Source organism: Lactuca serriola, chromosome 1 (genome assembly GCF_051521515.1).
Source record: "Lactuca serriola cultivar US96UC23 chromosome 1, Lser_US96UC23_V15, whole genome shotgun sequence".
Taxonomy (NCBI): domain Eukaryota; kingdom Viridiplantae; phylum Streptophyta; class Magnoliopsida; order Asterales; family Asteraceae; genus Lactuca; species Lactuca serriola.
The window spans coordinates 17184156-17252836 of NC_136408.1; the positions used below are offsets into that span (position 1 = coordinate 17184156).

Below are 68681 nucleotides of genomic sequence, written 5' to 3' on the forward strand. Positions count from 1 at the left end.
ACATCAAAATTTATAATTTTTTTATTCTCTATAAATAGACATACATATTGATATAGTTTTAAGATAAAATAAAAAAATTATTTTTTTGGAATTTCAGCTCTCGTTATTCATAAATGAATAAAAATTTATCATATTTTTATTACGGTACATTCGTTATTCACTTATAAATAAAACGTATGCTTAACTTTTTTTATATTTAAGCATCGTTCATATATGAATATGACACATAATAAAGTTTTCTTACTTCAAATATATTTTTTATATCATCTTTCGCCATATATTCGATTTATATTTGAATAAAACGTATATTAGTTGTCGTCATATTTTATGTTCATATATGAATAAAACGTTTATCAGATTTTTGTTACAACTAATTTGTTATTCATATATGAATAAGTAGTATAAATGATACTTAAACTATAAAAAATTAATTATATATTTTTATTTATAAGTGAATAACGAATGTATTGTAGCAAAATTTTGATGCATTTTTATTCACTTATTAATAACGATAGCTGAAAATACAAAAAAAATAAGTTTTTTTTTTATTATTTTATCTTAAAACTATATCAATGTGGATGTCTATTTATAGAAAATAAATAATCATGAATTTCGGTACATTCAAAATCATTTTTCGATAAAAATAGCTTATTAAAAAATTTTAAAAAGAAAACTATGTTTTTGTATTTATTAAGGTAATTATTAGCATAGTTTAAGGAAACATGTTTTGTTGCAAAATACATGTATATTCCTTTCCCATTTCAGCTGGTATGACGGAGGCTTTTGCGGCAAAAATAAGCGACATGTTGCAATTTGTTCTTTATTGAGTTGGAGGATACATTATCTTTATTAATGTTTGCTCGTTTATATTTAATATTTCTTTTAATTAATGGTGTTTTATTTTATCTCCGTTTAATTAAACAATATATATATGATTCAAAAATATATTAATTAAATTTATAGGACAAAATATCAATTGGATCTTTATGGTACACAAAAATGCATCAAAGTTTTGTTGAAACAAACACTAATTTGATCTTTGAATCAAGGTTTTTTTTTCTTGATCACTTGAATAACTTAAAAGCTAAATCATGAAATGTATTGATCCCTTACAAGATATAAATAGAATGTTGGATTACAATGGAGTTCGATTAACATTTGTTATCATCAAACTCAAATATAATGTCCAATGGAATTCAAATATGAAACATTTGGTCTAGCGGTATTAAGTGTTTGAAAGTGTGTCTCTTCCTTATGAGATTGAGAATTTAAGTCTCATTGTAGACAATTGTATAATTTATGAGTAAGATTTATATGGTGTGTAGGTTAGCCGCTCTAAAAAATGGCATATATGAGAAACACTAATTTGATCTTTGAATCGAGTTTTTTTTTTCTTGATCACTTGAATAACTTATCATGAAATGTATTGATCCCTTACAAGATATAAACAGGATGTTTGATTACAATGGAGTTCGATTTAACATTTTTTATCATCAAACTCAAATATAATGTCCAATGGAATTCAAATTTGAAACATTTGGTCTAGTGGTATTAAGTGTTTGAAAATGTGTCTCTTCCTTATGAGATTGAGGGTTTAAGTCTCATTGTGAACAACTGTATAATTTATGAGTAAGATTCATATGGTGTGTAGGTTAGCCGCTCTAAAAAATGGCGTATATGAGAAAATACACGAACCATCTATGAGAAATCATCCCTAAAAAAAGCTAATTGCAAAAAACTATATGCATAAAACCATCTATAGGAAAATTCAAACAGATGATTCATAAGTAATAAACACAAATATATATATATATATATATATATATATATATATATTTGTGTTTATATATACGGTTAGGTTATTGTGTTCTAACTATCTATTGTGTGCATGTAGGATTAATTCTGGACCAATCATTTTAGTTATTTTAAGAAAGTAATTAATGCATATTACATGTTAAAGATATAATTTGTATTAATTAAATGTTCAACATTTAATATGCATTAATTACTTTCTTAAAATAAGTAAAATGATTGGTCCAGAATTAATCCTACATGCATACAATAGATAGTAGAAACATTTGAACCTAACTCTCTCTCTCTCTCTCTCTCTCTATATATATATATATATATATATATATATATATATATATATATATATATATATATATATATCCCTTAATAAATGAAGATTTTCTGCCACGTGTCACCTCCTCATTCAATACGACACATGGCATTTTTGTAATTTTTTCAATTAAATTTAATTCCACTTGGTAAAATGCGGATTTTTTGGTTTTTTATCAAATTAAAAAATGTCAAATATTTACTGCATCTTATACAAATAAAGGAAACGTGAATATCTCCTCATGCTTTTTGTCAATGAATACATTAAATCCAAATATATCTTCCTAAATTACATACACAATTTTCGGAAATCACCACTCAAATTGACTCTTATTTGTAAAGACTTACCAAATTTCAATTCATTCATATCTATTCTTCATACCCTTTCCAAATTCAGTTTTATAAAATATATACAACTACAATCTCATTCATATGTCGCGTTTTATTGAGAGATTGAAGGTTTACAGCATCACAACGTTCATCATCAAAGTCCATTATTGACAATCCTCCTACCTAATAAATGAAAATACTTTTGACACTTGTCAAATTCTCTTTCATTTTGACACATGTCATTTTTTAGGATTTTTTATTTTCCACTTGTCATTTTTTAGGGATTTTAATTTTTTCTTAAAATAAATTTTCAAAAAATTTTAATGGGTTATATATATGTAAGGTTATCATTATATTAATTTGATAATAAGTTCTCATAAATGATTCAAACCATTTGATTTCTTTCATAAATGCTCCAAAAGATTACAAAGCATTATTGTGTAAAATAATCAATGTTTATATATTCATATTAAATTTTTATTTTTAATAAACTCGTGTGATACACGGGTCTCACACCTAGTGTATATATATATATATATATATATATATATATATATATAGAGAGAGAGAGAGAGAGAGAGAAAGAGATAGGTTCAAATATTTTCACTATCTATTGTGTGCAAGTATGATTGATTCTGGACCAATCATTTTAGTTATTTTAAAAAAGTAATTAATGCATATTAAATGTTGAAGATGTAATTAATATCCATTATATCTTCAACATGTAATATGCATTAATTACTTTCTTAAAATAACTAAAATGATTGGTCCAGAATCAATCATACATGCACACAACAGATAGTGAAAACAAAATAATCTAACCCTATATATATATATATATATATATATATATATATATATATATATATATATATATATATATAAGTCTAGGTTATTTTGTTTTTTACATTTATTGTGTGCTACATTGCACCAATAGAAATTTAGTAAATTAAATAATTATTTAATTAAATAATTATAGATATTTAATGATTTCCAAAATTATATATATATATATATATATATATATATATATATATATATTAAATGATATCCATAATTATAATTATCTTTTTATGGAAACTAATTAAATCTGTCGTTAATGTCAGCAATAACTTTCTTTCGGAATGAATTTGCATCTAGGTTTTTATATGAGTTCGTACTTTGTTTCAAGAGTCAATCAATTAAAATACAATAAAGTTGTGTGGAATATGAAGAACGAGAGTGTATTTTACTAGAATACACTTTCATTCTGTTGCAATACACTCTCATTCTTCTAGATATCAATTTATTCTGAAAGAATATTATTGTTGACATTAATGACAAATTTAATTAGTTTCCATAAAAATGAGTTATAAGTATGGATAACATTTAATATACATATAATTAATACTAAATTCCTATTGATGCATTCTACCATACAATAAATGTGAAAAACATTTGAACATATATATATATATATATATATATATATATATATATATATATATATATATATATATATGATGCATTATCAGAATCCTTAAATAGATAGGATCAAATTTGTTGAACAAAATTATTTGCTATTATTTGTTAATCAATTGCATAGTTAAAAAGAGTTTGTAGATTACAAAAATAGCATCTTGTCGGTTGAATAAGATTATATCGTTATTTGAATACTCAATTTAACATCATCAAACAATTTGAACCGACATTGGCATCACATGAATTTTGTTCTTTCTAGACTTATTTTATGTTAATAATTATATTAAATAATATAGTTTTATGAGTTTTGTCTATTTACTAACATGTTTTTATATTTTGAATATAGATGTTTATCGAAAGTTTTAAAAAAAACTAAGGTTGAAGGTTTGAAGCTTTTAAAGATTAAATTGGTTTAATGTTAATTTTTAATTTGGGAATGATATATATATATATATATATATACTCTCTAATAAATAAAAATTATTTTGTCACATGTTACATTATTATTGATTTCGTCACTTGTGGTTGTTTTCACATAAAAAATTTCCACTTCGCATTTTGTAATTTTTTTCCGTTTTATTACTTGGAATGTGTAGTGTTTATATATATATATATATATATATATATATATATATATATATATATATATATATATATATATATATATATATATATATATATATTAAAATTTTTGGGCCTTAGCTACAGTAAACTTATTGCCTTTTGCCATCTTTGATCCATTTCTTTTTCCGATTTACTGTTTTGTCCCTTCATTTCCGCCTATTTTATGTTTGTTCTTTGCAGTGGGCATTTTATGTCTTTATATCAATTGATTGTGTACACATGTTGCTTTACCTTTCTTCACCGTTTTTTGGCCCAATCAGGTTCAGATTTGTGTAATTTTTCTTAAAGCTTCTCCCGTTTACCCCCATAATCACTGCTTCATATTCTTCTTCAATGTAAAACAACCAGGTATTCTTGCTCTGTGAGAGTCGTCCTCGAATTCCTGTCGGTTTGTAGAAATAATCCTCTTTCCTTCCCCGAAATTCTTACATCGACTCAAATAACAGGTCAAAGATTAATACAGGAAAAAAGAAGCAACAGGTCACTTGTGTGTGTGTTGTGTTCAATCCATCGGAAGGAATACCAGTCGGAGGTCGCTTCCTCGCCGCCGATTATGTCAGCGTAACCTACTATGATGCTACGGCTCGAATCTTCCATCACTGACTCAATTCGGGCACACGTTTTTCTCTCACCGCTTCCACCACTTCCCACTGCTCCCTGAACATCGATTTCACCCTTCATTGCTAACTGCGAGATCAAAGGAAGAGGTTGAAGACAGCAGATGTGTCGATGTTGTTGCTGATGGCCAGTGACGGCGTCACTGGAGGGCAGGAATCACAGTCACTCACATAACGAATTGATGGTGGTTGAGGGATGGATGAAGCAGTTGGTCGGTGTCGGTGTTGTAACAAGTGAAGCTGCTCAGCATCGGTGGTTCTGGTCACTTAAGCGTGTAATTGTGCATGCGGCGTTCCACCCGACGGCTGCTGGAATGTAATTTCTACTTATTTCTTCCTAAAATAGTTGGGCTCCATATTGGAAAGTTGAAATGGGTTTAATACACATCTCCAGGTGTTTCAATTTCTAAACAATTAAATCCAATTTACTTGATTTCGACTCTCTTTTTTTCATTTGGGATTCATATCTTCTCCTGTTGAAGTTTTCTCTTGTGATTTTTGTAGTAAATAATGATTTTATAGAGTATTATGGAGAAGGAAGCAAGTTTTACCAAAGAGATTGGTGGTGGTTGAAACAGGAATTGAAAGTGGAGGAACAATGCTTAACCAAGAGGTATCTCTGCTAACCAGGCATGAATAGCTTTTGTATTCACTAATAATATTAAAATTTTGTTGCAGGTGCAACCAAAGAAACGATATACCTAATTCATGAATTTGGAAAGAGAGGAGATATGACATCTGTAGTGGTTGTTTTTTACTTTTGTCCCTTTTGGAAAATTAATATCCTCCTTATTATTTACTTATTTACTAAATTTTTATTATTTCATGATTAGCCCCCCTATTCAATATTGTGATTTGAATATACTATTTTTTTTCCTTACTTTTGTTTCAGATTTGTAAATGTTAAGTGTTTTATTGTATATGCACTATAAGAACTAACTTAATCATACCAAATATCTTAGTTATTTCCTATTTTACCCCTGTTATGTAAACTGATTTTCCAGGTTGTTATCCAAAAATTAACATCCTCTTTATTAATAACTTATATACTAAATTTTTATTCTTTCCTGATTTGCCCCTGTAATCAATATTGAACTATCTAGATTTTTTTCTTTTCGTTACATGAATATGTTAATTTCTTTCCTACTTCCTATTTTACCTGTGTTTTTATCATTATGTTTTCTATGATTTACTTTTATCACTATAGTTTGTATCATGCTATTACTTTGGAATCTGTATATGGGATATGTACGCATTGATATGCCAAGTAAAGCATCCTTCTGTTGATATCCAAAGTAGTCTATTTCGAGTCTTTTCTGTTTAACTGTTATGTCGTTTGATGACCTGAAATTCCAAATATGTTTGTTATTTCCTATTTTACCCCTGTTATGTAAACTGATTTTCCAGGTTGTTATCCAAAAATTAATATCCTCCTTATTATTAACTCTTATACGAAACTTTTATTCTTTCCTGATTTGCCCCTGTAATCAATATTGAACTATCTAGATTTTTTTCTTTTCGTTAGATGAATATGTTAATTTCTTTCCTATTTCTTATTTTACCCGTGTTTTTATCATTATGTTTTCTATGATCTTCTTTTGTCACTATATTTTCTATCATGCTATTACTATGGAATCTGTATCGATCGATATGCTAAGAAAAAGTATGTGACTCCCTATCGTTTGACTACACGAAGTCCCAAATTTGTTGGTCACTTCCTATTTTACCCCTGCTATGTAAACTGACTTTTCAGAACCGTAATTAACAATGCTTTTGTATTATGTCTGAACTGCTATATGGGATATCTGTGTATCATGAATATGTTAATATCTTCTTTATTTCCTATTTTAGGCATGTTGCTCTCATTCTCTTTTCTGTCATTTTCTCTTATCACCATATTTTCTATTATGCTATTACTATTACACAAAATTAATATCCTCTTTATTAATTTTCGTGTAGCCAAACGACAGGGATTCATATATTTAATTTTTTCTCTAATCACTATGTTTTGTCATTTTCTGTCATTTTCTCTTATCACTATCTTTTCTATCATTTTCTATTATCACTATATTTTCTATACATGAATATCTTAATTTTCTTCTTATTTCCTATTTTACATATCTTTTATTTTTTTGTGATTATGTGACAAAGTTTTGTAACGGTTCAGAAGGATACAATGGAAAGGTTATTTTGGAATGTTGTTTGACTTTGCTTCATGCATTGTAGGAAAATATTTGGTCTTTAGGAATAAAAACAACTGAAATTGGAAAAAAGGAACCTCCATTACCAAATCTTCATCCAATGAGAGTACTTTTCATTATAACTATTAATCGGAGAAAATCCACCTCAGGTCTTGATTTTTCCCTTTATTTCACCATTTCAAGATTTTTCCTTGAATAAAGTCTCTTTGTTCTGTTTATTAATTTTTTTATTTTCAATATGTATATTGATTGTTTTTATAGTCTTTATTTACATTTTGTATTAGACAAATGGAGCTCCAACTAAATAAATGCAACATTTTTCCAATATTGACCTTTTTTCCTTTTAACAAGCATTGTAATAATGACTTTGGCTAGCAATATTTCTACATATTGTCACACTTAAACTTATGTCGGATATTTTGTTTAGTAATCAACCATATATTGAGATCATATATCAACACGGGCTCTTATATAGTTTTGGATCATAAATCCCATGTTTGATTAAAAATTGAAACTTCATGAATGTTGCTTTATATTTACAACAAAATCATATGTATCTAGGTCGTCAATTTAATCATTTTCTTAGATTTAACATAGGTATCAGAAGTATCAAGCGAGTTTTGGAGGTGTGGAAGAAGACAGAAAGGCTAACTACACTGATATGGTAAGAAATTCTCTATAATTTATAAGAATGCTTCTATTGACAAAAACAACTTAGAATCCAAAAAATAAACAAAATATAGATGATATTGTAGCAAGCCGCTGAAATTATTTTATTATGAGATGAGAAAATTAAAAAAATTTATTTATTAATCATCAATATGGTATAAATGAAATTTGATTCTTACTCTTACAAATTTCAGATAAAATATAGTTGATAGGTTGAAAGACTTCCAGCACAGCTACAACCTACCTTTTTGATCGGTTACAACCAGAGCCACATGCAACATCCTAATAGGATTGTTGAATTGAAATTCAATGGAATTGCAGGAACTTGCTTTTAGTTCTTCATTATTTGTGTTAGATAGGTTTGAGTGGTTGTTGTTTTAATATATTGTATTTTGGCTTTGTAATTGAGATTTCATTTTGAATTAGGACTAGAAATTTTAACTGGCTGATAAGCAATGGGACAACTTTTACCACTTACAGCTTCATGCTAACAGTACCAGTGTTGTAGTTGAGTGTATGAATGGTAAGAGAGTTTCATTTAAATAGAGATAATATTGTGTCTAATTACCATATGATGTCCACATATTTTCTTCAGGCTTTCTATGCTTTGCGTTTACGGGGCTGTTCATCATATGAATCCAAAAGGACTTAAAGACGGTGACAATTTCAAGGCAAGTTATTTACAATTTTTGTCGGATGAAATATCATAGTATTTGAAAAGGATAAATTGCAGGAAATAGAAATATATGTTGTTCTTGATAAAAAAAAAACCATCTTTTTTATTTCCTTATTTAATAGACATATAACCCTTTCTTTTGCATTCCTGCGAGTACGTGGTTGTCTTGATCCCCTTCTGACATATCTAGATATTTAAAATGTGATCCAGTTTTTTTTTTAAATATTTATACGTTCTATTTTATAGGCGCTAAAATTTGTGTTATTTGGTTGTTTATAAAAAGTATGTCACTATTTCGTCTTTTTAATAAAGATATTCACTGTTTCTTATAATAATTTACATTGCTATTGTGTATTTTTTTTTGGAACTTACATAATTGGTGGTTTCTAATGAGCATAATACGTACCTGGCTATATGTTGTATTTATTTTATGATGTCATCAAACAAAGTACACTGCTATAATAAATGCAATATGATGTATTTACCATGAACATGGATATCTAATATCATATATGTATTTTGTAGGCTCTTGCTGTCATTTATTTCTTTACCAAATTAGTTAATGTCGAAATTGTGCCATACACCTAAGTCTGATAAACAAGGTATTGTAATTGGAAATGTCTTGACCAAGGTTGTATTAGATTATGACATCATGAATGATTTGATGAGTGCTGGTTTGCATAGGTTGTGGAAATAGAGGTAAAGTGTAACATTTTACTTTTGTTTTACTTTTTTTTCTAAATATTCTTTCATTTGTTTATCAGGGCTAATTTATGTTCAGAACTACTTCAAGCAAATGTAAGTTGCTTAAAACTTTTATAGTACTTAATCTCGATTTGATAAAGAAATGGAAAAGATTTGCAAAAAAAACCCAACCATGCAAAGGAATGGAGGTCTTTCAGATGCAGAAGTTGGATCAATCAGAGATGCTCAGTCATTGCTACAAGTTCTCATTTTAGTATTTTTTTTGGCTTTTTTTTTATTCCCAAATATAGAGTCGGATGCCGTAAGTGGTTCACTAATCATGCCTTTGAAACAGGTGGTTAGTACACCTCTCAGTTTGTTGAATCAGATTAATAAATATATTGCACCGAGATCGATTCCCAGTTTAATATCGACAAAGACACCGTGCTGATGCTCGACATGTTCGATATGATGCAGGAAAACATGACAGCAGCCATGAAAATATGCAACAAGATCGTGCAAGACCATCCAACACCATAACAAAAATAGCATCAACCACTTCTACAACATCCACCGCTTTTGCATGCAGTTCTGTAATAAAAAATTATCAACCACTTCACAACATCCACAACTCTGTAATGAAAAATTATGTAACCACAATCTAATGAATGAATATCTTTTAATCCATATCCTATCATATAATCCATACATCAAACAACAAAGTAATTAAAAAAAATTATAAACATACGTATACCATCTAACCCCCGCGCAGCGGGGGACTTGCATCTAGTTTGAAATTAAAAAAGTCATCTCATCATTTGGAATCAATTATTTTTCAATATGTATTTGGTTTGACACAACATCAATCTTTATCAAAATAACTTTGAAATGTACATTCTAGCCTCCAATAGTCCTATTTTTAAAAACATGGATGTTACACGTGGGCTAATCGGAAGAAAATCAACACCCTTACCTTTTTTTTCTTTCGAAAAACTCTTATATTTGGCGGGTATTTTTTTTTTCCTTTTTTTGGAAAAAACTGCTAATTCAAAAAATAAAAAATAAAAAGCCTTTTTTAGAAAATAAAATAACGTTTATTTTTAATTAGAGAAACCACATATCGACATATATAATGTATTTTTTAATTTTAATATGATATTATCCCTTTAATCATCAACTAAATTTAGAAAACAATTATATGTTTATGAACTAAAAACATAAGCCGGTACTTAAATTTATAAGATTTCCCGTAAATAAAATAAAATATATAATTGATATGATAATAAGAATTCAATATATATATATATATATATATATATATATATATATATATATATATATATATATATATATATATATATATATATATATCTTAATTACCTTATAAAGCATTTTTGGTCAAATGCTGAATTTTAAGTCGTACAAACATACAATATATTTGTACAATCAATTTATGCATTACAAAAAGAGTAGAGTACATATGGTCAACAGATGAAAATGTCAAATCTCGTATCCCTTATTCTTAGGCTATTTTGACCCAATTCATTCCTTATCACCGTATTTCCCCAAATCTCGCAATTTTTGTTCACAAATCTTGGATATATATCGCTGATGTTTCCATTTTTAGGGTTTAATTCATCTTTCAGCATTCAACCACCATTGTCACACCCGTCGCTTGGCGCGGTTAACGGCTAGTATATATGTATATATATATATATATATATATATATATATATATATATATATATATATATATATATAGGTTATTTTGTTTTTACATTTATTGTGTGCTAGAATGCACCAATAGAAATTTAGTAATTAAATAATTATAGATAATAAATGATTTCCATAATTATATGTATATTAAATTATATCCATAATTATAATTCTCTTTTTATGGAAACTAATTAAATCCGTCGTTAATGCCAGTAATAACATTCTTTTGGAATGAATTTGCATCTAGGTTTTTATATATGAGTTCGTACTTTGTTTCAAGACTCAATCACTTAAAATACAATAAAGTTGTATGTAATATGAAGAACGAGAGTGTATTCTACTAGAATACACTCTCATTCTGCTGCAATAGACTTTCATTCTTCTAGATATGAATTTATTTTGAAAGAATATTATTATTGACATTAATGACGAATCTAATTAGTTTTCCATAAAAATGAGTTATAAGTATGGATACCATTTAATATACATATAATTAATACTCAATTCCTATTGGTCATTCTAGTACACAATAGACGTGAAAAACATTTGAACCTATCTATCTCTCTCTCTTTCTCTCTCTCTCTCTCTCTCTCTCTCTATATATATATATATATATATATATATATATATATATATATATATATATATATATATATATATATGTATATATATATATATATATATATATATAGTTGAGATCGGTTGAGAACTCATATTTTTCCAAAAACCCGAGAACTAAAAGCGGAGCATGGGATCAAAAGTAATTCATTAAGGACATGATCGTCATCTTACCAATCTCATTTAATGTTTAATTTTTTTTTGTGTTATTTAATATATATATATATATATATATATATATATATATATATATGTATATATATATATATATATATATATATATACACTTGAGATCGGTTGACAACTCATATTTTTCCGAGAACCCGAGAACTAAAAGTGGAGCGTGGGATCAAAAGTAATTCATTAAGGACATGATCGTCATCTTACCAATCTCATTTAAAGTTTAATTTTTTTGTGTTATTTAATATATTAATTTAAATGTCTAAAAATTTACATCATAAATCAAATTTTCAGATTTTTTTAAATATAGTATTTTTCGTTTATTTTTTAAATGCAGATTATTTAATTTTTTTATAGAAAACATGAATTTTTGAAATATATATATATATATATATATATATATATATATATATATATATATATATATATTTTAAAACTGCAACTTTTTTTTAAAAAGCATCTTTTTTATTAAAAAAAAAACTATAATTTTTCTTATGAAAACTACATTTTTTTCAAAAAAAATTGCATTTTTTTAAAAAAATTGCATTTTTTTAAAAAAATTGCATTTAAAAAAAAAAAAGTTGCAATTTTTTCAAAAAAAAAAAAAAAAACTGCATTTTTTAAAAAAATGTAAAATTTTTGGAGCATATATGCATATTTTTTCAAATGCATATATGTATATTTCTTATACTATAATATCCGTAAGTAAATCACAAAAAATCTCATTTTTATTAATTAATCTATCAATATAATAGTACAAGTATTTTATTCGATACAAAATAAAATATAAAAAATAAAAAATGCTACAAATTTCAAAGCGTTTTCATGTCTTCGTGTAACGCCTGTGTTTCTGGGCTTGTCATTGATGTTGATATAATAGTCTTGGTTAACCTTTGTAACCCGTTTTGAAATAATAGAAGTGTATTATTTGAGTATTATGTGTTTTGTGTTTAACTATGTGACTTAATTGAATTAAGTATGAAAATAAGCGTCAAAATGAAATATTTGATAAAGTCGATATCTATGGATAATGTTGTAGTAGTTGAAACGAGGTTTCCGAATATATAAAGAATGTTGAAATCCGAGTTATAACGAAGAAGTTATGATCTGTCGAAGTTTCGCGACAGAACCGGCACGACGCTGCATGACGTAAAAAGTGAATTTACGTTAGATCGATATTTAGCCTTAGTGATCTAAACGAAAGTCGTAGAGTTCGTTAAACCGAGAACTTGCATAAAAAGAATACCCAAATCTGATTTCGTATGAGGAAGTTATGATTTTTCTAAGTTTCAGCTTAGCAGTATGCAACCCGAAGTTCGATTACGAGATCGAGTGATTTCTAGCCGAAGCAATCTAAATGAGAATCAAAGATCTCGTTATTAGTAGTGCAATGATAAAAAGATAGACGAAAACGGATGTCAGATGAAGAAGTTATGAATTTATAACGGAGTTTTCCTGTTCCGGCCTACTAAAAATAATATAATAAAAATAAAGTCGAAATCAACCGACGGAGTCTAAACAAAAGTTGTAGAGCATAGTCTCACCTACACGTGAATATAAAGAACGTCGAAAATGGAGTTCGTATGAGGAAGATATGAATTTCTAAAGTTTTTAAATAATTAATATTTATTAATTAATCTTTAAATCAGATAGATATCCGAAGGAGTCACTGATCTTATCCGAACTACCCCCAGCGTACCCCGGTGAATGAACCTCTCGGACTCGAGTGCCTCGCATAGGTAAGCGATGACGTTTTTCGCACTACGCCCCGCGTAGCTAAGCATTACGCCCAGCGTAATGCGAGGGTTCATCCCTATAAATACCTTGCGAGGGCAGCCGATTCCTTTGCTTATTTTCTCTTCTCTCTCTCTCCCGTTTTACCTCGTTTCTCATGCAAGAAATATCCCGAAGACCCAGTATTAATCCCGAGCCCCGAAGATCCCGAGAAGTGCAATTCCCGAGCCGAAGCTCTGCCCGCGAGAAGCCAATTTTTGTGAAGATCTTCCAAATCTACCGAAGAATACTACTTCTACAAGCCGTAGTGTTGTCCGATCATCTTCTGATCAAGTGAGTGTGTAGTTACTTTCTTATAACGCATAATTATGAAGTATTTTATATGAAATACATGTTATGTGTATATTTTGTTGTTATATGTGTGAATGTATATTCACTTTCTTCTATCTCATAAATGTGATTTATTCTCTATGAAATACGTGTTATGTGTATGTGTCTCATCTGTTGTTTGGAATATGTATTGAATGAGAATGCTATACATGTTTTAAACTATGTATAAAAATATATATTTTTATCTACTAATATGTTGGGTAGAACATGGGTAGATAGTTGATTTGTGATAAACAGATGAGAGGCCTCGATGTTGTTGATCTAGTCATCTAGCGGAGTATGGATGACGACCACGGACTCTTTCTAGACAGTATAGTGGAACATTGGCAGGCTCATAACCTGTAGGTATTGTAAACGATGTGTTCACCGGTGTACTCTATCCCCCTCATGGTTGCCTTCGGACTTTTATTGTTGAGGAAACACCTCGCAGTAAAGTCCATCCCGATGAAATTACTAGATTAGGTCCCTTGAGATAGATGTTGTTTTAAGGACGTAAAGTGAGAATAACGGGAATTGATAATCGGGTTATTGTTGGTTGGTGATACTAAATATAATTATTTATTGTGGGTTGAAAACCCTATATGCTCACCAGGCTCCCAAGCCTGACCCACTCAGTTTTGTTGTATTACAAGTAGTGGCGCGAGAGCATAAGTTGGATTAGGGATGAGATTTAGAACCGGAAAACCGGACCGGAACCGGAATCGGACCAGAACCGGAACCGTTAGAACCGGAATATATAGAACCGGTTCCGGTTCCGGGTTTAAAAATTGGCTTTATCCAGGTTTCGGGTAATCCGGGTTTGGGTCCATCGGGTCCGGGTAAACCAGGTCTAAAAACCGGAATCAATGTTTGGAACCGGAACCACTTTTAGGGCCGGAAACGGTTTTTGTGAAACGTTTAAAAGATGCATATCTCATCCGTTTCAACTCCGATTGACATGCGGTTTTTTCCAACATTTAGTTTAGATTTTGTACATGATTTTAGACTATAAATTTGCCATTTTTAGTATGATATTCATTGACTTACAGTCCTCCAAAGTCGAGATATCAAAGCTGGATGTTTTTAGTTTTTAGTTTTTTTGTATTCGGTGAAAGTTTTAAAACATGCATATCTAATTCGTTTGAAGTCAGATTGACATGTGGTTTTTTCCAACTTGTAGTTTACAGTTGTACGTGAGTTTAGAATATAATTTTCTCATTTTTGGTTTAACATTCAATGATTTATAGCTCTCCGAAGTCAGGATATCAAACTGAAAATTTTCAACTTTTCAGCTATTTGTTTTTGTACTTTGTATTATGTGAAAATGTTAACACATGAAAATCTCATTCGTTTAAAGTCGGATTGACATGCTGTTTATTTCCAGAGTGTATTTTAGAGTTTGTACATGATTTTAGACTATACTTTTATTAATTTTGGTTACATATTCAATGAGTTACAATCACCCAAAGTCGGGATATATATATGAAAATTTTCAAAGTTCAACCCACTAAGTAGTAAGTAATCACCAAAAAAATCCGGTTTTTCCGGCTTTTCCGGTTCTAAACCCAGTTTATCCGGTTCCAACATACCCACTTTGATGTTTCCGGGTTTTCCGGTTCTAGACCCACTTTACCCGGAACCGTACTCGGAACCGAACCGGAACCGGTTCCTATATACCGGTCCGGTTTACGGTTCTACAAAATCCCGTTAACCGGTTCTGGGTTTTCCGGGTCCGGGTCCATCCGGTTCGGGTTTGGACCCACTTTCACCCCTAAGTTGGATGACTGATCAAGATCTTTAATTTGATATTAGACCAGTTGTTATATGTAACTGTTGTATGGTCTATCTTTTGTGCTTTTGGTCTGTTTATCAAAACATGACATCCCGAATATTGTTATATAATGAAAATGCATCTCTTGATAAAATGTTTTGATAAACTTTATTTTATCATATTTTGTTTTGGGAACAAATTCCGCAAATCTTTTAAATCAATGGATTTACTCTGAAATTATTTTAAAAAGCATAAATGAAATCGGTCTTTTCTGGCCGTGATTTTGGGGATGTCACAGTTGGTGTCAATATTTCCTTATTTTCTTCAATTTATCATTTTCACCTCTTCAATATTCACCACAATTTCTTCCAAATCTACAAGAAAATTAAAAAAAATAATTGATGCAAAAACACTCATAAAAATACATATGTGAGTTTCATATGATTAACATATAAATCACATGTGATTCACATATGAATCACATGCGATTCAAATATGAATCACATTTACATATGACATCATATGTAAATCACATGTGATTCACATATGAATCACATGCGATTCAAATATGAATCACATTTACATATGACATCATATGTAAATCACATGCGATTCACATATGAATCACATGTGAATCACATATGATTTACATGTGAATCGCATGTGATTTATGTGATTCGCATGTAAATATTACATGTGAATCAAATGTGATTTACGTGTGAATCACATGTGATTCATATGTGAATTACATGTGAATCATATGTGACCAACTTGTGAATTACATGTGAATTACAGGTTATTCATATGTGAATTACATGTGATTTACATGTGATTCATATGTGAATAATATGTAATTTATGGATCAAGACATCAAGTATCCAAGCAAGTTTTGATTTAGAAAAAACAGACCAAACCAAAATACCTTGATTGTAGCCATATATGGCTTCTTGTTTGGTCCTTTAGTATAAGGAACTAACAACATAAGATCATCCTGCACATCCACAAATACAGATGATACTTACATGCATAATTTATTCATGGTGCATAGATTTAACATCAAAAATATCTATAAAATTACTATCTGACATAATATTGAACATATAAATAGATGACAAACTTCAAAAATGGTCCCTGTGGCTTTCAAAAATATCAATTTTAGTCCCTAAGCTCAAAAAACCTCACGGATCATCCCTGTGGTTTCAAAACTTTTAACATTTGGTCATTCCGGCTAACTCCGTTACCATTTAGCCGTTAAGTCAGGGGCATTTTTGTCATTTCACTCCTCATGGACCATTTATGAGGTTTTCTATTCCTTTTTTTAAATAAATAATAAATAAATAAAATTTAATATGCAAGGGTTCCCACCTCTATCTCTCTTTCTCTCTCTCTCTCTCTCTCTCTCTCCTTATAATCACTGTTCTAAACCAGCTTCCGTAGCTTGCAGTTTTTGGGTGTTTTGCCTCCATCTTTCCATTACCAATTGTGTTATTAGTTACAACAGTGAAAGATGCTTATGAAGACTGGAGACGACACAGATCTGATGGGATTGAAAACAATCGTTTATCATCTGTTCTAGTGAACAATTCATACGAACAGAAGAAATGGAAAGACATTCAAGTAGGAGAAATCATCAAATTTTCTGCAAACTAAACAATTCCATGTGATATCGTTGTGAAAAACCCAACAGAAATATATACGTTTTCTTAGCCAACATGGAGATCGATCAAAAACGTGTCTAACATGGCCCTTCTAACATCGTTCTTCATGGATGTGTCCTCAAGAACACGAACTGGGCAGTAGGAGTTGTGGTGTACACAGGAATGGAAACCAAATTCATGCTCACCAATCCAGGCGCCCAATCGAAACGAAGCCATCTTGAAGCTAGCAGAAACAGAGAAATCATATTTTTATCGATTTTTCTTGTTTTATGCTCAGTTGTTTCGATTTGTGTTGGAGTTTGGTTGAGACGCCATAGAGACGAGCTTGATATCATGCCTTTTTATAGAAGAAAAGATTATTCAAATGGAGATGTTGATAATTACAAGTATTACGAATGGGGGATGGAGATATTCTTCACGTGAAGGCGATGTGGAGGAACATTTGGAGGTGGATAGGAGTCGATGATATGAATTAGGGCAGATTAACAAATTTGGAGTTTTTCTATAAGGGTAGTGGGTAATGCTTTTGATTTCTTCCATGAATTGTAGTTCTGAAAATACACATATATTTGCTTTCAATGGGAAACTGGGTTAGGAGAGAGAGAGAGAGAGAGAGAGAGAGAGAGAGAGAAGTGGGACCCCTTGCATATTAAATTTTATTTATTTATTATTTATTTAAAAAAAAGGAATAGAAAACCTCATAAATGGTCCCTGAGGAGTGAAATGACAAAAATGTCCCTGACTTAACGGCTAAATGGTAACGGAGTTAGCCGAAAGGACCAAATGTTAAAAGTTTTGAAACCACAGGGATGATCCGTGAGGTTTTTTGAACTTAGGTACTAAACTTGATATTTTCGAAAACAACAGGGACCATTTTTGAAGTTTTGTCTAAATAGATTATAGTGTGTAGATATCAAATGAATCTAGCAAAGACTTACTAAAGCAAATCAAAATCCTAGAAATCCTGCTTCATAAACTCAAAGAAAGAGTTTATTAAAAACAAAACTCAGGTTGAATGATCTGGATCAATAAAATGTGTTTTGGGGACAAAGTTTTCTAACATTGCAACCTTGCCATGTCTGCAAATAGTGGAATGTAATGCTTTGCCTACTCTTATTATAATGTTGCAATACACTATGAAGCAGTTTCTAGTTTTTAAATTCACTTTTTTCTTTCCAGCTCATAAGATTGCTTGTATCTAGGAATGATTTCTGAATGGTATATCTTAGGTTGGTGTGATCGGGAATCTTGTCCATTCATCCCCCAACATTAAGAAGGAAGTTCTTCTTGCTGGAGCATTACAACCTGTAATTGAATTGTTCAGGTAACGTGTGATACCTACCTTTAAAGGGTTGCATTCAAAAACTGCAACTTCCTTCCGTCTATGCCTAAAACTATGATGTTGGAACTCTACATAAGATCATCCATGAAATATCAAACAAAATTGGCTTATTTTGATAGCAAAGTCAAAAAGACAGAACACATGAGGCTCATTAAATGTCACCCAATAGTCAACAAGTTCAAACACACAGTCAACACCCACTCTGCATCACATTTAAAACCTACCATCTTATTGTTACCTAATAATAACAAACAGATATGTTGTAAATCAACACAAGAACAGATGAGGGCTCTCGATTGGAAGAGTTTCAAATTCCAAAGAACATACACGAACAGATAGATCAAAACGAAGAAGTAATAATCAATTGAACCAGAAAGCAAATATACGAAAATTAGGATTATGAGTGAATCACAACAACAGTAAATAGATGAACGTAGAGAGATTAAGCAATAAATACTTAAATTTAATCAACAAATCAGCTATGAACAAATCATACCATTTATATATTGTTGCTACCTAATTTGGCCACTGAATTAACTAATCAAAATTAACACACAAAAATAACAAAGGTGCATCGTAACATTGATGAATTAAAACAACAAAAATCACCTGAAAACGTTTCTCAGTTATAAAAGATGCACCATCATTGTGTAGAAGAAGAGGAAACGACGATTAAGATATTGTCGCTTTTAGATAAACGAAAAAACTGATGTGTTCATTCCCTGACCTTTCCAATTAAGAAAAAGAAGACCCGATTGTTTGAGGTTATTAATCATCGTGGCCTTAACTGAGATAATCGCAGTCCAACTGATGGAGTAGGAAAATTCGATCTGATTAATGACTGATGATGAATCTGGCGATTTAGGGCTTCGACTATCACAATCGAAGATGAACACAAATGGTGTCGATCTATTGGTTCGTAAATTCTACGTCGATGATCTAGATATTAAGGAATGTTGATTTATAGCAGATGTTGATCGTCGTTGGAGGTAGAAGACGTCAATTGAGGGACGAGGGAGACGATTGCTAGAAGAGAAGAGATACAGTGGAGAGAGAGAGAGAGAGAGAATTTGTATAACCCTAAAATGCCCCTAATGTCATTTGGTTTTGATGCCCCCATCCCTTTATTTTTTTACTTATTTAAAAAAATACCACAATACATCTTGCACATCCTTTTTTTTTATTCGATACTCCATTTTTTGTTCTCAAGTTCTTAGGAAACTATGAGTTCTCAAATGATCCTTACTATATATATATATATATATATATATATATATATATATATATATATATATATATATATATATATAGAGAGAGAGAGAGAGAGAGAGAGAGAGAGAGAGAGAGAGGATGTAAAAGTAAAATCATAACTATAAACAAGAATCGGGCTAAACAATTGAGCTCAACCCGAACAATTTGTAAGCCCAAATAGAGTAGATTATTTTCATTTAATCTAATCCTTCAGGCTTCTAGCAGTTCATAATTTCTGTAAGATCTTTTTGCCATACGTTGTGCATCCATCATTTTCTAGAGAGAGAATCGACCTTCAAGAGACAGAGACAGATTCTGTGCTCGTGAATCGGATCTCTGATTCCGGCGTTACCTTCGATGTTCGTTATATTATAATCATCAGGTAAGCTGTGATATAATTAGCTTCCGTACTTCTTCAGTGTTATCGCATAAATCGGTGTTTTCTGTCTTCGTATTTTATAAGAATTAATTAGGTTTTTATCTAGGATCATCGCCTCATCGGATTCTTCGTTGTTATATTGGTATCTGTGAAGTCCAGTGTCGGAACTTTTATGAATGCTCTGTAGGTTTAGATGTGATTGAGCGCTGCTGGTAGTTCGATTACTTACCGTATTCTTGTCATTTTGAGGGAGCTTTAAAACTTATAGATCACACTTTAAGCTTACCTGAAAGAGGCGTGGATACAGTCTTATATATGGTTCTTTGATACAGTTTTAAAGGTATCATTGATTGTCAATCGTTTTCTTATCAGAACTTAAAGCAATTAGCAAAGGGCAAACTACCTGAAGAAACTTCCCATACTCTATCTTAAATTAGGCTTTCCCTTCCAAATTTATGAATAGGGCTTTCAACTTACTTGAATGAATTATGCAATCAAACCCTATCGGCTATATGCTCCCAGAGTTTAACGATCTTAGTTCTGTTTAGATATGAGCCTTATTCAGAATAGCTTTATCTTGTTTATGATGCTGTTAAAATCATGCTTTATAATATAATATTGATATTGATTTTGTTACTTCTGTGAGGCTACTTTATTGGAAGTGATTGATTCATTTCTTAAAAAATCTAGATTTTGCAGGTATGAAATAAGAATTCCAGACAAAAAATGTGGAGTTTTGGTTCAAAAGCCATTGCTAGTAACAAATCTCCAAGACCTAACGAACCACCTTGTTCAGATTGCTCAGAATCAGATGATGAGATCTCCATAGATAACAACACCCAAGAAGAAGGTGAAGGTCTAGAATGCCCAATTTGCTGTGAATCCTTCAATATCGTAGAAAATGTGCCCTATGTTTTGTTATGTGGCCACACCCTGTGTAAAAACTGTGTCCTAGGGTTACAATCGTCTGTTGTAAAACTCCTCCCAAGTTTCCCAATTCACCTCCCATTTTTCATTTCTTGCCCTTGGTGCAATAGTTTATCATTTCGGATCCTTTACAAAGGAACCCTCAAGTTTCCTCGCAAGAATTACTTTCTTGTTTGGATGGTTGAGAGCTTAAATGGTGATCGAGTCATTAAGTCTCATTCCTCTTATTTGGACAATCATCATCATCATCATCATCATCCTGTTTGTCAAACCGGGTCTGTGGGCCCACGGGCTCATCATGACCCACCACCCGAAAGGCTCCATTTGTCGCTTCGTAAGTCGTTGATGTTTTTTGTTAATTTGACGGCTAAGTTTCCGTTGATTTTTATGTTTTTGGTTATTGTTGTTTATGCGATTCCTGCAAGTATAGCAATATTGCTTTTGTATATTCTTGTCACTATTCTGTTTGCTGTTCCATCTTTTCTTGTTTTGTATTTCGCATACCCTGGTCTTGATTGGCTTGTTTCAGAAATTGTCAATTAAGTTTGTGTATTGTTTCTCTTGTTTGTCAATGTCAACTGTCTTTTCCATTTCCTGTATGTAAAAAAGGACATTTTCTTGTGAATATAATTTAATGGTGGTTATATGTTTTAGTTTCGTTTCATTCCATGCCTGTAAATTCAGTTTAATATAAACCAAATAAAAAGGCAAACATAAAATGGGAATTTGGAATATGTTGGAAGGTTTCTTCTAAAAATAGAAAAGAGATGTTTGGGTGTCTCTCATGCAAACGCAACAAAGAAAATCTTTTCTTCCTTTCAAACCTAAAGTAGAAACCTTCTTCCTCTCAAGTTCTTGGGTTTAGATCTTCATCGTTATTTTCCATAAAAGGTATGTATGTTTTTCGTTCTCTCTCAATAACCCTTGAACCCGATTCAAGATTTATTAATACGTTCTTTCATTTTTTTTTTTTTTAAAAAGGGCCCATAAAATCTAGCCGAAACCTTAAATTGAGTTCGTTTGTTTTCTATAATCTAGCATGCATCAATTTGTAGCGTGGTTATTTACAATATGATTTTTTGTAAGAATCAAGTTTAACCTTGGAATCAAATCTTAAGCCATATCAGATTTATTTATAATATTTGTCAAAAACATTTCAATTATGAATGTAAAAAATGTTACTGATTGTGAATGAACAGATTTTATGTTGGTGTTGAAGACACTGCTTCACATTGGCATGGAAAAAATCGTGCCTGACAAGCACTCAAGAAGACACTCAACAGGGAACTTAGCCTTTGAATACACAGACGTATCAAGTCGATATCTCAAAGATCCAGTTTCCTCCTGCCACGACAACTGCAAACCCGAAAGCACAACTCCTGCCCCACCCGAAAAGTCAAACAAAACTCCTCCAATTTCCAAGAGAATCTTTTCGCAATTAATCCCCAAACATTCCACTAAAGATGTCAAGACCACCACCACTTCCCTTCTCAAACCTCTCCCCATGGAACCCAAAAAACAAAATTTCTTGAAGTCAAAGTCCAAGATAAAGTCAACCGATCCGTTTTATATCCCACCTTCAACAAACCATAGAAGGCGTTACAGTGAGATCCTCCTACCCACCGGTGGTTTGGGAGATGTTCTTGATCAACCACCAGTTCCAGGTTTGACCAGATCTAGGAGTAGTAGTAAAAAGATCGAACCAAAAAAAGATCCAAATTCAAATTCAAAACCAAACTCTGTGAAAACATTGGAAAATGGCAACATTTCTAAAAAGGTGCAGACTTCAAAACCCCAAAAGCCAGTGGTTGACCATGGTTCAAGAAAGTCAAAGCCCACAAAACCTGTTGAAGAAAAGACCGATGAAACTCGTATTTCAACTTCTAATAGTGATGAGAGAGTAATTGAAAATGATTCCAATGAAAGTCAGAAAGATGAAACCCTAAGAAGTGATGATTGGAATGATGAATCGGAGATCCCTTCAACGTCAAAGAAAGATGAAACCCTAAGAAGCCATGATCAAAGCAACGATGGTGTAGCAGCGGCTTCAGGAGGAAAGAAACCAGAAACACCGAGACGGGTTGGAAAGTCGGTGAAGGAAAACGGAGATAATTTGGCTCAGAAGATCAAACTTAAGCAAGGGAAGATTGTTGATGCGCAGTCTTCTGGGTGTAGCACTCCAACTAAGCATAAGTTAAGGCAACAAGTGTTGGATGAGAAAAACCAAAGCCAAAACCAAAATCAAGATGATGATGATAAGAGGGGGAGTTTGAGGAGAATGCCTTCTGGTGGTGGGTTACAACGTCAGGGAAGTAGTAAGTTAGTGAATGTGGTCCTTAAAGCTCAAGAAGTGGAAAAGAATAAGAATAAACGACATTCGGGTTTAAATAATGTGATTGAAGAGACCGCTAGTAAGCTTATTCAAACCAGGAAGAGCCGAGTCAAAGCTCTTGTTGGTGCTTTCGAAATGATCTCAGAATCCAAATTATAATACGTATAATCATATTCCTGTATTCTTTATCTTCACTGGGATTTTAATTATCTTTGGACAAATTTGTTATAGAGCTATGTATATATTTGTTGAAATTCAAAACCACAATCAAGAAAGATGAAATAGAATTAGAAGCCAGTCTGTCATTGGAGAGAGATTTGGGAATTGGTTTGATTTTCAAAAAGTTTTCTTTCATGAATTCTCAATTTTCATTTACATTTAAAGCGGTGATTCTGTTGAAAAGAAGAATTCTGCTCTGTCGATGAAGCTCGTGGGGAATCTTGAATGGAGCATCAGATTGGAGCAACTTTCTGAATAATTGGATTCACAAACCCTATTATTAGTTGATTTGTTATCTTTCTGATTCCGAATCTTGAGACCTCTATTACTATTGGTGTTTCCAAGAGCAGAACCAGTTTTTCCTGACTGGAGTCGTGTGCTTCTTGTATTCATCCGATTTGATCTTTGAGAGGTGGTATTGTCACCACCATGAAGTTTTCTTGTCTCGGGACCCGACTGAGTTGACTCGGCCGACTCATCAGTAACAGTAGCAGAGGACAAAGGGTTGAGTTGGGTTTTGCAGGATTTGAGCAAGGAGAGAAGCATCTCTATGCTAAGTTCTTGCTGGACAACTCCTTTGTTCTGCTCACTCCCAAAGCATGCAGCTACCAGTGTTCCAGCCAGCACTGGCATCAGCTCCGGGTCACTGAAGAACACAAATGGCAGATCGCATACCTGTGTTTGTGTGTGTAACAACCAAATCATGATTTTTTTTTGAAAAAAAAAAATTGTCATAAATATAAATTTGTTAAAAAGTGACCTTGTGAAGAATGGTGGGGCTCTTTCCCCATCGAAGTACAGCTTGATTCTCAGGGTGGAACATGGCAAAGTATCCAAGAAGCAACAAAGATTCAAGCAGAAGCAAACCAGTCTGAAACATATCATGCAAATCATTTAGATCTTCATGTAAAAAGATTCATGGATTTCTTTTCGACTTAACCGGATAAGCTATAATTGTGTGTTTCTTTTAACTTAATGCAGAAAGAATGGCCTTAATAGATCAAATCTAGGAAAATAATTTTTTCCTGTAAAATCTTCATAAGTCAAAACTGCCACAGAATCTTGATTCTTGATTAGATATTATCTTGAATGATTTGATTTCAAAACAAAACATTACCTGATCTGTAGCTGCTCCCCACTTGGTGGTGCAATGAGAAAGAAGATAACTCATCAGATGAAAAAACTCCATTTTTAGGTCTGGTCTTGCCTGGTGTTCAGATCAAACAAACACACAATCATACCAAAAATCAAGATAGATGATACATAGAAACAAAAAAGTGTTGTGTAGTTTACTTACTAGCATCATCTGGATGAAGTTAATGTCAATCAAAGCTAAATTATTCAAAACCTTCAGCACCCCAGTTGCTACTTCCTCAAAATTACTCGGAAGAACATATGAACCCTGCATATGATTATAAAATTAGAATAATAATCCAAAGTTTTTTTCAAATAAATCGGTATGTTACCTACCTGCTCAGATGACAATCTGTTATTAGCCTGCAATAACACAGCTGTCAACAAAGACGGGAGACAAACTAAACCTGTTTCTGATATAGCAGAAAGGAGATATGCCACAGGCTGTTTATGTCCTGCTCTGATTCCATTCCTTTGTTCACCACCACCATCCACCACCACCACCGCCGTGTTCTTCTCCTCCTTCTTACACAAATCATCCAACGGTCTATCCTCCGGCACATCTTGCAGCAACTTTGATTCCGATTCCGAAGTTTTAGTCTCTTGACTTTCATTCTCCGGCATATACGATTCCCAATCGATGGAACCCACAACCCCAAATCTGGAACTCAATATCACCAACAAATTGATACCTAAAAGAATCGATGAAGGGAAAGGAGAGCCTTCCACTTGTGGCCGATCATAAAGTGCAAAAAGATCCCTCAATCGATGAATAACTTGATACGCTATCACAAGCTCTATCAAACCATCTTGCATCTGATTCTGGCGATCATCGGAACCAGAATGACCGATTACCACCGCCACAGTCCACAGAGACCCATCCAAAACTTCCGTTATTGCATCGGAATTTTCAATTAGGGTTTTACTAGCCGCGGTGTTTGAAGATGATGATGCTGTGATTTTGATGAAGTTCTCAAGGGCAGCTGCTAACATGGGTATCATTGGTGGTAGAAGGTTTTCTGCAAGAAAGTAGCTTCGGTTTGCAGGTAATGACAGTATTACCCTTAAGAGTCTCAAGAAGTATATTGTTACTTGGCTGGCTTCCGGTTTGGATGTGTGTGATGCTGGTAGAGCTGAAGCAATAAAATCAAGAAGTCCAGCTTGTCGAGAAGCATGCAGTTCAGGCTCCTTTCCCTCCAAAAACTAATCCATAAATTATCAACATCTTATCATTAAATAATCTTAGCAAAAAAAAGAAAAATGAAATTGTTGTCCAATGGACATAACAATGACAGTCTTGGTCCCAGTCCAATGCAGGTCAAACACAGTACAACCTGCTCTGTCATGTCATAATAAAAGAAACAAATACCTTAATTATATCAGCAGTTACAAGGCCAATACTCGCCGCCCCTTCTTTCCTCGCCTGCCTATGTCTTTGAAGCTCTTGAAGCCACCGCCCAATTTTCGCCCTTGCAGTTCCAACCGCCGCCCTACTTTCACCACCAATAAACACCTCCGACAACTCATACTTCAAAGCCATTAACCTCTGCCTAAGCTTCTTAATCCTCCTCTTCAACGACTGCTGCACCGCCACATTGCCGCCAGCAACCACCGCCCCTTCACCACCCTCCTCTTTATTCAAAAACCTTCTCAACAAAGGCGAAGTTTGATCCCTAAAATCCATGGAAGCCCTCTCCCTAATTTGTTCCAAATAAAACTTTCTCCTCTGTTCACTTTCCCTAAGCCTTTCAGCCAACTTTTGAGCCAAAAGCTCAGCCTCTTCCTGTTGGGCTTTCACCAAAACCTCTCGCCTCCTCATCTGATCCATCACTTTCGCTTCACGGGCTGCACTCGATGCTTTCCTTTCCTCTTCCCTTCTCAACAAAGCTTCTTCCTTTTTCCTCTGTGTCTCTGCAAGCCTTTGCATCTTTTCAGCTTCCACAAGCTTCTTCCTTTCCAAAACCGCTTCTTCTCTTGCCATATCCTCTTTCTGCTTCGATTTCATATCTTTCAACTTCTCCGCTCTTCTCGACTCCGAATCTTGATACTTTTGTAACAACATTAGTTTCTTGTTTTCTTCATTTAATGAAGTAATAAACCGAACTTCATTAACTTTTGTGCTCTCGTCCCCGGCCCGCCTCGCCACCTGGGCTAGAAAAGCTTCGTGGCGGGTCTCGCTACGCTGGTGGCGCGCGTGCATCCCTTCACGGAGCCGCGTGCTACGGACCGCTTGCCATTCGTTCACGCGGTTCAACTTTTTTGTGCTTTTTTGAAGCTTTTGTAAACGTTCGTTTTCGAGCTCGTTTCTAATACGGGTTGCACGCGCGTGTTTTTCTTCGGCTTCTTTTTTTAAATCGAGTGATGTCTTTTTCTTCTTGTCGGGAGACATTAATTTATCGTGTAGGATACGGGCCCGCTCCGTGCTTTTGCGACCCATACCCGGGGAATGGGAAAAGCGGGTCGATGCATACGGTGATGTTAGTATATCTTCCCAGTTTCTTTTTTGCTTCCATGCATCCATTGATTTGGAAGACATGAAATTTGGTTTTTTATTCGGTTGATCCGTGGATTTAAGGTTGTCTTTACGTGGACCCGGTTTCTCGGTTTCTGAAGATCCGGTTGTTTCTTTCTTGTTTTTTCCCGGTTCGGTGTTCTTTTTTATTGCAACCCCGGTTCGTTTCACTTGTTCTTTAGCATTACTTGTTCTATCGGTTCTTGTGGAGTGTTTATTCAAATCAAGAAACCCGGTTTTATTAGAATCTTTATTCATGGAGGCTCGTTCTTGTTGGATTTTCTTGAAAGCTTCGAGAGATGAAGACAGTATTTCGGCCCGGTGTGGTGAAGTTGTCATACGTCGAACCTCCCATGAGAGTACGTGTGGTCTTCGTTGCTCGGACTTCATGGTGATCGATGGATTATCGGATGACTTTTTGACTTTTTCAAATTCTTGGACTCTTGAATTCAAGTCTTTGAAATCGGATGCTGCTTCTTCAAGAACAAGAACAGCTTCTTTCATTTGATCTTTATCACATTCTAGTTCACATAGAAGATACAATTCATCAACCGCCCGGTTAAGATTCTCAAAGAGAAAGCACCAAAGTCGTTGGCGAAACCGTTCTTTACTCTCCCCAGCTTCAATTTCACCGGGTCCAATTGCACTCATAATATGAACTTCTGATAAGTCATTGAGAATTGAAGTAGTTTCTTTATTATCAGAATTTTCAATCGGGGTAGAATCTTTAGGTATCTCGGTAGTTGTATCGGTATCTTTCAAAAAGGTTGGATTTTTAAGAGTTTCTGATCCCTGTGATTCAAGATTTTCAATCTTTAAACCCGTATCGAGTTCTTGAGAAACATCATCACTTTGACTTACGACTTTGACCTCTTCTGAGGATACCTCCTTCACCTCTTCAAATTCCCGAGATTTTGCGTCTTCTTCAATGGTTGGCACAATTTCCCTCACGGGTTCAGTAGCAAGTGGCAAGCTTGATGCTGAATCGTCTTCTGTAACCTCAATATCACCAAATTTGATGTCAATCCCAGTAGTGTTGCAAACAGTCGATACCAAAGCACCATCATCCAAATTACCCCACTTAATCTTTGGAAAAACATCAAGATCATCGATTTGAGGAAGCTCTGGATCATGACTGGTTTTATGATCATCAACACGGCTAACTACACACTTATCAAGGTAGTTCACACCCTTCTCATCTTTAGTGGGGACTTGAGTATTATTTGAAGCATCCGAATCAGATGCAGGGGAGTCCTTGTTTCTTGAAATCAGTTCACTAGAGCTAACATTTGAAGTCATGTGTTGTACATTACAAGGCTCGTGGACTATAACATTTGAATTCTGTTTCCTAGAGAGTCCTCCCACCCATCCTTGGAAAGAAAACTTTGAATTGCTTCTATGCTTCTGAAAAAAGCAAGAAAAGAAAGAGTTAAGGCATTAACACTTTAGGGCTTTATAACATATATGCCTGATATAAGAAAGAATAACAGGCATTAGTTTTAGCCCTTATTTTCTTCTTTTCTACTCACTAGAGCTTAAGTTGCACAAATATATTATATGTAATCAACTTCTTTTCTTTCCTCTGGACAATATGCTTCAATTTGTCCCCACATATTGGCTGTAAGTAAGGTGAAAATCCAAAACTGAGGCCTCAGGTTCATTGAAGGGGGTCTTTTCTTCTTAGTAAAATTAATACACAGATTTTTATTTTTCCTTTCTTCCATGAAACTGTTTCTAGAATCTTGGCTCTTATCTAATTTATCCATTCTACTATCGTTTTTCTAACTCAGGCCTTGTGAAGGAGATCCTAACATACTAGGTTAACAATAACAAATAAAGATTGACAGAACATCTTCATATACTCATAATGTTTTACTTGATTGGGTTCATTGTAAACCTATATGTATAAAAGTTCCAAATATGTGTACAAAATTGAATAAAGGCAATTCATTATATGAATGTGGTAGGAGTTAGAAAGAGGTGAGAGAAAGTATTCAATAACATAATCCTAAAAGATAGAAGATACAAAGAACTTGACTCTAAGAATCCTAAAAGATAGAAGATACAAAGAACTTGACTCTAAGAATACTTAGGCGCAATTGTAATCCAAAACATGTAGCTACCTAGTCTAAAGCCGCAATTTTTATGGTAGTTATTAGTTTGATAGAATGTAAGCAAACGTTTCAAGAAGACAACGAACCACCATAAAGAATATTCTTTAAAAGGGTTAACTTTTACAATCTTCAGCACAGTTATGTCATCAAGCAATAGAGAAGCCTAAGAAAAAGCCTCAAAACCTCATACATCATCATACTAACATGAATATGCTACCAATACAAATCATGAAGTAACAACCATGAGAAGGAAGTTAACAAGGGAAATCAATACACATAGTGCATTTACAGTTAATCATAAAGAACATATCTTTCAAGTAGCACACTATTTGAAGATTGGTAAACCTTAAATTCACAAACCGTTCTCAAAATCATCAGATTTTAAAATTAATCAAGAAGAAAAGAAACAAAATGCCCTTATATCCAGGTAGAACATTGATTATTTCTGAAAATTACGACACCTTTTTCACTTGCAGCCATCCAGAGCCCTGATCATCTCCTGCCTCTCCACCCTTTTCTTCCATCATCGAACTCAATCAGTGCCTCCACTTTCGTACTCTCATAGCTGATCACTAATTACACACGCCCAAAAGGAGAGTGAGAAAAAAGAAAGAAAAGGGTTCGCAACAACAGTGACAAAGAAACTTTTCAAGCATCGTCCATCAAAAATAAATTGAACTTGATCAGATTAAAATACCCACATCAAGAGGAAAACGCCCAGATTAGAAGTAATTATATCTTGGAATTTCCAATTCAAACCCCAATTTACAGGCAGAAAAACTCACTAATTATCGACAAGCAACACAAAGTATATAATTGTAACCCAAAAGTCACAGGAGAATAACGGGGTTTCTTCAAAAGATGAGGAAGTATGAAGAATGGAAAGCGTTGATTAGGTAGGTATAGAAGAAGATATGGAAGAAGCAGAGGAGGCTTATGGTATACAACTGGTGCGAGGAAGGTCTATAGAGAGAGAAAGAGAGGCAAAGAAGTGGAGAAGGAGAATGTAGTGGTATTAGTTTTGGACTGAATTTGTCCTCGCTCTTTGTTGTGATGACGGATATGACCCTCTTTAGTTTTAAGGATTTATGTGGGATATTTTTATTGCTATTTATTAGACAAAATTACATAAATGGTACTTGTAGTTGGTAAAAAATACTAACGCAAGGCCTTAGGAATTCTAAACATGGTTGGTCTTTTCTAAGTTTGAAATGTATAAAATGGGTCCTTTTGACACCTACCAATGGTTAAATAGATGTAAAATATTGACTAAACTGCAAATTTGGTTAGCAAAAAAAAATATGGATAAAGTACAAAAAGTTTCCAACTGAACCATTGGTCCAAAATCACAAACTTTCCGTGGATTTAGTCCCTGAACAATTTGAAATGTCTTTTTTACCCTTTTAGTTTCTTTTTTATATTTTTTATATTTAGTTTAATTCTTTTTTATTTGAAAATTAATAATAAAAAAAGTTATCCCCCCACCCTTCGGTTACCCTTTTCCTTCTTCCCCCTTCTCTCTCTCTCATCCCCAAAAAAACCAGATCCACCTAAATTTACATCCCCTTATCTTAATTTAACCACATTCCATCTCCACCATAAACCCACAGGAAAATCAACAATGCTCGTTAGAATAATGCCTCCCACCTGGTGCGAGGATTTGTGAAGAAAGACGCGAGAATGCAGTTGCAGGCTGAGAAGCAAAGAATACATGTCACAAGACAAGGCCATTTGCAATTGTTGAGGACGGGGAGTGAAATCAATGGTGGTTCTGAAACCCTAAAAAAGTTTCAAAATCATCGGAAACGATTTTGTAGTCCTTGCAAGGAGCTTACGTAGTTCATGAAAAAGGATGACAAGTGTTGAAATGCATACCACGAAAGCCAGTCTTTGAAACCCAGTGGAAAGACACCAAACATCTCAACCATGAAAGGAACATAAAGAATCAAACAGTTAGAAAAAGTCATTGGTTTGACCTATCAGTGGTGAAAGAGTCACAAGGGTTAGAGAAAGTCATCACTTGGTTGTTGTAACTACAAATGATGTGACTGAGAAATCGGGACAAGAAGAATACTTTCCTCGATGTGTGAGTTGAGATACTGAAACCAGTCTATCTCTATCCTCTCCTATTAGATCGATACACAAGAAGGACGACTACAGAAGGGTTCTCAAACCTCGGTTATTCCGGATACTATCCAATTTTTTCAATATAAGGTCGATGCATTTGGTTCCAATCCCTTTGTTCATCCTTGACATGTTATTAGGGCTCCAATTTGTTCATCATAAACTTGAAAAATGGATGAAAAAACCCAGAAAATCTATTACTAGTTTTTGGAGATAACATCCCATATCTTTGAAACTCATGATAGAAGGATGAAGACTAAATGAGAAAAACATCTCCTTCTCTGGATTAAAAACCCATCTCATTCTTCTGTTTGCAAGTTAAAGGACATGAGATGAAGAGGATGAAGGTTGATGGCATATATCCAATCGATTTATCTAAGATCAGTTGGGTTTTTTTTTGTTTAAAAGGGCTTTTTGTTCATATGCATTTATGAGTTTTGATTTGCAGAAAAGTGACGAAGAAGAAGATTGGAAAGAGAGTCAAAAAGAGAGGGACAGTGAAAGTGGGGTACGGTGGAGAGGGGTGTGGTGGGATTTTATTTTCTATTTTCTTATAATTATTTAAATATTAAAATAAATAAAGAATATGTAAAAAGTAAATGATAAGGGTAAAATAGTCTTTTCAAATCCACCAGGGACCAAAACCACGGGAAATTTCTGATTTTGGACCTTCCATGCAAGTCAGAAATATTTTGGACCTTATCTACAGTTTTTGCGAATCCACGAGGACCAATTTTGCAGTTTAGTCTAAAATATTAATATACCATTACTCTTATTTAGAAAAAACATCATAAATGGTCCCTGTGGTTACCCAAAATCTGAAGTTTAGTCCCCGTGGTTTAAAAACCTCATAGATGGTCCCTGTGCTTTCAAAACTTTTGACGATTGGTCCTTATAGCTAACTCCGTTAAGTTTTGTCTGTTAACTGAAGGGTATTTTCGTCATTTCACTACCACAGGGACCATTTATGATTTTTTTTCTTATTTTAAAAAAATAAATATAATTATTTAATATGTAAAAGGTCATCTATCTCTCTCTCTCTAAAACACTTTCGTCATCATCATTTACACAACCAAATTCACCATCTTTGACTTCCATCTCCAAGAGCTCTTCAACAAATTAACTTGGTTTTGAAATTATACAAAATTGATCCATGGTCGGAACCCCCAAAAAAAAAATCAAACCCATAAACCTTATCTTTAAAACCCAAAAAACAAAATTGGAATGTTCTTAAACTAGGTCTACACACCCTTTCCGTCTTCTTTGAATGTGATTCTGAGTTTTTTTCGGAACACAATTGAACCACCACCATCACCGTCGACACATATATTGAACCAAGTCTCGACTTGCTTTTACTTCATATTATTCATTATTGAATGTGAGTGTATGTATTTTAATTTTTGGTTGTGTGTGTCTCAATGCTTCGATTATGGTGCAACATCTGTAGGTGCCACCTCCGATGTCGGTGGCGGTTGTGAATCAGATGTTGGGGTAGCATCAACTTTCGATTTAGCATTTTCCATTGAATTTGGCTCAACCTTCACCTTATCAAATTGAGGAGGAGATGGTGGTGCCGACGACAAAGCATCATCATCAACAAAGTAAAATTTCTTCTCCAAAGGATAATAAAGCATAGCCTCCTCCCTTTCTTTAGAAACTGCTATGAATTTAAGCAGACTCTACCTAGAAAATTATGTCGGCTCATTATCCCAAGAGTGTTGTCATGAATAACATCAACTTCAAGCATATCAGTGAACATATTTTCCGGTTTTTCTGACATTAAACTCCAAAACCTCATTCCAAACTGGGTTAAAATCCCTAGCCACCACAGGGGTCTTCCGTCACTAGCAATAGAAATCAGGAATCACGTAGGTACTTGACGTTTAATGGATGCCTTTTGGAAGATGATTATGGGCATCAATGAGATTCCAAACGGATGCAATTAATGTTGAAATTCGAAGAAGCAGATAGTTTTTGCAGATGAACCCCTAAATCAACAAATTGTAGCATATAAACATACTGATCTTACCCTTATATGATTTTGACGAGACCCAATTTCTAGATCCATGATAAGTAGCTTCAAATCGCCAATGATGTCGGTTTTAATTTGATAAAACGAAGACCCATTTAGGAAAAAGTAATCAATTTTTATAAGATGAAGACCCAATCGAAGAAAAGTAGCAGCAGTAGTCATCGATCAAGGAGTGCACAACCGGTGCTTTGGTTACTCGAGGAAGGAAGAAAATGAAAGCGACAGTAGGGCTGTCGTTGATTGTTTTGGCAGCGCGGGCTACTCTGGAAGCTCTCGGCTGTCTCTCTTCTGTCCAACAGAAAACGCAAAGAATAAGGGAGGATGAAGCTGATTGAAAATAGCATAGCAGGTGGGGTGTTTGGTTTTTGATCCTCGACAAGAACAAGAGAAGAAGAGGCTTCTCCTTGTGGTGATTATCGAAAAACAGCACCTTCGGTGAAGGCATCTTCCACCATGAGAGAGAGAGAGAGAGAGAGAGAGACCCATTTGCAATAAGAGAAAACATCATAAACGGTCCCCGTGGTAGTGAAATGATGAAAATACCCTTCAGTTAACGAACAAAACTTAACAGAGTTAGCCATAAGGACCAATCGTCAAAAGTTTTGAAAGCACACGGACCATCTATGAGGTTTTTAAACCACGGGGACTAAACTTCAGATTTTGGGTAACCACAGGGACCATTTATGATGTTTTTTCTCTTATTTATTTATCATTTGTCTCTTCTTCTCTTATGCTCTAAACTTTAAAAACACATCTTCATACACACACCTATAAAAACACAGGCTCAAGAATCGAACTCAATGGTGTTGGGTTTTTTTTTTCAATCGAAACTCAAGAATCATCACCAAAATTTTGAATCGAATTTGAGATTGTGTGTTTGTGCATTTTAATTTATGAAATAGATTTGTGTTCGTGTTCGTTTCCGAAAATGGATTTAAGTGTGTGTGCTTGTTTTCATTTTTTGTAAAAAGTATTGAAAACGTCCTAAAATTTAAGACCGAAAAATTGCATTGTTAAATTAATAAAACTGGAATTCCTAAAACATCATCATATAAATCCAAATAAAACAATTGTATCAATCAGCATTTCTTATCAAAGTGAATCAAGAAAATGCAGAACAAGGTGGTGTGTGCAATCATCCCGAACTCTTCCATTTGAAAATCAAAGTACCTGAAACATAAATTAAAAATTGTAAGCACCAAGCTTAGTGAGTTCCCCAAGATATCACATACCAAACATAATAAATCACATATTGGGCCCCCGCCCTCCGTCGGGCCCCGCCCGCTATCAAGTCTCACTCGGCTTCGGGCCCCTCCTGGCATCGAGCCCCGCTCGGTTCACAAATCTGTCAATCACCAGGCCCCGCCTGACCGTGGGCCCCGCCCAATACATATAACCATATAAACATATAATCATACTAGCACATGTGATAATCACAAAGACAATAACATACCATACAATCATCGAGCCACGCCCGACATCGGGCATTGCCCGGTAGCATAAAAACACATATCAATAAGTGGCATATAGTATACTCATCAAGCCCCGCCTGGCATCGGGCCTTGCCCGGTTAATAGAACATCACATAACACATGCAAGAGTCACGCAGACATCTAGCGTCCTAACATATAAACCATGGGTTGACAATATTGCCTTCGACCCGCTAAACTCAGTGAGGAGACTCACATCGCACTGCCAAATCTCGCAGAAAGAATCTCTGGCTACTGCCCCGCAAGAATCTTCGTGCTATTAATTACAAGTTAACCATCCATCAATAATCAAATCTGACCCACGCTAAGTGTCCAAACTAGGGTAAAAGACTTTTTTACCCTTTTCATCACTTAGCCTAAAGCCAAGGCCCAATTCAACAATCCAAAAGCCCAAATTCCAAATAAATACACAAGGCCCAAATATGGCCCAATTTTCTAAATTGGGCCCAAATTCCATAGTGGCCCTTTCAAAATAATTATCAATCAAAAACCTGATGGCCCAATAGGGCCCAAAACATCTAAGCCCAAACACCGAAATCCATTCCTGTTGGGTACACAGGGCGTACTCAGCTTGTACGCTAAGCGTACTGGCTTAAGGGCTTATACGCTACGCGTACAGGATTGTACGCCCAGCGTACTCCTCCATTCCGCCCAATCTCATTTTTCTTCCTTAATCCGATAAGACATTGATCCAAAACATAGACTTGACTTCTTTGAGCTGAATAATCATGTGAAATTGCTATCTTTACGTTCATGTATGACTAAATGAAGCTCTTAAAGCTCAAAAGGACTTATTAGGTAACTTAACGCATGCGTGTGACCTTAAACCTCATAAAGCTTGCACATTTATGTTTAAGAACCTCATAAGTCCTTTAAACATCTTAACTCATCAATTAACCCAAAAAGGGACCTAAAAGTATGAAAATCAAGACAATAATAGATCTAAGCTTTAACAAGTCAAGATTTGAACTTGATACCTCTAGGAGCTTGCAAAGTGATGAATGATTTTGGATCTCTAAGTTCCCCACCAAGCTATGAACCTTCATCCTTCTTCAATCTCTTCAAAATGAGCAAAACCACACCAAATTCTCCTTAATAGCTCAAATGCACATCAATGGAGGCTAAGGGTCGATTTAGGGTTTTAAGAGGTTTGGGGGCTAGTAAAGAGGCCAATTTGTTAGGCATGTCAAACCAAACAAATAAAAGGGTACAAATGACTCCAAAAACACTGCTACTTTGCACTGAAAATGTAATACAAGGTAAGCAGGGTCGATCCACAAAGACATGGAACAAATGTTTATACCTTTTTGCGTAAGGTATAATTATGGTCACAAAAGTGGGGGATTTAAATGCAATGATTCAAATAAAGAACTAAATTAATAAGTACGCAAATGATTAAGTGAAATAAATTCAAGATTTATAAGTACTCCAACTCTATGCAAGACAAATTAGCAATGTGATTCCATGGATGAAATGATATTTGTTCAATTCCATCTAAGTTGGTAATTGGAAATGCTAAATAACTCTAGCACCTCCCATTCACCACATTGATTAACCAAAATAAGCTATTTTATTAATCCTAACCTTACAAATCTAATCTAAACAAGCTCTTAGAATTAGGTTGAAAGATTACATTAAACTTTATGTGAATGTTCCCAACAACACTCAATACTCCTCATAAGCTCGAGAGCATAAGAATGTGTGAATAAGATTTACACTAAATTCATTCAATAGAAATCAGTTTAGTGCTTGTCACCTAGTCCGATTTACAAAACAATTACGGATTTTGCAATTAGATAACTTGAATGATCTAACCCTAATTCAAATGGCCAATAAGAATCACAATTAGAATCAAACATTCAATTGAAACAAAATCAAATTCACTAGATAGAAAATTGAAAGAAAACATCAAGTCATATTATTGAAATCACAACTAGAAGTCAAGACATAAAGTTGGAGAATCTAGGGTTCTAGCCACTCATGACTAGAACAAGATCACAAATCTAGAAAATGAAATTAAAGTTCTTACAAAATGAAATCATATGTTCCCAAGTGTTTTCAAGCAACAATTTCCTTCAAAATGCTCCCCAAAATCGCCTCTAGAACTCACAAAATCGACCCCCTTTTTGGAAAGAAGAAAAACTGTTTTAAACCCGAGACTTCGTTTACACGGTCGTGTAAACCTCTAAAATGCCAAAATCTTCATTTCTTTGATATCTTCCTCCTCGGTGCTCCGAAAGTCCCGAAACTTCATCTACATCTCTTATTTATCTCCTCAAGTAAGATCCAGCCTCCAAAAGTCCTTGAAATATAATAAAAATGTGTGAATGAAATAGCCTCATGAAAAATCCCGAAAAACATGCAAAATGCATGAGTTTAAGCCTAAATGCAATGCACTTTTATGGAATAAAACTACAAAATGGGTGCATAAAAATTAAAATGCACCTAATACAACCCTAAATACTTAAGATGCTTAAATAGGGTACACACACTTAAAAGTAGGGTTTTTTGCACCCCTCGTACGCCCAACGTATGAGGTCGAGGCTTTGTGATCATTCCCACTTTGTATGCTAAGCGTATACAAGTGTATGCCCAACATACTACACTTCGCAATAGTACGCCCCGCGTACTAGGGTTTCCTCTTAAATCCTAAAAAAATCTGAAGGCCATAACTTATTCATTATAAATCCGATTCTGATGAACCTTATATCCATGAAAAGGTAACGAGAAGCTCTAAGCTTTTATCAACTCATACCTGCCATAAAATTTCCCGAACAAGGATCCAATTCCATAAAGTCCGTGATGTTACTTTACCTAAATACCCCTTAGCTCCAAAACCTAATCCAAACACCCGGATCATCTAAATTACGTCACCCACACCCCAATAGGTAACGATTCGGGATAGGGTGTTACAAATCTCCCCACTTCAATTATATTCCATCCTCGAAATCATTCATTACCAATCCCGACATGCCAAACAACCTGAGCATCACGGTTACAACCCCAAGTATACCATAGCCTTCCCAAGGCAACCGAAACCAACCCTAGCAGGGCTCTCCAACCCGAAGATGAATGAATCCTTTCTCAGCCTAAAACAATCCCCTGCAAAATAACCACACAAAATAATCACATCTACACATCCTGAAATTTGAAATCTCGAATTGGTCCGACTCCCTGACATACTGCCCATACTGAACCATTGCTAATTCCAATCTACTTATCCCCCAAATGACTTCTCAACTTCTGAAAACCTAAACACATTTATATATCAAGAAAGAGTCCTAACTTGCTTTTTCCTACCAAAACCCACCGATGGCATCATAATGATGTAGGCATCGATTGTGTCTATTAACTACCCTCTTTGTGGTGCCAATTTGGTTTAACCAACTTTTAACTACTTTCCTTCCTTGTATAAATGCAAGTGAATGTTACAGGAAAAGGGTTGATCATTGACATATACGAAATTGATCGTTAGTAGCTTTTTGTCTCTCAAGAACACAAAAAAAATCATAAAGGTATTATGTGTTTTATGAGTTTGGATTAGACCTGTAACCCAAATTAGGTTTCTTGGATTACCCCATTTTATGAATTTGTGTACCCCAGGCTATAAGGGACGAATTAAAAATTTCGGAAAGTGATATAATCACGATCCATGTAATATCCAAGTATGATTGTTATTCTGAAATCCTTATCTCTAGTAATTCAAAGAGTATTTAAGTGTAACAACCATAAAATTCAAGCCAATTTAAAACTTTTTTAAAGAATTTCAAAACCATTAATCATTACCAATCTGTTTTCAAAATAGTTCCATATCAGAGTATCCCAAAAACAAAGTCATAAAATGTGAGGAGTTGTACGATCACGCCTTTATCTTCCCGTGATCATCTGAGGTACCTAAAACCAAAACTGAAACTGTAAGCCCAAAGCTTAGTGAGTTCCCCAAAAATACTCATACACACAACAATGTACATATAATCTCGAACAACATACTATGGGTCCAGTCAACCATCGGGTTATAACATCCTATCTACCAAGATACTGATCTAACGGATCATAACAACACTCGAGCATATGACATATCAGGATAGCAATCCAAAAGGGCCGACCTCGGTGCCTTAGACCCATGAGTATAGTGAGGAAAACTCACCTCTCAACTATAGAATCGAAGTGATGATTTCAAACTCTCGAACCACAGCCACGAACCCCCATCACCTATATTTACCATAGGACCATTCCCATAAATTTCCAGTTTACCAAAATACCCCAAAAGTCAACTAGTCTGCCCTTGGTCAAGGTCAACAGTCCATGTTGACCCGAATCGTCGAGTGTAGTTAACCGAGTCGTCGAGTCCTTCTCGAACTCGAGAAGTCGTTAAATCCCCCATTGACTTGTCGATTTTCCCTGCAACTCGCCGAGTTCATGCATGTCCAAATGTCAGGAAAACCCTAATTGACTCGTCGAGTCATCCTACTGACTCGCCGAGTCCATGCAGAAATCCTTGCACGAAAATCTTCATCGGATTCGCCGAGTTGGCCATGCAACTCGTCGAGTCCCTTCAATCCTTTCTCCATCCAGATGATTTTAAGCTACTACAAAGCTCCATATTGCAGATCAAGCTCCCCAAGGCATGTTTATCATGTAAAGTTGCAAGCTTTACGTGCATGCAAGGTCTTAAGAGCCAAAACCAAGCTAAAGAAGAGATTCTAGGCAATGGAAATGCACTATCATGCTGAAGGCTGAAACTTTTATGATTATAAGGACCAAGATGAGCCTAGATCTGAAGTTGCAACTTCAGATCTTGGTTCATCACCCGAAATGAAATTCCAACATGCTAAAATGGCCCTAAAACTCAAATATATAAGGGTCTAGCTAGAAGGAGATCAAGGTAACGACTTGATACCTTCAAATGATGCTAAACTGGGGTAGACTTCAGATCCACACACGTTCCTTGACTCAAACTTCCTGATCTTCAAGCTCCTTGCAACAAGATCTACCTTCCAAGCTTAAAACACACAAACATGGAGAGTAAACATGAATTTGGATTTCTAGGATCAAGTGGGGGGGGGGTTGTAAGGGAGGACAAGGGAGGCTAATGACCCTATAAATAGGGTGCAATACCCCATAAATTATGGTTTCATCCACCAGCTCCAATTTGTCGAGTTGTGTCCTCCGACTTGTCGAGGCGGCCACTTAAAAGACGTGGCTGATTTCGTTCCTACTTGACGAGTCTGTTGGGTTTTGAGCATTCTAACACTCATAAGGTGTTTATGCAACCCTAGATACCTTGGATCTATGTTTTCACTAATTATACATGCAAAGGTGTTTCCAAGGTACTAAGCCTATAACTAGCATACAAAGTTGTAAACTACACAAGATACTAGTTAGTGTAACATACCCTTTTTATGGCTGGAAGTCTTGATGCATTTGGCCTTAAGAGCTTAGCCCCAATAGTGTGGAAGCCTCAAGTGGAATCACAACACATCAAGTACAAAGGTAGGACTTGAGAGAGAATCTCCATGCACTCTAAAACCTTCATGAACTCGAAGAACATATATGTTTTGAATTGTAAGAGTCATGGGTAAAACCCAAACCCATACCCATGGGTTTATGATCCATGGTTCATGTGACCCAACTCTTTACGTATCCATACATAAACTTGGTCCAACATGGATCATAAGCCTAACACATATAAATATAATTAATTAACATAATTAGTTCCCATATATTTAATTAGTCTCTTTTTTATCACTAAATCAATTCAAAATTAATTCTTGATCAATACTAATTAAAACCATATGATTTCATATTAATATACTTATAATATATTAATAAATCATATATAACCTTCTCTCAAGAGTCCATCCTAACAAATTGTCCTGATGATATGCAACCCAAATGGACCATGCTACTCTCGGGTCAAGTACATACCAATAATAGTTATGGGCTTAGACATCTAATCCAACAGAGTCAGAGCATCCGAATCGTCGAGTAGACCCTTTAAGATGTAAATAAAACTGTAAATTTTATACCCGAGAGTCAGGGTGTTACAATTATCCCCTACTTGAACTAGACTTCATCCTCGAAGTCTGCTACGGTGAACAACTCCCGATAATGCTCCCACATCTCAACCTCCGGCTCCTATGTCCACTCAGACCCTCTTCGGTGCTCCCACTATACATTTACCAAAGTTATATCCTTGTTCCGCATAACCTTCACCTTCCTCTCCAGTACGGCCACTAGTCTCTCTATATAGTTCAGGCACTCGTCGACCTATATGTCTTCCAAGGACACTACTGATGTCTCGTCTAATATGCACTTCCGCAAAAGGGACACGTGGAAAGTGTTGTGGATCTGGATAAGCTTCTCCGGTAGCTCTAGTCTATACGCCACCTTGCCAACCCTAGCAATGACCTTGAACGACCCAATGTATCGGGGACCCAATTTCCCCCTCTTCCTGAAGCAGATCACACCCTTCCAGGGTGAGACCTTTAGGAGTACCATGTCACCGACCTGAAACTCCAACTCAGATGTAACACCCAAAAATTTCAAACCAATTTAAACTTTCAAAAACAACCCAAGTTCCATTAGTTATTAGAAAAAGGTTTCCAAATAGTTTATTATCAGAGTATCCCAGAAACAACATCATAAAAGTGAGGAGCGGTACGATCATGCCTTTGCCTTGCCACGATCTCCTGATGTACCCGAAACAATATACTGAAACTGTAAGCCCGAAAGCTTAGTGAGTTACCCCCAAAATACCCATACACATACATAAATGAACAACATACTATGGGTCCAGTCAACCATCGGGTTGGAATACCCCTGGCCCTCAACCATCAGGTTAGGATGCCAACATACTATGAGTCCAATCATCCTTAGGATGGAATACTCCCGGCCCACAACCATCAGGTTGGAATGCCCACACTCCTACACATATAATAACTACTATGGGTCCAATCATCCATCAGGATGGAATACCCCATGCCCTTAACCATCGGGTTGGAATGCCAACATACTATGAGTTTAATCATCCTCGGGATGGAATACTCTTGGCCCACAATCATCTGGTTGGAATGCCCACCTACTATGAGTCCAATCATCCCCGGGATGGAATACTCTCGGCCCACAACCATCGGGTTGGATTAACCACATACTATCAAATAAACATGTACACCTATATCAGATAATCATATAACAGTCTACCAGACAACATACTAGGGCCCTATCATCCTCGGGATGGAATACCCTCAACTACCATAACAGACATGTGCACATATAACATGTAATCTCCTATCAGCATACAGACAGTTAGAACTAACCAATCGTACTAGCACGTAACCATCCTATCTACCAGGATACCGAGCTATCATATCACTATAGTAACTATCTCAAATAACAATTCAAAGTGCCGACCTTAGTGTCGTATACCCTTGAGTATAGTGAGGATAACTCACCTTGCAAATGTCGAACTGAAGAGATGAGATCAAAAATCCCGATTACCGCCACGAACACCACCGCCTAAAACTTTATTGAAACCATAACCATCAGAGCCCAAATTACTAAAAATAACCTTTTGAAGTCAAACTGGTCAACTCTTTGTCAAAGTCACAGTCATGTTCAAAGTCAACCTTCCTGGTTGACCCTACTCGTCGAGTCATCCTAGTGACTCGCCGAGTTCATGAACTCAGAACCCCACAGTTTGGGACTGGACTCGCCGAGTCACCCGTCGAGTCCTTCAATCAGAGTCCTAGCCTGTCCAACTCACCAAGTCACCATTCAACTCACTGATTTGCATCATAACCAGTTGGGTTAGGGTTTGCGACCCAACTCGTCGAGTCCAAGAACATACTCGCCGAGTCTACTTAAGTTATCCCTATTCAGACGATTTCAGACCATCTCACTGCTTCCAACTCATAGATCTGGACTCCTAGGGCTAGTTTCACACGTAAAGTTTCCAACTTTACGTGCATGCAAGGCAGTATAGGCTCAACACAAGCTAGAAAGAAGGTTCAATACAAGAATGCTCTTATACATGCACAAAGGCTGATGCTTTATGCTTCCATGGACCAAAACCAACCTAGATCTGAAGTTGCAACCTAAGATCTAGTCCCTACACCCGAAATTGATCTAACCATGAATAGATCTAAAAGGGAAAAGCTCAAGGTAACATCTTGTTACCTCAGATCGTGCCTAAAATGAAGTAGATTCCGGATCTACAAGGATTCTTTGATGCTAGCCGCTTGATCTACAAGCTTTCTTCTCTATATTCCTCCTCCAAAGCTCAAATCTCTTCAACAATGGAAGCTCACACAATTTTAGGGTTTACTGACTCTCAAGGGTAACAAGGAGGCTAAGGGGAGGACATAAGGTCCTTTAAATAGGGTGCAAACTCTAAGATTTAGGGTTGTCTCTTCCCAACACTGACTCGTCGAGTCCTGCCGCCGACTCGGCGAGTCGGATCACTTAACACGTGCCCCACATCCATTTCGACTCGATGAGTTAAGATACCTACTCGTCGAGTCTACTCCTTTATTTACACATAGCACCCCGAACTTATATTCCTGAACTTGGGATGTTACATCAGATCGGTGTCGGTCGACGTAGCTCTTCTACCGACTCTGTGCGGTCTGCAACCGCTGTCTAATTTGCTGAATTATCTTGGTAGACTGCAGGAGTACCTCGGTCCGACCCGTCACCCTGTGTCCCACCTCGCCCCAACAGACCGGGGTGCGACATCTCCGTCCATACAACAACTCATAAGGTGGGGCACCAATGCTATAGTGAAAGTTGTTATTATAGGAGAACTCTGGAAGGGGTAGGTAGGAGTCCCAGCTCCCGCCAAAGTCAATGACGCAGGCCCTCAACATATCCTCAAGAGTCTGTATGGTCCGCTCGCTCTGGCCGTCCATCTGTGGATGATAGTGTAACACCCAAGATCAGAAAGTCCAAGAAAAGGAAAGAAACCCTAAGTCAAGGAGTGGACTCGTCGAGCCCAAGGAGGAACTCGACGAGTCGGAGCGGGATCCGGGGAATCGAGTAAGTGACCAACTCGGCGAGTCGGCTCGTGAACTCAGCGAGTTGGGTCTGAACGAGGAAAACCCTAAATCCGGGACTTGGAGCCTATTTAAACGTCTCATTCTCCTCCCTAGGGTTCCTTTACTGCCTCTCTACCCCAGAACACCAAACCCTAGCCACCATATCTGTTTTGAGCTAGATCTTGCCTTGAAGAGTGCATTAAAGCTTGGAGAAGGAAGAAAGACCTTGGAGGTGCAAGAAGGGACTACAGATCCGGGATTGGGAAGACATTTCAGACCAATTGGAGGTAATAAGTTGTTGCTTGGACTCCCTTTTTGCACCTAGATCTATTCTTATGTGTGAGTTTTGGACATTTTTGGCATGATAAGTAACCATTTCGAGCTAGAGGTCCAGATCTGAGGTTGCTACCTCAAATCCATGCCTGTTTTGGTCTAGAATCCCCTAAAGTATCAGCCCTTGGTATGTTGGAGAAGTATGTTTGCCATAAACCCTAGTTTGAAGTGTTTTGAGCCTAGATCTCTTTAGCTACACGTAAAGTTTGCCACTTTACGTGAAGAATAGGCCTTAGAAGTATGGATCTATGAGTTGGAACCCCTGTTTGGCTCGAAAAGCCACTACATGGATTAAGAGCTGTAGCGACTCGGCGAGTCACATGGGTGAACTCGGCGAGTTGGATGAAGATGGGCAGGAACTCGACGAGTTGGAAGAACAACTCGGCGAGTCTGTTGATGATTGCCTTGGACTCGGTGAGTCTGTTCTTAGACTCGGCGAGTTAAGTCGCGAAACCCCAAACCCTTTGAGTCAGGACTCATATCAGTGAGTTGAGTGGGGACTCGGTGAGTTGGACAGTACAGAACTCGGAAATCAGTGAACTCGGCGAGTCAGTAGGCTAACTCGACGAGTAGGGTCAACCTGGAAGGTTGACTTTGACCAGGACTTTGACTTTGATAAGAGTTGAGTTAGTTGACTTGTATAGGACAGTCGGGCTAAGTGTTACCTTGTTATTGGTAGCTCGGAGAGTTAGAGGAGCAGCGCTTCAGACGTTTGTCGGTTAGCAGCCAGAGGGTTACCAGCAGAGTTCAACAGTTCAGGTGAGTTTCCTTCCAGTAGGAACGGGTCTAAGGCCACAATGTCGGCCCGTTTAGCTAGCAGTAGTTTCCGGACTTCGGTCCGATGCAGTAGTTAGTATGTTTGATGCCTTCGTGGCTCAGACAGGATTTATGTGTTATGTGTTCCGAGTCACGGCCCGATGCAGTATGTAGTATATGTGTGTTCATGTTAGTTGATATGTTTATGTTATGCTTTGTTTAGTTAGTTCCGGACTTCGGTCTGATGCAGTTAGTACGGACTTCGGTCCGATGCAGGGGACAAGGTCCCAGCCAGTTTTTGGATTTCGATCCGATGCAGGGGGCAAGGCCCCAGTTACTCCGGGCTTCGGCCCGATGCAGTTTTCGGACTTCGGTCCGATACAGGGGACATGGTCCCAGTTAGTCCGGGCTTCGGCCCGATGCAGTTTCCGGACTTCGGTCCGATGCAAGGGACATGGTCCCAGTTAGTCCGGGCTTCGGCCCGATGCAGTTTCCGGACTTGGGTCTGATGCAGTGGGCAAGGCCCAGTATGTGCTTTATATGTTGTATGGTATGTGGTAGTTTGGGGGAGCTCACTAAGCTTCGTGCTTACGGTTTCTAGTTTTGGTTTCAGGTACTCAGTTTTCAAAAGAGGAGCTCGGAGAGGTTGCAGTGCACACACCATAGTAAGTTGGCCTGGGGAATGTTTTACTCTGATAATGAGATTATCTTTTGAATTTAATACTCGAAAATTATGTTATGACTTATGATACGTTTTTATAAACATGGATTAGTAATGTTTTAAAAAGAAATTTTTAGTCGCGATTTTTGGGTCGTTACAGATAGGATGTACTAAAGTGCAACCAAGTACCCAGTTCCTGGTGGAACTTCTGCCAAAATCGAGAGGTAAACCGAACATCACGGTCTGAGACTATAAAGACTGGAACCCCGTGACGAGCGAAAATCTTGCGTATATACAAGTCGGCAGGCTTCTCGGTCGATGAACTCTCTCGAATGGGCAAGAAATGAGCACTCTTGGTCAATCGATCCACGATCACCCAAATAGCGTCGAACCCCTTCGCCGTTCTCGACAGCTTGGTGATGAAGTCCATCGTGATCTGCTCCTATTTCCACATAGGAACCTACAAAGGCTGCAATATGTCGTGCGACCTCTCGTGCTCGACCTTGACCATCCTGCAGGTCAAGCACCTCTCGACATACCAAACGATTTTATCGCTTCATGCACGGCCACCAGTAACTCAATCCCAAGTCTCGATACATCTTGGTGGCCCGCAGGTAAATAGAGAAGCGAGACTTATGAGCCCCCTCCAATATAGTCTGTTTGACCCCACCAAACATCGAAACCCATACCCGACTGCACCGGTTCACCAATCTATAATGCCCGTTTCCCTTGTATGCATTTAATTAAGTATTTATTCATTTTGAAAGAGGGGCTCGACAAGTTGGTAGCCCCGACTCGTCGAGTAGAGGGAAGATTGTGTGCATGCTTTTAATGATGGTCCCAGTTAGTCCGGGCTTCGGCCCGATGCAGTTTCCGGACTTCGGTTCGATGCAAGGGACATGGTCCCAGTTAGTCCGGGCTTCGGCCCGATGCAGTTTCCGGACTTGGGTCTGATGCAGTGGGCAAGGCCCAGTATGTGCTTTATATGTTGTATGGTATGTGGTAGTTTGGGGGAGCTCACTAAGCTTCGTGCTTACGGTTTCTAGTTTTGGTTTCAGGTACTCAGTTTTCAAAAGAGGAGCTCGGAGAGGTTGCAGTGCACACACCATAGTCAGTTGGCCTGGGGAATGTTTTACTCTGATAATGAGATTATCTTTTGAATTTAATACTCGAAAATTATGTTATGACTTATGATACGTTTTTATAAACATGGATTAGTAATGTTTTAAAAAGAAATTTTTAGTCGTGATTTTTGGGTCGTTACAAGTTGGTATCAGAGCCTTGGTTTGAGGGATTCAGACATACTTGAGAGTGTGTCTGGACTCAAACTAAGGAAACAGTAAAAGGTTTTCAAAAGAAAAACATTTTTTTGAAAGAAATTTATGGTAAAAAGGAGTTTGAGAAAAGAAAAGAGTTTTAGAGAAAGCAAAAAGAATATTTAGAAAGTAAATAACTTGAAAAGAGAAAAAGGGTATGGTGCATGCAATCAGCCGAGCTCAAGTAAGTACTCCCAAATTACCCATACAAGTTTATGTTATGATTATCAGTTTCAGTTTCAGTAGAACAACATGCTAGAATAGGACTAAGGATCTAGGATGATGCCTTATGTGCCTGCTTTATGTGTTTCAGCTTGATAAGAATTTCATGCTAGTATTGAGTAGACAGTAGTAGGATAGCCTGTGTAGGTTATGCCTGATAGTATGAGCTTAGCATTGTATGCTAGTACAATTTCTCGTTATGAGAATAAATTTGCTTGAGTAGTTTCCTGTGTCCGAATGTTGCTTGCTTTGTGCTTTGTGGGACTCTGAATGATGGGAGTTAGCCATTAGGTGAATACGTCACGTCGCATGTGAGCAGGGTTGAATAATCTCAGAGTGTTGGATTTGGCCCTATTACGCAGCTCTTGTCTGAGTCCAACCGTTGTAGGGACGAGTCTTTTACTCGAAGGATTATCTGAGCCTCGTCACATGTGATGGTATTCAGGTGGTGGCTAAATTGGCATTACAAGGAGGCCTTCAGCAGCTGAGGACTGTTTGAGTAGAGTCAGAGGTTCCCTAGGGCAAGCCTAGGATGAGAGTAGCAGAGATCAGTAGTAGAGGAAAGGGGACTTGGTGGAGTTGAGGTAACTCTTGAGGAAAGTACGGATAGATGTGGAAGGTAGTATGGGCCCGTACTACTAAAAGCAGAGGATCCGTACTCGATTCAAGAGGGGCCAAGGCAAAACCAGGGAACTAGTAGAGTGTGTGAGAGATCCCTCAGCAGTAGTGCGTAAATTGATCAGGAATTGTTATATTTTCAGCATGGTGACGTTGCGCGAGATATCAATTGGCAGTTCAGGTGCCGGGGAGGGATCTGGTTCAGGCTCTAGATCCGGGCAGCTTGATGATCAGATGAGGGATTTCATTTCCGCAAAGATCATGCGCAACATCATTGATCAGACTCCAGTGATTTTCGGTTCGGTTAGAGAGGCCATTGTGGAGCTCATGGACAGTCATCTTGAGGACTTTAAGGCCGGGATAGTTTCAGGACAGAATGGGGCTCGTCTAGACCCCGATTCCTATGGAGTTTAGGGATCCATCGGGAAAGGAGATCCCATTTCTAGTTTTTTCCATCAGGGGACAGGAGTGAGTGGGGCACCCTGTCTCCAGGAGAGACCTTTGCATGATTGGATAATTGAGGAGGTTACGCGGGCCATTCGCGAGGATCTGCCCGACATGGTTGTGAGGATCACTGATAGGTTGATTGCGAAGTTCCAGGATCAGACAGCTGTTGTTCAGTCGACGGGCGGTGTCGACAAGGTGACGCAGGAGTGAGAGACGGGCAGGGAATTGGAAAGGAAGAGGAAAACGGATGAGACTCAGGTAGCTACAGGTTCGGGTAAGAGGCCCAAGGGGTCGGATTTGAGGACAAGGGACTATCAGAGCCACAGTCGATGCAGGAAGTGCGGTAGGACGCACCTGGGTGCGTGCAGGCGTAGAAGTGGTGGCGATGTCGTATGTTTCAAGTGCGGCCAGAATGGCCATTTTAGCAGGGATTGTATTGTTACCATCGCCCATGGACTTGATCCGACATGTTTCCATTGCAGTCAGAGGGGCCACAAGAAGGCCCACTGTCCGAGTTTGTATATAGCAGGGCAGGTGCCAGCTCCTGCCCTTGGGACTTCAAGTACCGCCAGTGGTTGCCGAGGCCGGGCAAAGGGGGCCCACGGCTCGGAGCCGAGTTTTCCGGTTGTTTTCAGCAAGGATTTGAGCAGCGCTGAGTGATGGAGGTATGTATCTTTTACCTCCCTGTCAAATATTATTCATGAAATTATTGTTATGTTGCTGCATTGATGTCAATAAGCATATGTGTTGGGTATTATATTACCTGCTTGTGACGGAGTTTTATGCCATCTGCATACCTTGGAATTGAATGGTGAATTGGAGGTCGTCCCCTCTAGATCAGGTTACTTCGGATACAGTAACTGTAACATGTATGTGTAAGATTCAGTAGTGCCTTACTACTAGCGGAAGGCGTTAGTCGGGTAATGATCAGTTATATTCTCAGTAATGATAATCCAGAGTTTGTTAGTGGAGTAGCTAGCGGTCAGTAAGGAAGTGGGTTGGGGATGTGCACCCCAAACGCAGGTTCTCGGGATGTAGTCCCTAAAGCAAATACAGTTAAGGATCGAAGGGTGCTCAGTTAGATAGCAAGAAGGGTGTGGATCTGGTAAGAGTTAGTTGGAGCGCTGGCAGGGGTAAACGTTGGCAGACAGCATATCGCCCTTTTAATGGAAGGAAGGTTGGGAATCCTTTCGACCAGTGAACAGTAAGGAGTTAGCCGAATCCAAGTGGGGGAGAACGCTCCGAGTATACAAGGATAAGAGCCACGTAGACCCAGAATGAGTGCGCGGCCTCTGAGAAGAAAAGATAGTAGCACAGTGATTGATGGATTGAGGAGTTCAGAATTGGTATTTGAGGACCTTCCCGGCAGTTAGTTCATGTAATCGAGATGGTTAGAAGTTGGTTGGGAATCTAGGATTGGAGGACCACCTGTAGGGCTCAAGTGAGTCGGAATGAGGATCCTGAGAACGGTTAGCAAGAGATGCTTTCGTATTAGTAGCCAGTGACAGAATCAGCATGCATAATCGTGTAGATTCAGCAGTTGGGAGTTTGGAAACTTCCCAACAATAGCTTCTTGTATCCGGATTAGTAGACGGTTGGTTTGGGAACCAAGCCAAAGAATTCCTCGACGAAGCGCTAAGTATATCAAGGATATAAGATGTCGAGGTTGATGTAGTATTTGAAGATGAAGGGCTGGTTTTGAGAAATCAGGATGAGGAATCACTAGCAGGACTAGGGATAGTCAGGATGTCCTCAGATAGTAGTAGTAGTAGTAGTAGTAGTAGTGTTGTAAGTCTGCGGGGGTAGCCGTAGCATTCACTAGCAGTCAAATAGTAGTAGTAGTGTTGTAAGTCTGCGGGGGTAGCCGTAGCATTCACTAGCAGTCAGACAGTAGTAGTAGTAGTGTTGTAAGTCTGCGGGGGGTAGCCGTAGCATTCACTAGCAGTCAGATAGTAGTAGTAGTAGTGTTGTAAGTTTGTGGGGGTAGCCGTAGCATTCACTAGCAGTCAGATAGTAGTAGTAGTGTTGTAAATCTGCGGGGGTAGCCGTAGCAATCACTAGCATTCAGATAGTAGTATAGTGTTGTAAGTCTGCGGAAGTAGCCGTAGCACTCGTCCAGTTAGTAGATAGTATGAGCGCGTTGTTAGACGCGGGGGAAATAGTAGTACCCACCAGTTCGGGTGCAGCAGTGAAGATATGGGAATCCACGGGTTCGATATCGGATTTTCCAAATGGTTCAGTTATGGTTAAGTCGGCGATTCGACAGTCGGATCGTCACCATAGTTATGAGATCAGAGTAGCAGTGGACCGTTGGGGTTCGGGTATTTTAGGGGCTACCGTTAGTCTGGGAGCCATCATGTTGTTAGTTGTGGAATTGATGATGTCAGGATGTGAAGTTTGGACCTGATCGGTGGATCGGGAGGTTGATAGAGCCACAGTGACAAGATAACTAGTGGAAACTAGTTCCAGAGAAAATTTTCATTCAGAAGTCCTGGGAGCGACTAAGTGAGGAGTCTTTTGACTCCACAGTTGAGTTGGAACTCGGTGTTGCAGATAACCAACAAAGGATTGGTAACCAGGAAGGTCTTGAGATAATTCAGGAACCAGTGTTTCATGCAGTTCAGTGTTTCAGGCATATTCAGAATTTCAGGCATGTTTAGTGTTTCATGCAGTTCAGTGTTTCAGGCATGTTCAGTGTTTCATGCAGTTCAGAGTTTCAGGCATGTTCAGTGTTTCAGGCAGTTCAGAGTTTCAGGCATGTTTAGTATTGCAGGCAGTTCAGTGTTCGGATAGTTTCAGAGTTTTGGACAGTATTAGTATTTGTGTCGAAATTCCAGTAAGGACGATATAGTTGGTTGATTTAAGAATGGCAAGTCCCTCTCAGCAGGATCAGTTAAGTCTTCTGCCAAGTATAAGTGATCTGCAAGGGTAATTAGGCAGGTAACCTTTCTTTCAGGAAGGGAGACTCAAGTTTTTGGAGGTTGAGTAGTCAGATGAGAAATAAGAAGGCTAGTTCCAGCAACATCGATTCAGTATGGGTGGCAGAATGGATAGAATGGTTATAGATAGTCGAAGTACCTTCAGAAGTCGCTGAAAGCGACTATGAGACTGCGATGGGGTGTAGTAACCGGTAGAAGTCTAGTAAACCAGATATGGAGGCATCAGTAAGGACCAGGGCGGTCTCGGTTCATCCGGAAGGCGGATAAGGGAAAACATAAATTTTTTCAGTTAATGGCAGTAATGGAAATCGGACTATGGTAGAATTCGACTAGTTGATTGATGGATACTCAATGCTAAATAGCAAAAAGTGTCCGGTGCATAGCCTGTGGTAAGCAGTAAGTGGGTTGTGAAATAGTTGACCATAGCATACTTCGAGGTCGAAGTCTAGTTTAAGTGGGGGAGAGTTGTAACACCCTGATGAGATTAAAACTTAATCTTGAAGATCGATTAGATCTCAAACAGGTAAAATAAAGATTAAACAGCAAGAACACGAAAATAATAAACAACTCAAGAATAAATCAAACGTGTCGAATGATTATAAAACAACCCTCAGAAGAGCTCGATCAAGAACATCAACTGTAGAGGGTTAAAAGGTTTACAGGAACGATAAAGAAAATCAAAGCTATCGTAATTCTCTATCTTGTATTCTAGATCGTTAACCTAATATGCATGCAAGCATATTGTTATATAGTAAACCTAACAGGCTCACGGTTGGACAGGCCCAAACCGGAGTACAAAATAATTGAACAAATAACTGAGCCCAATGACGCAATATTAAACAAATCTGCAACCCAACAATCTCCCCCTTTGCGTCAATTGGAGCGAGATTTTCACTTCTTACTTGGGCCAGCAGCAGCGGCAGGTACCTTCTTCTTTACAGTATGAAACAGACGAGAGATAAGAGCAAGTATCGTTTGTCTGAATCTGATCTACCATTGAATCATATCGTTGAAGTATTTGATATCATCCGCTGCATTCTCTTTACACCGATGGATGATCTCCAGTACATGCTGTAGACAAGCAGTGGTATAAAGATGTTTATCCGCTAAGGCAAAGAGACATTTCTGTCCTTCTGCTCTAGTGAACATGACCGAATTACGCCTCGGGTCAATCTTGCCCATCTTCATCTGGTTCAGATCACTGGCTGAGCCAACAGGAGATATCTTCGGTTTCTTCTTGAAGACAGTGGCTACCTCCTGATCCATCAAGGCGACCTCCATGATATAGCATACTAACATCCTTTTGAGATGGTCTATAATCGGACCATATTCAGCTTCATTCGTCAAGAGGATGTTATGCAGAACAATCCAGCCATGGGGGTTGAGGTTCGGTAGATCTGCTAAGGATATAAGATGTTCGGTTCTTGCAGACCCTCGAATCACCCTGAACCGAACGTTGATGAATCTCCCCTCAGAATAAGGCTTCAAAACCCGAACATTAACGATCTTCTGAGCGCTCCATGTTTGGTACTGTGGTTGAGCAGCCTTCAGATAGAAATCGATTAACTCCTGATCAACCTCAGGATTAGGATGAGGGACTTCAAAAATGTTGGAGAAGGCATGGAAGATAAACGCCTTTCGGGTTAAGGGCATGTCGAACTGCGAGTCGACAGTGTTGTAGCAGTCGAAGGAGATCACCGGTTCGAGCCAAAGGATGCTCGGAGTAACGATAGCCTCCTTAATCATTCTCTCTCGAGTCCAAGCAGGGAAAAGAGTCTTCCTGCTCTCGAGGAGATCGTGGGCTTCTTTCTTCTTGCATTCGGCTTCTTCAGCTTCTCGCGCCACACGAATGTTGTCATTATCAACATTGCGACTATTTTTGCGTTTCAGCAAGTCAGCAATGGTTTCTTTATCATCTTCATCTTCTTCCTCAGCTATCTTCTTTCCTTTATCCTTCACACCCGAACCCGAAGTTTGACCAGTAGGAGGAGGTTCGGTTGTGTGAGCAGCTTTTGAGGAAGGAGGTGGTTTCGATCCGGACTTCACTTCTCCCCCTTGTTTCGGAGTGGACATGAAACTAGGTAGCCCTTCTATTTTGCTGAGGAGGTCTACGGCAGGAGCAAGTTTTTCAGCAAGGGTTCGCCTCACCGAATGGTTCAGAATGGGATCGTGCGCTTCAAGGATGTTAGATATTGCGGAGTGGACATCCGAAACACATGTTTTGATAACCTCCCGTTCGGATCGAAGAGCTTCAATTTGTTGCTGAGAGTGAGAAAGCTGAGCGCTCTTGACCTTGAGGGCGGTGGTTTTGTTTGCAAGAGCGTCCATCAACGAGTTTTCTGCAGCGAGATCCTCTTGGAGTTTAGAGAGGCGCTCGTCAATGGAGGCACGAAGGGCCGAGTTGTCGTCACTAATTGATTGACGAAGGGTAGCGAACGACTTCAACTCCGTTGAGACGAACGTGGCCAATTGTTGAACAATCAGTTCCAGCGTTGTCTTGGTTGCAACAGCACTCTCCTGTAGAGATTGTAATAAGGCAGAAGCGTCGGAGAATAGTTTATCGACTTTTTCGGTCGCCGCCTCACAAGCTTTTGTCAAAGCGTCAATAGCTGTAGTGGCAGAAGCAACAAAATCATGTTGAGCCCTGGAAAAGGCATCAACGATCTTCTGAAGAGCGGCTTCAGAGAGAGAGGATTGTGAGTTAGAGGATGAAGCAATAAGCAGATCAACCTTCTCATGCAGCTCCTTAATATGTTTCTTTGTTACTGGAGCTTCCTCATCGTCGTCGCTTTGGACCTGAAACAGACTGTAGTAGACCGAATCGAAGGTCATATTTTCCCCTCCAAGGAAAGGGTTATCTCCGTCAGAGGCATGACCAGGAGATGGGGGTAATGGTGAAGCTGGAGGTGTAGTGGTGTGAGTAGGTTCAGGTTGAGTGTGAGTTGGGGTAGGTTCGGGTGGTTGTTGAGTATGGGTAGTTTCGGTTACTGGTGGTGGTTCGGTTGCATCGGTATGAACCCCCGTATCAGATACGTTGATTGTAACCTTTGCAGTAGTTGTTGTAGTTGTATCAGTGAAAATGGGTGGTGGTATAGGGAAAGAGGTTTTAGGAATGGTGGTAGAGGGGTTTATGGTGGGAATGGAAGTAGGGATTGTTTGAGTGGGTGAAGGAATGGGTGAGATATGGATATCCATGTCTGGGGTAGGTGATCGGGGTGGGGTGTTGCCTCTTGGAGGGGTTTCGCCTCATTGAGAGTCGTCCGAATCCGAACTCTTGCCTTCTAAGTCACTCGAAGAAGAAGCGAGGATGAGTTTGCGCTTCGGTTGAGTCTTTCGCCTCTTCGGCTGCGGGGATTGTGCAGTTGTGGTTGGTTTCCGCTTCCTGGGAGAAGGACCTTTAGCCCCTTTGGTCACTCGCTTCCCTTTATCTGCCTTTTTGCCTCTATGAACAGGCTTGTCTGCATCATGGATGGACTTGAGCATTTCCTGTGTGAGTTCCCTTGGTCCTGACTGTTTGAACTCCTTAATAGTCCGGATGATCCGGCTGTCAGATGGAACATCGCCGTACATGGTCTCCGGAATAGAGCCAATGAATGAGAACTTTGATGCATCTAAGACGATAATCTTTGTGGTATGAAAAGTACCAATCGAAGACATCGATGCACCGGCAGCAGTGGGGACATCAAATTTATCCATCGCCCATTTTGTAATGAGAGCCCAAAACCTTGCATACGACACCTCAGAATGTCGTGAAGAAGAAGAGAGGCTTTGGATGAGTTGTTGCCAGAGAACCGACCCATAATCGACGTTGATCCCGTTGTAGACCCCGTACATGATCGACAGGAAGAGTCGACTAGAGTCATCGGATCCTGAGCTCCGTTCAGATAAACCTTTAAAAAGAACAGTGAACATACCGTTCCACTGTGGCGGCAAGCAAGACTTTTTAAATTTCGCGACGGAGGTGAGCACCTCCGTGTACCCCATGTTGTAAAACATACTGTAGATATGGCCAATCGGAATCGTCTCTGGATTAACCCTGGAAGGGTCAGCAGCAAACCCTAGCAATGCGCCAAATCGTTGCTTTGAAATCGAGGTCTTGTGTTCAGAAACCTCGAAGAAAACCCTATCGACTGCTTTATCGTAATGTGCAGTCGCATACACCTGCGAGAGGAGCTCCATAGGCACAGATTCAACCTTAGAAAGTGCAGGAGCGATCGGCGAGTACTTCAGGAACTCAATAATCGGGAACATGTAGGAATCGTACGCCTGAGGGGTTAAATCGATCACCAAACACTATTGAGGACGAATGGGAAGGATGTGGGAAGTAGCGTGAACTGACGATGATTTTGCCATTGTTGAAGTGGGGAAGAAGAAGATGAACAGTAAGGGTTAAGGGAATTTTTGCTTTCTTGGGAATTCGGATGCAGAAAAGAGGTAAATGGGAGAGAAGACTGCCTTTTATAGTGGGTGTAAGGAGAGAGAAAAATTTGTTCAAATCTTCTATCGAAATACGAAAGGTTTTTCCGGAATGACAGATGTGTGACAGTTAAGGTATGCGATGATCACGCATGAAAGAGAGTGTTAGATTCCTTGTAACACGCTGCCCAACAAGCGCCATTGCAGAAGAAACCGTTTCAAATTCACACGCGCCTGTTTGTGCCAGAGAGGAACCGCTTCATCTTCGCACACGCGTCCATAACGTCAATTAAAGAATGGGCGTTTCAAATTTGCATGCGTCCCTTTTTACCGCCGTTTGAAATTCAATCCGTTTAACTCCCGCCTGAGTCAGCAACCCTTCATCTTATCTGTTGAATGGCATCTTTTGAATAAATCTCCCACGTGGATTATTTTTGACCACAACTTGTAAATAATCTCCAATTCAGTAATACAGCCTGTAATTATTAGTACCAGAATTTTGGAAAATCAAAGATTTTCGTGCTAAGAGTGTAAAAAGAAAAGAAATAAAGCAACTCTTTTTAGGAATAAATGTGATGTCAATAATGACACGAAACAAATGATCCCGGGCACGAATCTCTTCCTTTAAGGTCAAGAGAGACCTTAAAGTGTTGATATGGTTTCCCGTTGAATGACGATCAAACACTTATTAAGAAATGTTGAAAGGCTTCTTTTAATTAGGCTACTTAAGGGTGGCTTTCGCTTTGATGCAACAATTCTAATCTTGAAATAAGAAAGAAAGTGAACAAAGTACTTGTGAGACCGGTGTAGTCTGTTGAACAAGTAGGTAGGAATTAATTGTAAAGTGGCTTGGAAAACATGAAATCTCAACACAAAATATGTAAAGCTGGATCCCAAGGGAAGAAATGTTATGGGGTTTAACAATTTCATAGGAATCACACAAAATAAAATTTGAGATTTCATCAAGGTACATCCGTCAATTCTTTAGTGAAAACTTGAGCAAATTAATTGTTCACCGTCAATTCAGATTTGGTGTTGAATTTTGGGTTTCACTTAGCTCGTAGTGGCACGAATCCTAAGATCATAAACGCAGTTGTTGTGTAACCATAAACCTCAATGGTAATTTCTGAGAGTCTCAAAGGTTACGTTGATGAAACGAATGTAATGGACAAATGTAATGGAGATGGTGTAAGAAATTAAAGTACCTCAGCTGCAAAAATAAGGACGAAGCAGAAAACTCTTATCTCATATGAGAAGAGAGTGAGGTTGCTCACGATTAGAATAAAAGTGGTAGCCTAATTGGGAAGACAAGGTTTGTTTATACCAGGTCATTAAGACTATTATTCAAAATCTTATGAGGCTTGGGACACATACATCAGCATGCTTCTAGGGACACTTAACTAATCCAACAATGTTTATCCCCATAGACGAACGAACACACAAATAACATAAAAAAATATTTTTGGAGTTTTTGATATTAAAAAAATAAATTAAATAAAAAGAAAAAGTAAGCAAGGAAAAAAAAAAATAAGATTTAGAAAGATAAAAAAAAAACTTTGGAAAATTTGGTAACCGAACCCGAACGTTGGTTGGTTTCGGGTGAGAAAAATTTTGAAAAACCGAACCCGAGCGTTCGGTTGGTTTCGGTTTTGAAATATTTTGAAAAACCGAACCCGAGCGTTCGGTTGGTTTCGGTTTTGAAAAATTTTGAAAAACCGAACCCGTTCGGTTGGTTTCGGTTTTGAAAAATTTTGAAAAACCGAACCCGAGCGTTCGGTTGGTTTCGGTTTTGAAAAATTTTGAAAAACCGAACCCGAACCTTCGGTTGGTTTCGGTTTTGAAAATTTTTTAGAAACCACGGAATTTTGACATTCAAGTAGGTAATACTTTAGACGAATAGATAAACAACTATGTACAAGAAATTTACAACCCAGAAAACTACCTTTGAAATGATGAGCGAGTGCAGATGATGCAACTGAACCTGAACGTTCGGTCAATTTCGCTTCTTACGATTGAGGTTGAGAGGTAGTTTGAGGTACTGACTCTGATTCCATCATACCTAGCCCTTGTAATATTCTGTTGAATGATGCTTCAGGAAGAGCTTTGGTAAAGACATCAGCCAGTTGATCAGTGATTCTAACAAAGTGTACTTCGACGTTTCCACCTTCCACATGATCTTTGATGAAGTGATACCTCAGTGCTATGTGTTTGGTTTTAGAGTGTTGCACTGGATTATGACAGATCCTAATTGCGCTTTCAGAGTCACAATATAGTGGGATCTTCATATTGAGTCCATAGTCTCGAAGTTGACTCTGGATCCAAATCACTTGAGAGGTGCATGATGCAGCTGCGATGTATTCAGCTTCGGCAGTAGACAAAGACACGCACGTTTGTTTCTTTGATTGCCAGCTAACCAACTTCCCGTCAAGGAATTGGCAGCCACCTGTGGTGCTTTTTCTGTCGAGTCCACATCCTCCAAGGTCTGCATCGGAGTAGGCTTGAACGAAGAAGCCTGAGTTGCAAGGATACCATAGACCTAGAGAGGTGGTTCGCTTGAGATAGCGTAAAATGTTCTTCACTGCAAGCATGTGAGGTTCGCGTGGGTTTGCCTGAAATCGAGCACAGTAACACACAGAAAACATAATGTCAAGCCTGCTAGTAGTGAGATACATCAGTGAGCCTATCATTTGTCGATAGAGCGTGATATCAACAGCCGGTTTGTCCAGGGATGGGGTGAGCTTGGTGCCGAATGCCATTGGGACTTTGACTTTGGAGTCTCCCATCATACCAAACTTTGCTAGGAGAGTCTTCCTGTAAGCTTCCTGATTAATAAAGATGCCTTCGGGTCCTTGTCTAATATTTAAGCCAAGGAAAAAGTTAATAGGACCCATTGAACTCATTTCAAATTTAGTCTCCATCAGCTTTCTGAATTCAACTGTTAGGCTGGGATTCGTTGAGCCAAAGATGATATCATCAACATAAATTTGAACGATCATAAGGTGGTTACCTTCCTTTTTGCGAAAGAAGGTTGGGTCAACTGAACCTTGTTTGAATTTAGACATCTTTAAGAATTTAGTAAGCGTTTCATACCAGGCTCTCGGAGCTTGTTTCAATCTGTATACCGCTTTATCCAGAATGTAGCAATGATTTGGATATTTTTCGTTCACGAACCTAGGAGGTTGCTCCACATACACTGTTTCTTCGAGTTCTCCATTAAGAAATGCACACTTGACGTCAATTTGGAAAACTTCAAAGTTTTTGTGGGCAGCATAGGCAAGGAATATTCTGACAGATTCAAGCCTAGCTACAGGAGCGAAAGTCTCTTCATAATCAATCCCTTCATCTTGACAATATCCTTTCACTACTAGACGAGCTTTGTTCCTTATGACATTTCCTTCCTTGTCCATTTTGTTCCTAAATACCCACTTGAGACCAACAACTGAGGCTTCTGGAGGAGTTGGAATGAGGCGCCAGACTTTGTTCCTTTCAAATTCGTTCAGTTCGTCTTGCATTGCTTGAACCCAATCGGAGTGATCAAGAGCAGTGTTAACTGTCTTCGGTTCAACTTTTGATACGAATGAGTTAAACATGCAAAATTCAACTTTGGAAAATAAGGATGTCTGTTTTGCCTTGAGTTGTGATCGGGTTAGAACCTTTTCAGAAACATCACCAACAACTTGAGAGATAGGATGATCTCGGGTCCATTTGGTGAGAGGTGGGTAGTTTGGATCAAAGGTTGGATCTAATTCAGCATGTATCATTTCTTCTGGCTCGGATTAGCTTTCGTAGTTGAATGACATATTAGCTTGCTCCCCCTCGATAGATGAGCTTTTAGGAATACTTTGAGAATCTTGAGCTTCAGAGTTTTCTTGTGGTGCTAGGCTTTCAGGCATTGATGCACCTTCGGATGGTGAAGCACTCTCGGTTAGCATAGTGCTTTCGGTTGGCAAAGTGCTTGGCTCCCCCTCAACTTGTGAGCTTGGCTGGGATGATGATGGTGGATTCTCCCCCTCGACTGAAGCATTGGGTGATGGAGGATCGTCAGAGATTGATCCTCCTTCATTTATTCTCCTTGCAGCTTCTTCGACAATTTGCCTCATGTGATCTACTTTATTATCTGCTGCGCCTGCTTATGAGAGAGTGGATTTCTCTGGTTCTTCGAATAGCTCCACAAACTTCTCGTATAGATTAGCGATCAAGACCGTAACCTGGCCAGTTTGAGGAAAGATTTCCCCTGCAGTGTTTACACAGGCCTTTAGCTTTTTGACATAGCTATCATCGAAGGTCACGTAGTAAGTCTCTTCAATTTTCTTGGAACGCTTGTTTAAAACCCTGTACGCTTTAGAAGTGAGAGAATAGCCCAGAAAGATTCCCTCGTCGGCTTTGACATCGAACTTGTTGCGGTGTTCCTTAGAGTTAAAGATGAAACACCGTGAACCGAACACATGGAAAAATTTCACATTGGGTTTCCTGTTGTTGAGAATCTCATAAGGTGTGAGCGTGAATCGTTTGTTGAGATATGACCTGTTCTGTGTAAAACAAGCAGCAGAAATAGCATCAGCCCAAAAATAAAGAGGTAAGGAAGCGAAACTTAGCATGGTTCGTGCAGCTTCACACAAAGATCGGTTTCGTCTTTCAACAATTCTGTTCTGTTGAGGTGTGTAGGGAGCTGAGAAGTTATGACTTATTCCCTTTTCTGTCAGGAATTCTTCAAATTCTCTATTTTTGAATTCCAGACCATTGTCACTCCTGATGTTGCGAACGACCTTCTTCAGCTGTACTTCAATCTGCTTGATAAACACATTTAGCTTGTGAGTCGCTTCATATTTAAGCTTTAGAAAGTACACCCATGTAAAACGCGAAAAATCATCAACAATAACAAGTATATACTTGCTACCACCAATGCTTTCGATAGATGATGGACCACACAAATCAACATGAAGTAATTCAAGTGGTTCAACAACTTTAGTGTTTATTATAGATGGATGACTTTGACGACTCTGCTTCCCCATTTCACATGCAGCACACAAATGGTCTCTATCGAACTTTAGCAATGGAAGACCTCGAACGTGACCTACAGTGACAAGTTTGTTGATGTCCTTAAAGTTAAGATGAGAGAGTCTTCGGTGCCACAACCAACTTTCGTCAGATTGTGCTTTTGATAACAGGCAGATAGTTGGGTTTCCTTTGATAGGTTTGAGATTTAGAGGAAACATTTCACCTTTGCGTTCAGATTTGAGAATGACTCTTTTCGTCTTCTTCTCAATTATTTCAGAACCCTCATCATCGAACGAGACTTTGAGACCGGTACCTCCAACAACCTGAGATACACTAATGAGATTGTGTTGTAGCCCTTCCACGTATGCAACCTTCCTTATCGTGAAATCACCGTTAGTAATCATTCCATATCCTTTTATGGTGCCGAAGGAGTTGTTCCCGAACTTGACGTTTCCACCATTTGAAAGAGACCGGTATTCCCTGAGTTCTTCTTTCCTCCCTGTCATGTGACGCGAGCAGCTACTATCAATGTACCATTCTTCGTCAAACTGCTCGTCACTAATAACCTGCAAAAATTAAGCAGATTTAGGAACCCAAAGTTTCTTGGGTCCACGTGAGCCTTTCACAGGTACAGGAATAGTAAGAGAGATGTCAACAAGATATGTTCGTTTTATTAGTGTTGTTTCATCTTTCTTTTTGATGGTAAAAACTTTGATTTTATTAGGATTAGGTGCGTTCGGTTTAAACTCAGGTTTAGACACCGAAACCTTCTGTTTCCCTTTTTGTTCAGCTGAAGATTGGGATTTTTGAGAAGGAACATAATGGAATTTAGAACGAGGTGGAGAATAATTGGAAGAATTAGAAGAAGTAGATGAGTGAGATTGAGAGGGCTTAGATTGAGATGACTTCTTGGCTGAAGACACTAGGTGACCCTTTTGCTTTTGATCATTGGTGGGACTGTCCTTAGAGTTTTGATCTCTTTTGATTTCAGAACCGAACCTTCGCTTTCGGTTGGTTTCTTTCTCTGAACCGAACCTTTGCTTTCGGTTGGTTTCCTTCTCTGAACCGAACCTTTGCTTTCGGTTGGAGTTATTCTCAGAACCGAACCTTTGCTTTCGGTTGGTGTGGCTCTCGTGCATTTTAACAGGATTTTTCTCATACTTCAGGTTCTTGTCTTGATGTGAAAAATAAGCATTCTGGGATTGCCAGAACTGTTTTCTTTCAACGAGATTCTTCCTGTATCTCTGATTCCTTTGACGTTTCTGATTCCTCATCTGCTTCGGTTGATGATGGATGTTAGCTTTCATTTTTGGTTTCTCTTTGGCTGGTTCACTTTGAACTGAGGAAGTTTCACTAGATGGAGTATCTTCTTTTGCCGGACTTCCATTTTCTTGAGGAATGTCTTTCGTACCACTAGTACTTGGCACATCAAAATTATCTGGCTTGTTCAAGGGTTCTAGTACGTATCTCCCTTTACTTTTCCATGAGGTCCTTTCAGATAACCCTACCGTTTCATCGACATTATCGATTGGAGCAGACCAGAAAAACTCATCGCAGCCATTAGCATTGTCTTCGTTTACAATTGCTGTGAGTTCAGCAGTTTGATGTTCGGTTACTCCTGTGACCTTGTACACTTGGTTTGGAGTGGTCCTAACCTTTTGATATACAACGACTTTCTCTGCTAAGATCGGGGACTTTTGTTGGGACAATCGAACGAACTCCACTGAATTTTCTGAAATTAGATTCTTGTGGTTTTCAGGTTCGCTTTTCACAAATTCTGAGCAGTCAACCGTGTCCTCTACAGAAATTTCACTCATATTGTCATCCTCATTAAGCTCAGTTGCATTTTCAACATCAATTTTGTTTTCCGAGATCAAGTTGGAGTTTAAAGAGTCAAATTTTTGTATGGTTTCGGTTCTCAGTTTAAGTCTATCATTTTCATCCAAAAGGTTTTTAAGCATGTCCTTATGGTCCTTGGATTTAATGAAAGATTCTATTTTGTCCAGTCCATACATATAGGTCGGATTGACGTCATCAGATGATATCACACTCTCACAATTATAAGCTTCAGCATCAATTTCATCCTCCTTAAACTCAAGGAAGGGCAAAATCATGCGATGAATCTTTTGTCCTATTTCACAATCCAAGTGAAGCTGAGTAATATTAGTGTAAAGACGTTTGGCAATTAAACAAAAAACATTTCGCTGTTTCAACAACTTTAAATTGTCTCTTTGTAAATAAATGTTTTCATCTTTTGTTTTGACTAATTATGACTCCTTCAATTCGATCCACATGCGCCGTTCCTCACTCTTTGAAGACACCCTGCTTAATTGATCAGTTAGGTTAGAATTGGTGACTCGAGTTTGAGTTAACCTACTATCTAAATGAGAAATTCTTGAATTAACATTTTTTAGTTCTTTTTCATATGAGCATTGTGGGACTTTAAATGAAACAAAAACCGATTGTACCTTCTTGATCAGTTCATCGAGCTCGTTGAACTGCACGCTGAGCGGTTTGGCTGTAAAGCACATATCCTGCTGCTCCTTCGGTTCATTGCTTCCACCATCAGTGTTGTATCCCCTCATCTGAGATACGTCAGACACCATCAAGCATCTTCCTCCACTGCTTTCCTCTTTTGCCACACAAGCCTTTCCATGAGAGGGCTTCCTCACTTCATCATCTTCAGAATCAGTTGACCAAACCTCCACGCCACCGAACTCGTCATCAACAACCGAACCCTGCACAATTAGAGCATTCATAGAAGGGTTAGCGGTAGATTTCTTCTTCCTTATCTCATCAAGCTTTTTCTGCAGCAAAGCTTCCTCATCCTTTTCAGCCATCTTTTTGAGGACACAATCCTTTGCATAGTGGTTCTTTCCCCCACAATAGTAGCAGCTTACTCCAGAATCACCTTCTGCCTTCGGTTCCTTCTTAGACTCCTCAACCTTCGGTTCATCTTTAACCTTTTCTGAACTATAACTCCCCTGCCAGTTCCGGTTTTTGTTGTTGGAGAATCTCTTCTTGATGAACCTCTTGGGGTTAGATACCATCATAGCATAATCTTCAGACGTGAGGTCATAATCCTCCAAGTTGAGGTCTTCGTCCTCCATTACAGCTTTACTTTTGGATAAAAGAGCCAACGAACCTAGGCTTGAAACCACATTCTTTTCCTGCAACACAATCTTCTCCTGAGGTTTGAGAATACCCACCAGTTTCGCCAAGGAATATGATTTAAATTGCTCATGGGCTTTAACTATAGACACCACTGCTCTCCACTCTGATCTTAGACCATTTAAAAACGTAACCTTCTGCTCAATAAGCTTCCTTTCGATGTCATGTTTGATCATCTTGCTGAGAAGATGATTGAAGCGATCGAACGTTTGGGTCACAGTTTCTTCGGCTCCTTGCCTGAATTCTCCAAACTCAGACAAGAGTAAGGTTTGGATAGAGTGTTCAAGATCCTCGTCTGTAGAGTACAATTCACGAAGCCTGTCCCAAATCTCCTTTGCCGTCGTGCATGAACTTACCAGTCTAAAAGTGTCGAACTGAAGTGCGAATTTGATCAATCTTAACGCCTTGATATTGCACTGAAATTTATCTTTTCCATCTTGCGCAATATCTTTAACATCTTTCAGAAGATCATTATACTCTTTTTGAGTTTTAATAATCCTTGAAGTTGCAGAATGAGAAAACGGTCCAGAAATAATTGCTTCCCAGATGAGGTATCCATTATCCTCAGATCCTATAACGTAATCTTCAAAGTGATGCGCCCAGACTTCATAATCATGGGTGTACAGGATGGGAATCTTCGTGGTAGATCCAATGCTGTTCGAAATATTGATGGGATTCGATTGCGACTCGTCCATAATGATCGAATAACCTGTTTAAAGATCAGACTTGTAATAAATCAGATTAGGGCAAAACAATAAATATCAAGATACGTCAATAATGAGATGACGACTCAATAAATATCAGTAATTGCGGAAAACCCTAATTGAAACCTTTTTCACAGAAAAGAAGTGTATCGATTACACAGCCTCCTGCTCTGATACCAATTGATGAGATTAAAACTTAATCTTGAAGATCGATTAGATCTCAAACAGGTAAAATAAAGATTAAACAGCAAGAACACGAAAATAATAAACAACTCAAGAATAAATCAAACGTGTCGAATGATTATAAAACAACCCTCAGAAGAGCTCGATCAAGAACATCAACTATATAGGGTTAAAAGGTTTACAGGAACGATAAAGAAAATCAAAGCTATCGTAATTCTCTATCTTGTATTCTAGATCGTTAACCTAATATGCATGCAAGCATATTGTTATATAGTAAACCTAACAGGCTCACGGTTGGACAGGCCCAAACCGGAGTACAAAATAATTGAACAAATAACCGAGCCCAATGACGCAATATTAAACAAATCTGCAACCCAACACACCCAAGATCAGAAAGGCCAAGAAAAGGAAAGAAACCCTAAGTCAAGGAGTGGACTCGTCGAGCCCAGGGAGGAACTCGACGAGTCGGAGCGGGATCCGGGGGATCGAGTAAGTGACCAACTCGGCGAGTTGGGTCTGAACGAGGAAAACCCTAAATTCGGGACTTGGAGCCTATTTAAACGTCTCATTCTCCTCCCTAGGTTTCCTTTACTGCCTCTCTACCCCAGAACACCAAACCCTAGCCACCATATCCGTTTTTGAGCTAGATCTTGCCTTGAAGAGTGCATTAAAGCTTGGAGAAGGAAGAAAGACCTTGGAGGTGCAAGAAGGGACTGTAGATCCGGGATTGGGAAGACATTTCAGACCAATTGGAGGTAATAAGTTGTTGCTTGGACTCCCTTTTTGCACCTAGATCTATTCTTATGTGTGAGTTTTGGACATTTTTGGCATAATAAGTAACCATTTCGAGCTAGAGGTCCATATCTGAGGTTGCTACCTCAGATCCATGCTTGTTTTGGTCTAGAATCCCCTAAAGTATCAGCCCTTGGTATGTTGGAGAAGTATGTTTGCCATAAACCCTAGTTTGAAGTGTTTTGAGCCTAGATCTCTTTAGCTACACGTAAAGTTTGCCACTTTACGTGAGGAATAGGCCTTAGAAGTATGGATCTATGAGTTGGAACCCCTGTTTGGCTCGAAAAGCCACTGCATGGATTAAGAGCTGTAGCGACTCGGCGAGTCACATAGGTGAACTCGGCGAGTTGGATAAAGATGGGCAGGAACTCGACGAGTTGGAAGAACAACTCGGCGAGTCTGTTCTTAAACTCGGCGAGCCAAGTCACGAAACCCCAAACCCTTCGAGTCAGGACTCATATCAGTGAGTTGAGTGGGGACTCGGTGAGTTGGACAGGACAGAACTCGGAAATCAGTGAACTCGGCGAGTCAGTAGGCTAACTTGACGAGTAGGGTCAACCTGGAAGGTTGACTTTGACCAGGACTTTGACTTTGATAAGAGTTGAGTTAGTTGACTTGTAGAGGACAGTCGGGCTAAGTGTTACCTTGTTATTGGTAGCTCGGAGAGTTAGAGGAGCAGCGCTTCAGACGTTTGTCAGTTAGCAGCCAGAGGGTTACCAGCAGAGTTCAACACTTCAGGTGAGTTTCCTTCCAGTAGGAACGGGTCTAAGGCCACAATGCAGGCCCGTTTAGCTAGCAGTAGTTTCCGGACTTCGGTCCGATGCAGTAGTTAGTATGTTTGATGCCTTCGTGGCTCAGACCTGATTTATGTGTTATGTGTTCCGGGTCACGGCCCGATGCAGTATGTAGTATATGTGTGTTCATGTTAGTTGATATGTTTATGTTATGCTTTGTTCAGTTAGTTCCGGACTTCGGTCCGATGCAGTTAGTCCGAACTTCGGTCCGATGCAGGGGACAAGGTCCCAGCCAGTTTTTGGATTTCGGTCCGATGCAGGGGGCAAGGCCCCAGTTAGTCCGGGCTTCGGCCCGATGCAGTTTCCGGACATCGGTCCGATGCAGGGGACATGGTCCCAGTTAGTCCGGGCTTCGGCCCGATGCAGTTTCCGGACTTCGGTCCGATACAGGGGACGTGGTCCTAGTTAGTCCGGGCTTCGGCCCGATGCAGTTTCCGGACTTCGGTCCGATGCAGGGGACATGGTCCCAGTTAGTCCGGGCTTCGGCCCGATGCAGTTTCCGTACTTGGGTCCGATGCAGTGGGCAAGGCCCAGTATGTGCTTTATATGTTGTATGGTATGTGGTAGTTTGGGGGAGCTCACTAAGCTTCGTGCTTACGGTTTCTAGTTTTGGTTTCAGGTACTCAGTTTTCAAAAGAGGAGCTCGGAGAGGTTGCAGTGCACACACCATAGTCAGTTGGCCTGGGGAATGTTTTACTCTGATAATGAGATTATCTTTTGAATTTAATACTCGAAAATTATGTTATGACTTATGATACGTTTTTATAAACATGGATCAGTAATGTTTTAAAAAGAAATTTTTAGTCGCGATTTTTGGGTCGTTACAGATAGGATGTACTAAAGTGCAACCAAGTACCCAGTTCCTGGTGGAACTTCTGCCAAAATCGAGAGGTAAACCGAACATCACGGTCTGAGACTATAATGACTGGAACCCCGTGACGAGCGAATATCTTGCGTATATACAAGTCGGCAGGCTTCTCGGTCGATGAACTCTCTCGAATGGGCAAGAAATGAGCACTCTTGGTCAATCGATCCACGATCACCCAAATAGCGTCGAACCCCTTCGCCGTTCTCGACAGCTTGGTGATGAAGTCCATCGTGATCTGCTCCTATTTCCACATAGGAATCTACAAAGGCTGCAATATGTCGTGCGACCTCTCGTGCTCGACCTTGACCATCCTGCAGGTCAAGCACCTCTCGACATACCAAACGATTTTATCGCTTCATGCACGGCCACCAGTAACTCAATCCCAAGTCTCGATACATCTTGGTGGCCCGCAGGTAAATAGAGAAGCGAGACTTATGAGCCCCCTCCAATATAGTCTGTTTGACCCCACCAAACATCGAAACCCATACCCGACTGCACCGGTTCACCAATCTATAATGCCTGTTTCCCTTGTATGCATTTAATTAAGTATTTATTCATTTTGAAAGAGGGGCTCGACAAGTTGGTAGCCCCGACTCGTCGAGTAGAGGGAAGATTGTGTGCATGCTTTTAATGAGCTACTCGACGAGTCGCAGCTCGAAATCGACGAGTAGGACATGCTGGATGAAACCCTAATCTTTAGGGTTTGCACCCTATTTGCAGGGTTCTAAGGGACAACACTCCTTGGTGGCCGGTCAGCGGGTTAGGAAAATGCGAAATTAGTAGAGGGACCTTAATAGAAATTGTTGAATTTTCGAGGTTTCTATGTAAATTCGTGTGGTTATCCAACCCTTAACTGTCTTATTCAAAAGTGGTTAGAATATCGAGAGATATCATATTTTCTATCCGATTCTTTTGAAACATATGGAAACTACACACCATATTCTTTCTCGTTCTTGATCAATTTTTTGTGCTTAGAATCTTGAGTGTTCATTTAAGGATTATCCAATGTCGAATTTCTCGTAACCCAGCCATAGGGGATAAATATTGATTCAAAAAGTGAACCGACATAATCTTTAAAGAATCAAGTGATTACCTATTTATGTTTGGTATGTGATTTTGATTTGTTTTATTAGACGAAAAAAG

The 68681-nt window shown here is 38.0% G+C and overlaps 3 protein-coding genes and 1 long non-coding RNA gene across 9 annotated transcripts; 3 read left to right on the forward strand and 1 right to left on the reverse strand.

The window, feature by feature from the left end:
* Positions 1-4727: 4727 nt before the first annotated feature.
* Positions 4728-10043, forward strand: LOC145059196 (uncharacterized). 4 transcript variants are annotated; one of them, XR_013686710.1, is made up of 6 exons: positions 4729-4884; positions 4983-5766; positions 5832-8018; positions 8218-8546; positions 8619-8694; positions 9464-10043. It is a non-coding gene; the product is annotated as an uncharacterized LOC145059196 (long non-coding RNA). The 4 variants fall into 4 exon arrangements; XR_013686725.1 differs by having other exon boundaries at positions 8450-8546; XR_013686720.1 differs by having other exon boundaries at positions 4730-4884; positions 5832-7503; positions 7952-8018; positions 8218-10043.
* Positions 10044-20216: 10173 nt separating this feature from the next.
* LOC145059544 (uncharacterized) lies at positions 20217-21981 on the forward strand. 2 transcript variants are annotated; one of them, XM_079007426.1, is made up of 2 exons: positions 20217-20404; positions 21101-21981. In XM_079007426.1, the coding sequence occupies exon 2, from the start codon at positions 21128-21130 to the stop codon at positions 21869-21871; it is 744 nt and encodes a 247-aa protein (XP_078863552.1). In that variant the 5' UTR covers positions 20217-20404; positions 21101-21127; the 3' UTR covers positions 21872-21981. The 2 variants fall into 2 exon arrangements, with proteins under 2 accessions (XP_078863552.1, XP_078863523.1); XM_079007397.1 differs by having other exon boundaries at positions 20220-20404; positions 21092-21981.
* A 107-nt stretch (positions 21982-22088) lies between these two features.
* LOC145059491 (uncharacterized) lies at positions 22089-24018 on the forward strand. Its single transcript, XM_079007357.1, has 2 exons — positions 22089-22219; positions 22528-24018. The coding sequence occupies exon 2, from the start codon at positions 22533-22535 to the stop codon at positions 23817-23819; it is 1287 nt and encodes a 428-aa protein (XP_078863483.1). The 5' UTR covers positions 22089-22219; positions 22528-22532; the 3' UTR covers positions 23820-24018.
* On the reverse strand, positions 23928-30684 carry LOC145059342 (uncharacterized). 2 transcript variants are annotated; one of them, XM_079007287.1, is made up of 8 exons: positions 30341-30684; positions 30101-30211; positions 26383-28929; positions 25350-26216; positions 25177-25281; positions 24997-25086; positions 24640-24750; positions 23928-24554 (listed from the first exon to the last, which is right to left on the reverse strand). In XM_079007287.1, the coding sequence occupies exons 2-8, from the start codon at positions 30164-30166 to the stop codon at positions 24039-24041; spliced, it is 4302 nt and encodes a 1433-aa protein (XP_078863413.1). In that variant the 5' UTR covers positions 30167-30211; positions 30341-30684; the 3' UTR covers positions 23928-24038. The 2 variants fall into 2 exon arrangements, with proteins under 2 accessions (XP_078863413.1, XP_078863353.1); XM_079007227.1 differs by having other exon boundaries at positions 30101-30684.
* Between the last annotated feature and the right edge of the window lie 37997 nt (positions 30685-68681).

Excerpts from the sequence above, each read along its gene's own strand:
- LOC145059491 (XM_079007357.1), top strand. The coding sequence starts at position 22,533 with ATGTTGGTGTTGAAGACACTGCTTCACATTGGCATGGAAAAAATCGTG.
- LOC145059544 (XM_079007426.1), top strand. The coding sequence starts at position 21,128 with ATGTGGAGTTTTGGTTCAAAAGCCATTGCTAGTAACAAATCTCCAAGA.
- LOC145059342 (XM_079007287.1), bottom strand. The coding sequence starts at position 30,166 with ATGATGGAAGAAAAGGGTGGAGAGGCAGGAGATGATCAGGGCTCTGGA. Across the intron at positions 26,217-26,382 it reads TAACTGCTGATATAATTAAG|TTTTTGGAGGGAAAGGAGCC; the intron begins GTATTTGTTTCT and ends TTTATGGATTAG. Across the intron at positions 25,282-25,349 it reads ACAGATTGTCATCTGAGCAG|GGTTCATATGTTCTTCCGAG; the intron begins GTAGGTAACATA and ends AATCATATGCAG.